Raw genomic sequence first — 72,089 nt, 5'->3', positions numbered from 1 at the left:
ACATTTTGAGGCAGATACTTTTGTACTTTTACTCAAGTAAAAATTTTAAGAAAGTTCTTCTACTTTTACTTGAGTAATATTTTACCCTGGGTATCTTTACTTTTACTCAAGTACACGATTTGTGTAATTCGTCCACCACTGAATATTAGTCCCTTGTGAATCCGAATCTATGTTATTTGGCCAGAATTTGGATATAAATATTTAGAATGCGCAGAACTTGAATTAAACAAGATCTCTGTATATGCAGAGTTGACCACATTTTGAACTATTTCATGCATAGGACACAGTGTTACGCAAAGCCAAAACATCATATCCAGGAGATAAGTCAGTAAATTTGAGTAAAATCACAAGCTTTGCTCATCCTGTGTCAATGGGCCACACGAAACTCAGAAGTAGGGGCTAATGTCTAAATCACACGAGGACGATAATACTAATCCTGTGCGAATAATATTTAAGTTGCCAAATACATTTTAAAAATAGCTACATTTGTTGCTAGGTGTCTAGAAACTTACTAAATCTATAGAGACAAAATTGCAAAGTTGCCATCACTGCAATCAGAAGTTTTACATCAGGTTCTACATCAGAGATGGCAAACACCAATGGTTATAGTGTCACGCAACTGATAACAGAAGTCTGAATATGATAAATGAGGCTGAATAACAAAGTCTGAATAGTAATAAATGTTGGTGTTATTCCTAGTATGAATCTAGTGTGATGCTAAATGTATTGTAAATAAATCATTGTGTGGTACAATTTGAAATGTGAACAATCTTATTTGTTTTTCAAGCTTTGTATACAGACACACACTGATGCAGATTGAATAAAAAAGATAAGAGGTGTAAAACTATGTAAGAGGAGGCTATGCTCTTGCACTGATTAAGGTTAAGCAGGTTGTTGTGTGGTGGCAAATGCACAGTGTATGAACACATAGATTTTCATCAGAACAATAGCTTCATTTGAAATGCTTTCACAATATCTGTGTATCTCTCGCCTTGACTATCTTAAGTCCGTCACGATAGATGTTAATATACTCACACGCACACCGCCTTCACACTGTACATATGAAATGTGTATAGAGAGCACTGTCTAGGTATGTGCTGAGATTCTGGAAATTCTTGAGAGCCAAAAGCTTTAGTCACTGCTGTTTTGATAAGGGTTTTTTTTAACACAGCTTTAGTGTAAACTATGCCGTCCGGATACAGTTTTAAACAAAATACACATCATAAACTAAACTTTTATTGCATGTTACATGTCAAGGCAAAATATATTTTTTTATGTCAAATTGTTTTTACTTTTACTTTTTTAAATAATACCTTTAAATGTGTTATTATCATCATTATTTTGATACTAACTACCTTTACCTATAATTTTAAATATGTTCAGTAGTTAAACTGGCCGATCACTGCATTAGCAACACAAATGTCATTGGGTTCGATTTCCAGAAATACCCATACATATAAAAACAATAGCTTGCAATGTAATACACTGCAAGTTGCTTTGGATAGAAGGGTCCATCAGAGGCTTAAACCTAAATGTACATTGACCACACTTATAAAAGAACATCAAGTTTTATTTTCTTGCTTTTCAAAAACCACATACCATTAAACAATAACAGGCTAGCAACCACTCGGCTCAGTAAAGCATCTGTGTAGCAACACCCTGGCAATGCCATTGCAATCAGCCAGAACACCACTAAGAGACCCAAAGTAAGCGGTTAGCAACTGTTTACTATACTCTTAAAATTAATGTGTTAAAACAACACATGTTGTGTCTAGTTAAGGACAACATATTTAATTTGTTGTCCTTAACTACAACACTTTGTGTTGTTTTAAAACATCTTGTGTTGTCCCTCTTATTTATTTGAACATAAAATCAAGACGAAATGACACATAATGTGTTAAAATAACACATAATGTGTTAAATAGGATAACACAAAACAATGATTAAAAAATGAACACATCCTTTCTTAGAGTGTATGTCCAAAGTCGCAGTTCCATACTATATAATGGGTGAAAATAAGTATGCGAGGCGAATAGTACGTCCAAATTTACTGTATTAGATTAGTAGTTGAAAAGTCCCTGGATGACCATCTACTTCCAGCTACTGTAGATTTTTAAGTGTGCATTCAATGCAGGTTTAGGGGCAGTTGTAGCCTAGTGGTTAGAGAGTCGGGCTTGTAACCTGAGAGTTTCTGGTTCGAGTCTCATGGCTGGTTTGTTGTGACTGTAGTGTCCTTGGGCAAGGGACTTTACCCTAATTGCTCCCCGGGCAATGGGATAGCTGCTCACTGCTCTGGGTGTGTGTTCACTACTCACTAGGATGGGTTAAACGCAGAGGCCACATTTGAGAATGTATTGCACTTTCACTCAAAAAAATGCTAGGTTATTTTCAACCCAACACTGGGTAAATATTGGACCGAACACACTGATGGGTTAAAAGTTATCCAATGATGGGTTGTTGTTGTTACCCAACCATGCGTTATAATAACCCAGCAGTTTGGTTGAAACAATCCAGCATTTGGCACCTTTTAACCCATCAGTGTGTTCTTCTATCCAATATTTACCCAATGCTGGGTTGAAAGTAACCCAGCATTTTTTATAGTGTAGACACTTATCTATCCTGTGAGGCCACACAAGCGGAGGCCGCCAAATTAAAGAAGTGAGTATAATAAATAAATCGGACATTTATGAACTGGGCAGCTTTTAAAATGATTTAGGTACCAAGAAATCGATTTCTTGTACTTTAATTATGTAAATTATAGTTGTGGTTGTTGTGATTACGTCATAGGTCAAATGACATACAGGTCACATGACAATGAAAGCATGGCGGATGTATGAAATGTATTCACACATACAATATAGAACATAATTCTACAATACTTACTGTATGGTTACAGCTTTGACTTGGTATTGTGATACAGTAAACAATGGGATGAGCTTAACGTGTCATAAATAGCATAAAGGGTTTGTGGTGCTCACATCACACACACACATGTCCATCAATACAGAATAGAGGGGTCACTGAAATAAATAATAATAGTATATGCTATTTTCACTCCCAGAACATATTTGTTATATGAAATTTCTGCATCTGCATACTGTATGTCAGGGTTTGTCAGATCAGAAATGCAACAAACAGCATGAGTGATGTAAAATCAGGTGTGTCTAAATGTAAGCAACCTGTATTATTTTTTTAAATGCATAACAATATACTTTTGATATGACAAAACATAAAGGCAAAGAAGATGACAAAAACAGGTTGCTAACAAAGGCAGGATAGCTTCAGGTGATCATTGTTGGGGAAGAGATTAACCAATCCAACAGGTTTATACGTCAGATAGGATTCTCCACAATAGACGTTGTAGGGTCAAAAGGCTACATTTGTCACGAAAGATGTTCGCAGACAATAAACGCCCTAATAAACTGACTGAACTCATTTGATTGAGTAAACTCATTCCCTCAATTCAATTCAGTAATGGATCTCCCAAACACGTATATATTTAAGTTCACTTAACTTGGTGGCCACCTAGACTGAACTTAATTTGTTAAATACACGAGGAAACCCTGACAACAACAGTGAGCACACTTAAGATGTTTTGCTATTTATTCAGGGTGATTAATCAACAAACTTTTTTGTTTATATATATATATATATATATATATATATATATATTCACCAATATATATATATATATATATATATATATATATATATATATATATATATATATATATATATATATATATATATATATATTGGTGAATATAGATACAATTAAACAAAGCATCTGATCATTACTGATGTTTACAGATTATCCTCTGAGTAATAAAAATAACTAACTATTATAATAACTAAATGTGTTATCATTAAACCAGTGCTTTTAATGTTGAATTATGAACTTAAATGACCATATAAATATAATGAGGGATTAGTCAGCTTTGATTTTGGTATAAGACTAAGACTTATTTTTGGCGGTTTAATTTAGCGAACCCTTTTAAACAAAATCAAACCTTTTAAAATAAATACCTCTGTTGGTTAGACTTCACTATTTATTGCCTTTATAGTCATTCTTTAAAGTGAATGATAGTCATATGGTCCGATTCACAATTTTACATTTCCTTTGGTGTGTAAGTGTGTATTAGTACGTTAACGATATGCAAAAGGTACAAACCCCAAAGTAAACAATGACATGAGTTATCGTTTCCAACATAAATCTCTTTTTTTTTGACTAAATGAAAATCACGGATTGTAGGCAACAGTTTACTTCCTCGGCCTGTTGACCTGGACACGACGGTCATTATGATAATTCATCCCGCTTTGACTCACAGCCTGTAAATTAACTCCTGTTTGCATTGCATTGTGAACGAATCTTTAAAACATGGTAAAGAGCTTCACATTTCTGGCTGACGTCAGAGGTATTCAGGCCAATCACAACGTACAGATTAGCTGCCAATCAGGGACACAGCGCTTTTCAGATTGATAAGCTTTGAACAAAATCAAAGCATTTGAGGAAGGCAGTATGTACAGTATGTGGAAAATAATGTGTTTTTTGAGCCATAATCCATGCAATCACATTGGTTTATACTAAATACACAAAATAACGTTGTTTTAGCAATCAAATAGGTGCCCTTTAAATTGAGGTTTATGGTGTTCAGTGTTACAGTGATTCGATTGTAGACATAAACTTTGTCATTTAATGGCAATATGATCAAAATGCAAAAACATCATACAGTAAAATGTTGTTTTGATTACTTAGTGTTTTGAAAACTAACCAGCCTAAGAAGACATCATCACTTTCTTTGACTGTCTGACTAAAGCATATGCTGTTGTTTCTTTAACCCTCTGGGGTCTAAGGGGTTTTTAGGGCCCTGTGGAAATTTTGACATGCACTGACATTTGTGCTTTTTTCAATTGCTTAAAAACATATTAATGGCAAAAGTCTCATAACACTGCGTTGAGCACAAACTGGGCTACAATATCATATAATCAACATGTATGTACATGTTTGTATTTTTGAGAGAAAAATGTTTATGCGTGGTTTTTGAAAAAGCAAAAAATTTAAGTCACTGATATAAGTCCACAAAACTAATTCTAAACATGTTTTCCCAAGACTTTTCAAAACAGGATCTAGTTGTCTAGAGTTTTTTCTTCAAAATGATGTGAAAATCATTCGGCCTACGCGTTCACATTAAGCAAGATATTGAGTTACAATTTCTAAGACACTTTTGCTTGGGAAAGGCTGTATGCGTGGAGGCGGGAATTCTCCTGAATAATCAGTGATTGACAGCTGAGAGACAAAAGGGTATGCATAATGAGCCACATGAGCCTTGTGGGGATGTTTAACAGGAATGTAACTTTCTCTGTAGTAAAACCATGATGGTTTACTTTTCAATTTAAATGTAAATACACACAATATATATATATATATATATATATATATATATATATATATATATATATATATGGGCCATTCTACCGAATTGGTGCAAATTGACACTTCAAAACTTCTTGAAAAAAGTGTGTTTTTTCCTGCAAGCTTTGTAGTCATAAACATAGTAGAACATCTAAGGAACATTAATCTACTGATTGGACACTTTAGTTTCTTAGCATGTTTTTATACAGTTTCGAAATGTTTTCTCTCTCCCAAAATTTGTCACTACCGAAACACAACAACATTTGATATAAAAATTGGGTTTTTAATAGCCTATTCTGATTTTCTTTACATTAACCTTCTAAATATATTTTTTACATTTTTTTTAAAGACAGTGTCATGGGTATATTGGTTAGAAATATTATTTTAACAAAACTATAGGAGTGGTTCATCAAATTAAATGCATTTTGAAAGCAATATTTCTCTGTAATTGCCATACATGCACTGATACAGTTTTCAAATTCAAGGATTCATTAGTTTAACTTTTTATCTAACTAAATAAAATTATGTCATCTTTTCTGATAACAAAGCCTATTTTATTTTTCCAGAACATTATTTGTTTCGGTCGTGACATCAAATGTTCGGTAGTGACGACCATATTGGATTGTCCATATTTTGTGGAAAAAAAAGTAATTAGTTAGTCAAAAATGGTTGGCATTATGCAGTCAAAACATACAGCACAAAGAATATCTAACGCAACACCACATAAAAGCACTTTGCACTGAAATTACGCTGAAGAGATGGCGGATAGTTCAGACCTTGAAGGGATGCAAGATGCTGTGTTGGTTTTCACATCTCTTGAGAAAAAGATGACAATGTATGTCCATATAAAACTTCAAGCCCACAGTATAAACTACAGAATTTGGTGTGTGTGCACCCATGTCCATCTGTAATGTTGGTGTACACATGTGTGCCTGTTTTTCCATTACACATTCTAACTTCTCTAAACCTCCTTAACTGATTCTCTTGTTGCTGAGTTTGACTTTTTTGAGTTTGAAGTAAACTTAATTTTTTATTTGATTTGAGGTAGTTTGAATACATTTTCATATAAAAGAACTAGTGATAAACCGATATATCGGCCGATTTTTGCGAGTTTTATGTGTATTGGCATTGCTCGATTTGTGGCTGCTGTGTTCACAGAGTTTTTCCGGTATTATTTACACACAGAAATATAGTTTTTTAAGTTCAATAAATGTTACTTTTTTAAATTGAGACTTATAAAAATGACACGATGATGCCAAATGTTACAAGTAAACTAAGTGAGCAAAATAAGTATCGGCTCAAGTAAATAGGCTCTCTCAGTCTTTCCGTCTATGCATGTTGGTGATTCCTCTCTCTCTGTAGCTATCTCTACAAATTAACCAAAGATATTTACATTTGCATTATTAGTGTGAGCCTGCCCTGTTTACACTTAACAATGACATGTCAATTTACAATGATACTGATAAGTGCTATCTGTTATGTCATTTATATAAAGCAATCAGTCAAAGTCCCGCTAAATTAGCGCAGAAAGTTTTCCTAGACACCAGAGGTAGAATCATATAGCCTTCATTTATATCAATAATGAGTCAAGCTACTACTGTATGAATTAATTAAATTAATCTGGCCTAGTTCATTTTATCTTAGTTTGTAGTCCTAGTCAAATCACGTACAACATTACAGAAATATGACAAACAAATTATTTGTACTGAAAAATAATATATGTGCCCTTGAAAGTTTCTATTTATTTATTAAAATAAAGAAATAAGTGTCATTTTGTCACTACCGAAACAATCACGTCACAACCGAAATGTCAACAAACGTTTCGGTTGTGACTGTTTCGGTAGTGACGATTTAAGCTAACTTTGATCCTACTGCTAAGATGCTAATCAGTACGTAGTTAACTAGCACAGTTCTCAACATTGAAACATGAGTAAAACCTAAATGACCAGTAGAAAAAATCAAAAAAACTTAATTAATTATTGAAAACGTGTGATCGGTAGTGACATTCATAAATGTCACACACTGATTTCCAAACTTTTGATCACATTTACTTCAAAACCATGGGACTGATCTAATCACCATGTCACCACAAGGGAGAGAGACACAGACAAAGTTTCTGGTTCAAAATGGAGGGGAGTGGCTTAAAGCATTATTATATTATTGACCAAACTATGCAATGTTTCGGTAGTGACGTGAAAATGCGGGACAGTGTTTTTTTACATGATTTTACAAGATTTTTTACTGAAAATATCCAATAAATATATTTTTGGTTTTAATTAACAAAAGTATTCAAAGTGATACTTCTTAAAACAATTATAAAAAAATTACAAAAATTATTTCATATTTTTTTTCCTATTGTGAAATTCAGACCTTGGGGTTTGGGACAACCACCTCTCAATTGAAAGCACCATATAAATGATGATATTTTATATATAAAGCCTGCTGCTACCTCAAATATTACTTTGGGTTTTGATTGGTATTTGCTTATATTTTTTATTATCAAACATTTTCCTACATTAATGCTTTATAAATTAGTTTTTTGGTTCCGGGACAGCAATTTGCACGAATTCGGTAGAATGGCCCATATATATATATATATATATATATATATATATATATATATATATATATATATATATATATATATATATATATATATATATATATTACATTAATTTCACATGTAGGCTATAAGTTACCTTTTAAAAACCATAGTAGCCTAATCAAAGTGAACACAGGGTTTGTGTGCAGCAAAAAGCTCAAAAGAACAACTGCCTATCGTTGTTTGGACTCTTAGTTGTGTTTTTGTAATCATTATATCATTTTAGTAGAAACACAACAAGAGACAAGCATGATAAACTTGCACCATAAACTTGCTCAATGTTTGTTTACAGCCGCCGCCATTACCTCACGTGTTGCTCATGAAAGCAGCCGGCTTGTTCGACTTCATGCTGCGCTGCAAAGATCGACAGCCGGGTGACGTCAAACTACCGCGAGAGTGATCCGCGAAATCATATCGAAGAGTTTGCTTTTAAATCGCTCTCGCGAAACTCTGACGTCATTCGGGTGCCGGTGTCGTGAGCAATTCGGTCCCCCCGGGCAACTCGGTCTCCCCTAGGACCCCGCGCGACTCTATTGGCTGAAAAAACTCCTCATGGGTAGTTTTCTTAGCGCCTTATTACAATTCCTACAAAATCGCGTTATGATTTATGTAGTTAGAACGTTGTTAAAATTACAATTGATGTCTTTTAAATGATATTTTCATATAGTAGTATATAAATAAGGCTATAGGTGGGAGATCTACACATTGCTTGTGTCATTTTATTATTTAGATTATTATACTGTACCATTTCCACTTTTGACTGTCTTATACTTATACAATTACTTACTCATTAATTACTTATACAAAACATGATTACTACATAGTTGAATCACACATTTAAATTATAATTATAAGCCATGATTACTACACTTTTACTATTAAAAATATATATTCCGTAAGGTATGTTAATAATTTACAAAAAATAAAAGTATTGTTTTTGTAAAGCAGATGATGACATAAAAGTACTGACGTGTCTGCAACATGAATATTAGTTTATTATATTGTTTTTTTTAGTTAACTTTTATTTTTTAAAAATGTAATGTTTCTATTTTGTACAACATAATTAGCTTGCTAGCCGCGTATGCAGAGGAGATATTGCAATGACACATTTTTGAGCAGGCATAAGTGCTAGATACCAATCGGGGTCCTAGGGGAGACCGAATTGCTCGGGGGGACTGGATTGCTCATGACACCGGTTCTTGTGGCGCCGCATTAAGTCGAACAAGCCTCTTAACTTATGTGTGCACATGCGAGTGATCCTGTGTTTAATAAACGTGCTGTGCGGAGATATATGCTTAGACGCAACTAAATAAGGATTGTACTGTTTGCAGTCGCGTATTTTATAAGAATACCAAAAACCGCGTCGATTTCCTGACTCGCGTGTTTGTGCATGCGTTTCCCATCGCGTGAACTGTTTGACGGAAGACAAAGAAAACACTCGCGTCTGGAGATAGTGACACACATACGCAAGTAAATAAGGATTGTACTGTTTTCAATCGCGTATTTTATAAGAATACCAAAAACCGCGTCGAGTTTCCTGACTCGTGTGTTTGTGTATGTGTGTTCCCCTCGCGTGAAATGTTTGACGGAAGAACAATGAAAACAATCGCGTCTGGAGATACTGACACACATACGCAAGTAAATAAGGATTTAGATGTCATGTTTTGGTGCAATCGGATGAAACAACAAGTAATGGAGAGACTGGGTTGTGGACTGGATTGCGTATCCATTGACTGCAGGAGGCACAAGTTATGCATATGGATGTCTCTGCTGATTCACTTCAATGGCGCGGGGGCGTGGCGATCTCTTCTCATTACAGATAATCGGGTAACATTAGAAAGACGGTCCCTCTCCTACTTCTCATACAGTTTACACCGAATGACAATATATGTTTTCGATCTCACTAACATCATTTAAAAGCTGACATTCCAAGCATTATGTAGACATTTATCTTTTGTTTATAAGACATGTATTCGTGAAGTTACAGTTAATTTTCTGACGCGTTTCTGAAATGGCTTCACTGAGGGAGAGAGAACAAAACGCGCATCATGTTTATTTTCTTAATTTTGCGAAAAGCACAACATTCTGTTTTTATTGGGAGTGGACAGAAAAAAAACTAGACACTTTAACATTTTAAATGATGTATAAATCATATCTGTATGTCCAAAATCAGCAGAGTTATCTAAGTCTCTTTACGGAGTGATTGAAAAATAAAGAGTTGGCGGCGCCCGCGCCGCAGCCGACCCCAGAGTGTTAACTAATCTACGTATATATCTGGGCAATTCGCATTCTATTTATTCTCCTTTATACGTCTTCCCCTTTTATTGTTCTTGACAGTCCTAACTGCTGCGTTTGATACTTTTGTTGCTGTTATTTCCAGCAGTCCATGTTCGGAAAAGCATGTTTTGATCCTGTAAAGAAAGTGACGTTACAGGAATGACATAAGGTCAGAGACCAGGAAGCGCTTTCATCTTAACCGCCGCACCATTCGCACCCCTTCCTCCATTGTTCAGTTTAGAGCACCAGCCTGCCCGTCGATTGTCTAGAACATACTTCTTGTGCCTTTTATTGTGTTTCATCTAGCTTCACTGGTTATACTGCATTATCTGACATCACAGGTAATACGTGAAGACCCATCATTATCTTTCAACCATTTGCTATTTGTGTCATCATTAGGACACGTCCAAAGATAAGAAGGTCAAAGGGAAGACGTTTTTAAGGTAAGTCTGCATCATGGAGAAACTTCCTTCCCGTTCTTGCAGACCTGCTCATTTGACCTTCCTCTGGTCACATCACCTCTAGTTTGAGGGTCAAACTCACACCAAAGACCCCCCAGAGAGAAAGACTCCTTGTCTGAGAGACCAGAATAGAAAGTCCCTCGGCCCAGAAGAACACCCCCCTTCTGCAAGACTACAAAACTTGCTGAGGGAAGGAAAACATCCTCTCTGGGCCAGCACTATTGGCAGCACTGAGGCAGGTTAAAATCGGGCCACAGCAGAGGGCCACTGAATGAACTTCCCTGTTTAATAAGACAGAGGTGGCTCTGGGGAGTTGTGTTTACCTCTCGCTCAAAGGTGTTAAGACTTTGTGACCTTTATGTTTTGGAGTATCTCAGTTGAATGAGTTTTACCCAGAGCCAGAACCTAGATCATTCAAATGCAATCAGCATGAATTTACAACATTTCTACTGAGAACTTTTCAACTCTGAGTGGAAAAAAACGCCATCTGCTATAAACAAATGAAACTTATGCTGGTGTAAACACCTTGGTGTACACGCTTCCTTAAGCAAACACACATAAATTCACTTGGATAAAAAGTAAACAGATAAATAGATTAACCATACATAAGGATTTCTGCTTGTACGCAAATCACCTAGAAATGCCTAGAAGTGACCATACAGAGCATGCTAAAATTCTATATACAGCTCACAGCAAAGCCCTAGCAAGCTTAGCACTGATGCCGCAATTTGACATGTAGGCTTACAACACACATTATCCTCCGAAAATATAAAATCTTCATTGAATTAAATTGTTACCTTAAACGTGCCATAAACGTATTTACCTAGATGAATAATAAGAGCCAATCTCAACATAACACCAACTGTGACATCACATTAAATTACACATTAAACTAATTACAAAATTGTTAAGATGCTAAAAACAAAGTTGTGACTGCTGAGTTAGTGCTACATGCTAATTAATGCTATATGCTAGCGTTTAGCCTAAAGTTGTACAATAGAGGGTATGCACATGACGTCACCTTTGGCGAAAGTGACTGCGGATACACCCACTGAGTGGCAAAAGACAGAGCTGCAGTATTTTTCTACAGTGTGAAATCAGCGAAAACAAGTTGAAAACGTGTCTAAATGGGAAAAAGCTGTTGAGCGATAGACTGTACTAACAGATTTAACAAGAATTTTGAGCTATCGTTTTACAGACTGACAAAAACACAGAAAGGAAAAGTAAATTGATTGGTTATGCCAACGTCCACTGACCACAGGTTGCTAGAGTCACTATCAAGCAGGGGTCTTTCTTACTTAAAAGTATTTTTTCAAGTATTTGTATTTTATCTGTGTTTCCCTGCTGAAAAAAACAGCATGGATCAGCATGGGAATTATGCTGGTCTGGTTTAGCTGGTGGTCACCAGCATATCAGCACCAAAACACAACATATGCTGGTCTTGCTGGTATCAGATGCTGGTGCTAATGCTGACTTGGTGCTGGTTTAGCTGGTGCTAATGCTGTTTTTTTGCTGGTTTAGCTGGTGCTAATGCTGGTGTTGATGCTGGTTTAGCTGGTGTTCACTAGCAAACCAGCACCAAAACACAACATATGCTGGTCTTGCAGGGAATTTTCTTTGGAAAACATACATTCCAAAGCATATTATCATAATTTTTTATCTATTACATTTCATAATTACAAGTTTTTGTTTTACATTTAATATTTAAGTACATTAATAGACTTTACTCAAGTAAAAGTACACAATTTTAATGTAATTAGGTATTAAGTCAATTTTAATATGCAATATTAAAGAATACACAGTATGATTCTATACTTTAGAAAGTAGTGAAGTAACATTTTTCCCAATACAAACATCCTAATAAGGCACAGATGCTTGGAAAATGTAACTAATGTAACTAAGTATTGTCCACCTCTGCTATCAAGTCCAACTAAATTCAATTTAAGCTGATAATAGTACGTTTTATTGGTTTTAATTCAAAGTTGATTTCCTAGGGTTGTAAATAAACATGTAAAAACGTTTTTGGGAAATGTTTGCACTTAATAAAGTTACATACCTTCAGGGGCATCATGCACCAGTTTTTTTAAGGGGGCACAGTGTGCATAGCTCATAGAAATTTGTGCATACATAGACATCAAACGAAATATTATAGAGCTTTCAGTCTTTTCCATGGCACTTACATTTCTAACAATCTAAACATCCCTGCGTTCATGCAAAAACCTCCAAAATAAAAGTGTTGACTAACTTTCATATCAAATACTATTCAATCGGAATAATGACATATTGGTATCATATTTACATCTGAAACGGCATGTTTTATTTATTTAAGTTTTAATAAATGACTTGTTTAATTGTGTCATTAATGCTTTTTGCACAACTGCATAATCCTATAAAATGAATGTAATTTTAAATCCATAAAGTATATAAACAACGAAAATGACATAAGCTATGTTGTGGTTTTATTTCGCTAACAATAAAGTCCATCTTTGAAATCAAAACCTAAGACTGAAGATCTTTTCATTTGAAGAAAAAGAAAACCACAACAGCTATAGCCACGTGATTGATTTTAATGTTCAATAATGATTTAAAAAAATTGTAGATTTGCATAATGTGAGTGCTCCCTAAATATCAAAGAAGAATTTGACATCATATTTCAGTGCATTCTTTGGCACCTTTAAAGATGTTCTTTTATCATTGTGTATTCTATGCAAACACTTTAAATCATATTTCTGAATTTTTTTTACAATTCATTATGTGCAAAATCAAATGAATACGTATATTAGTTGTATTTTTTACATGGTATACTTTTCATTCTTTATAACTCACAAAGCAATTTTTTTAAAACATATTTTGAAGTTGTGTCATTTGTGCAGACCTACAAGCTCAGCAGTCTTATGAAATAGAGAAGAAGCTAATGGCAAGTTGGATTTACACTTTTAACCACTTGACATTTATGCATATTGCAGATGCACTTTTTTCAAAGGTACACAATTTTTCAGTTTATTGTTAGTTAAATAAGTTGTAAATAACTTACAACTAATTGAAAAATGGCCACTTTCAAAACAATGCTGTTGCTGCTGCTGAATGATATCCTTAAAGGAACACAAAGAAACTGTTGGCAGGCTGGTTCCTCTGTGCGTGAGACGGCTGTTTGCCATAGCTTTGTTTATATTTCTTTAGTATGTCACTGAAAGTATGTATTGTCAAAGAGCTCTCATTTCTGCCTCGCTATCAGCCCACTGAATCCTTTGGCAGGTGTTTCAAAGCCGGTACCATCTCACTTACAATCTCACTGTAAAAACAACGACTAGCCAAACATTTCCCAGATTTTTTTTACGTAGGGGCTTGGAATGTGAAAGCTCTTTTTACGTCATCATGACTCGGTCATATTCCCGCCGTCTGCCGTGACACAGTCTTAGATGTGATCTTCGAGTTGTTTTCAAAAGCTGAATGCTTTGAGGCGAGAGGACGTCACACATGTGCCAATCAAGCACATATTTTCTGAGCTATCTTATAAGATGCATTATGTTCCGGAGAAGCACTCTTACACTGAAAAAAAAAATCCTTTCAATTTACGTAATTTTAATGTGTACATCGGTCCCACATGATCCGATTGTTTAAAACCAAAATAATTTTCCTCAAATAATTTTTATGTGTCAGACCAAAACATTTTAATTATTTTAAGTAGTCTAATACAAATATGTTGACTCAAAGTGCTATTTCTCTTTACTATAACACATTTATTTTGTAATGTTTAAGTAATTTAATTATGAAAGGGGACTAGATTTTCATCTGTAATTCCAACATGCTTTTTTAATGCTTATATTATGGGATTATGTAACTCTAAAGCAATTTCATTATGTCTCTGGCACCAGAATAATCACCCATAATTATCCAAATGTTATTTATTTCTTTTTAAATACAAAATACATTTGCATTGGCATAAAAAGTGAAGAGTTTTGTACAAATGTTTAGTGATATTGAGGCAAACCACTGCTTTCAGATCATCAATTCATTTAAATCACTACACATTAATTCAATAACAGTCAATAACTATTACAACAATCAGCACATGCAGTACATACATAAAGGGGCAATTTCCCAAACAGGTTGTAGATTAATTCATGACTAGGCCCTAGTTATATTAGGATGAAACTGACCCAAATGTTTAAAATAGTTACTATCACAGTAGATTTAGAAGTGCTAAAACACAAACACTGCATTCCAAAGAGACATGCAAAACAGTAAGTACTATTATTTTTAAAATGGATTTACAAACTGGAAAATATCAATCCTTCAGAAAGTCAGAGCTACAGCATTTGTATAAACTGTTAATCATAGATTCAACAAAAACAAAATACAGCAACCATTTCCAAAATCGACTCTGAGCAGCAAACTGTTAATGTATTAATAAGAGAAAACACTTAAAACAGATAAACAAAGTAAAAAATGAGCAGCACAGTCTTTCTGATCCTTTCACTGAAAGAAACTGTTTGTTAAAGTTACACTCAATGCAGTTCCATTAAAATCTTTTGGATTTCCTCAAAAATAAAGCAGAGATCAGGATAGCTCAGGTTTAAGGCATACATCAGCTCAAACACGATGTTGCAACACCTTCATGGCTTCCAGGACTATACAAAGATCCTCTTCTTCATCACAAGAAGCATGTTGTTTGAGAGCACAAATCCCAACAGTGGTGTCTTCAAATGACCTCACTGATGCTGACTTCATCCATGCCCTGTACAAAACAAACAAATGTAGTTAAAGAAACAGAAAAAAGGTTACTGTTACAATAAAAGTGTCATTGGAAATTAGTACAATGCAAACAAATATAAATGTAAGTATACAGACCCATGTGCATTGCCACAGCATGTTACAATTGGTTACAAATATATGGGTTACAAAGCAAGGCAGCTGCACTGTCCACTGCTCTGGGTGTGTGTGTGTGTGTGTGGGTGTGTGTGTGTTCACTACACTGGGATGAGTTAAATAAAGAGGCCACATTTCGAGTGTGTGCTACCATACCTGACAATCACAGCAAAAGTGAAATCTCTCATTTTCTCACTCTCATGTTGTTACAAACCTGTATAAATGTCTTTGTTCTGATTAACATGAAGGAAGATATTTATTTTGAGAAATGTTTGCAACCAAACTGTTCATGAGCCCCATTCACTTCAATAGTATTATTTTTCCCCACTATGGAACTGAATGGGGCTTATGATTGGTTTGGTTACAAACATTCCTCAAAATATCCTCCTTAGTGTTCATCAGAACAAAGACATTTATAAAGGTTTGTAACAACATGATAGGGAGTAAGTGATGAGAATTTTTATTTTTGGATGAACTACCCCTTTAAATCTTCCCAGGTGTTTTAATGACCGTGTACCAAAAGATGTTGTAACTAAAACATACTAAATGTTCTGTACTTCCAACAAGGTTTACACATTTTATGTCTATGAATCTATATTACTTACATCTGTCATTTGATCATTGATTGTTTGAAGCCTTTTTGCTAGCTGTCCTCCTTTCTGATAGAAGAGTTTCATCAGGTTTTTGGATTGGAGGTCCAGGTGACACGCAGGAACATAAGACAGTAGTGATTCTTTCAAATTCAGCATTTATCTGAAAACAAATTAACCAACCATTGTATAGAGGGTTTTCACCGACGTCACGTTCTGGGCGGTAACCCGGATGCGCGGCCATCGTGGAGGCACTCGGTGTAAAGAACTGAACGGAGTACAATGGAATATTATGCGCTTTGGATACTTTAAGTGAATGTAGACATGTCTAAACAACAGAAAACGCGTCCAAGATGCAAAGGCATATAGGGAAGGACTTGGACCACAAGAAAAGGCACGATATTTCGAGAAATTACAATTTATAGGCGATGCAGATTCCTACGAGCTCCCTCTTCTAGGATCCGTGACGACCCGGCGATTCTTCCTTCAGTTGCATATCCCGATATAAGTTAGTGACCTACCTAGTTTTCATGCAGAGCCCATATGTCAATGTCAGCTTTATTTATATAGCAAATTTAAAATAGCCAGTGTCCTACCAAAGTGCTTTACAGTAAAATAAGCACAGTAAAAAATAAAAGCAATAATTGTTTTTACCATTTACTATTAAAAATATTATTATCATTACAATAGAAAATGTGTTATGAGCAATTAAGCACACTGGCATTAAGGCATAGCAGCGCAAATTTTATTTGTGTTTAAGTACATTTTGTGCATACACTAAAGTACATATTAAATACTCTTTAAATAAAGCACAAGTAGAAGCATAATTGTTTTATACTTTATGTACTTCAATCATATTTCTAATACAATACTACCCTTTTTCCTGAGCTTTACCAACCACAAGCGCCGCCTCTGATCATTTCTTGCATTCCTTTCCCTGGTTTTTAATAACTTTTGGATGTCGATAATAATCCAAATGTTTTTCTCAATATGTGCTGTTGGTACCATCTCAAACACGGCAATAATTAACCATTTTCCTTGTCGACGTTCGGCATATACATCAGTGTCTGTGCTCTTTGTGATGCGGAGTGCCTCCAATATGGCGTCTTCCGCTCTGATGACGCGTCGTGAAAACCCTCTATATTTGAGTACTGCGAGTCAAAGAATAATAATTGTATATTAGTTACAAAAATAAGATTTAGCTCCTAACAGCAGTACAAAAGTGAAAGAAATGACTTACCAATGCTGTGTAGCGCATGAAAGGATGATGGACCTATAAGAGGAAATATTCAGAGGTGAAATCAACACATAACCTCAAATGATGAAGGTCACACATACACAGAACAATAATGAAATAAGTATTATATCTGTCATAGGACGCAATTTTAGACAAAATGAGATCTTAAAACAACAAGGTGCTCTTCTGAAAACGTCAGCTTTAAGGTGTGGCACTTCAAAGCGATTTTTTTTAAGTTAATAATACCAGACGTCACGCGAGACATTTAAAAAAGCTTTTTCTAATAGAATCAAGTGTTGCTCGTGGCGTAGCGAAGTCATGAATAACTGACGCGGGTCTGTTCATCTGATTAAGCAGACCGTTTGTTTCATACGCAATGTCATTATTAATGTAGTTAATTGATATCATCTGGTAAATTACTTACATGGATAACGTTACTCTGGACAGAATAACTTTTGGTTAGCGTTTTATTTGTCCTGACAGGTTTCCATAGAACAACTGAGTAAAAAGTGCCTCAAAAGTCAACTCAAAGCTGACAGTTTTCAACTCAGATAAAACTACCAAACGTGAAATAACATTAAACAGCTGACGTTTTTAAAACGCTGTGTTTTTCTTTATGAGCTTGACTGACTTACTCCACCAACCTCCTCCAAACTAATATTTACTACAAGTCATTGCAATGGCTACATATTGTAAACAAAAAAATAGTCTATCTAGTGAAGATATATCACGTATGAAGCGAACATAAATAAATAATAGAACTTACTTTAATAACGTGGTGTCCGTCTGAGAGAGTTCTTCTGACTGACTGGCAGTGACTGCTGTGCTTAGTCTTCATTTTGGCGCCCAAAAAAACGATCTTTATTCTTCTTTTATGGCAATCGATGTCCTTCTCAATGAGCTATACTGCCCCTGCTGCTCAGGAGGTGCCGTTTTGTGTCCAAACCCAATTTTATTGTTTTAAGTATTCAATTCAATCAATTTTAATCAATGTGAGAATAATGTGTTCATTTTACATTCAAACAAAACATTTTAATCCTAATCAATTAAATTATGTTTACACAAGGAATATAAATATTTTGTGTTGCATATACATGTTTATTTTATTTAAATTCGAAGACCCACTAAGTCCATTTTTTTCAGTGTAGTAAAGTTCATTCAAAGCCCTGTCATTGGAGCGTTGCTGTGCATGCTTCATTTTTCAAATGGTCACAGATGTTTATATAAAAGTGATTTGTGCCGTTTATCTGATAGCTGTAATCTGACGGCAGGTGGAATGATCGGTGAAATGGAGCGGAACCAGCTCTCACGCACCTCTATTGCAGCAGCGGATACACGAGGAAACCCTGACGACAATGAGTCATGTGCCTCACACCCGAGATGTTTTGCCATTTATTCAGTGTGATTAATCAACAAACCTTCATGGATGAATAAACAATTAAAGACAATAGTTTATTTTTGTGAATATACACAAATCATACAAACAAACCAGACATTTGTACATGACTAAAGTTTACAGATTATTTTCTGGGTAATAACAATGATTAACGACACAATTATTATTTAGCCGTGCTTTTAATGTATGAACATTTAAATTACAATTTAATTGAAATAAAAGAATAGACAGCCTTGATTTTGGTGTCAGACTACTTTGATCTTTTATCTGCAATTAACACACTACTAAAAAGAAAATGAAACATATAGTGATCATTTATTGAATTAACTTTATTTTTAGTATTACGGTATGCTTTTTATTTTAGAAATTTATAATGTTGATCCTGTCTGGGAAATGGGCCATTCTATGGAAATGGCCATTTTTCTGTCCCTAGCCTTTACAGAAATATTACACTTGAAAAACACTTTAGAGTTACACCAGTAACACCAGTGAAGACCAGTAACACCAGTGACGGGTGATTTGATGTGTCACTGGTGTTACTGTGTTTTTTCTTTCACATTAAATCAAATTTTCACACGTGACATGATGATAATTTTAAATTCATTGAATTCTGCTACACTTAAGAATTAAGCTTTAAAGCTGGAAAAAATTATAAATAATATTTCATAAACACCTTTAATATTGCTAAAGAAGTAAGGTAACACCAGTGACAAAAATATGGTTTATGCAGTCTTTGAGTACATGCACAACGAAAAAAAAAATCATTAAGCTGTCATTCATGTAAACTCATAAAGTCAAAGAGTAATCTAATAATGTGGTCTAAGTTTAAGTGTTAGAAAACACTGACCCAAATCCAGTCTCATAATCTAACGATGGGGCGTCAAAGTTTGATTTCCCCCATTGATTTCACATTGATAGAGGTGCTATTGTCACAGAACGTTCTGTATGTTATGTTAAATGAGTATTAAACTTATTTGGATTTATTCAAAATTTCTTTGTTTACACAGTGAGCCCATCCTAACACACAACCTTAAATTATAAGAATATTGTGCTTCTGTTGTCTCTATAGCTTCAGCTGCACTCCCTTATTAACACTGAAATAAGAGCTGTTGACGTGTACATTTTTACGGGCTGTTTAGGAACGCCTCTGGCATTCAATTCCTACCTGTGCTCCAGTATTGCGCTTGATTTTTAAACCTTATGTATGAACTCTATCATGGTTCACTCTCCACAACGTTTCTTGTCATAATGAATTAATCATAAAAACAGATAAGACTTACTTACGTAGGCTATAGCTACATCACTCGCACAATCATTTTCATTCTTGCCAAAATCTCAATCGGCCAAACAAAATTGAAAATTAATTAATGAATATTTTTGGGTGTTGTTTTTAATATAATGGGTTAGTGAATAAAACACTGTAAAGTTTTGTACATTAAGCACATGTAATAGTGTAAAATTTCAGTGTACACAAAAGAATAAAACCAGACAGACACTGGCTTAATACAGTACAATAAGTATTTAAGTAATACATCAATAAACTTTGCAGAGCTGTATACAACCTCTTTAAACTTTATAAATAGCCTGTCCCTACACCTGATCTAATGTCAACACCCAGGTGAGAGTTTACATCTCAACATCAAATCCATTACTCGTGCGGTAGCATTCCCTGTATTGACGTCCATTTTGACGTCAAACCACTGGCTAACATAAAAGGCATAAATCATTTGAACTTATTAGATTGTTGATTGGGTTGGGGCCATCCGCAGCCACATACACAATTGCTGCCTATTTTTAGAGTAATGTAATAGGTGAGTGACAAAAGACTGTAATGTGATACAATTCAGGTGGGAAACCCAAATACACATGAGATGAATCACGGCACTAGACACAACCACTAGACACACAGAGAGGTTAACTTACACACCCTAAACGCACACTCAGTTAAACAAACAAAAATGGAATCAACACAGACATAAACATGTATGGAGACAGACACAAACATCACTCGAATAGATCTGCTTTGAAAAATCAATGCATTCAATTGAATTAAAAAGCCTACTGTACATATTTGCACTGTAAAAAATACTTTGCTGCCCCAAAATGCTTTGTTGAATCAACTCGGATTTACAAGTCATTTCAACTAACTATTATTTATCTTGACTAGAGATGAGTTGTTATAACTACAGGTGAGTTGTTATAACTAATAAATTTAACTTTTCTCAACTATATTTTACAAGTTGTGACAACTAATTTCTGTTGACATGACTTTTAAATCTGAGTTGATTTAACAAAACATTTTAACGCAGCAAAGTTTTTTTACAGTGTGGGTTATTCTGTTTTTTTTCATAAACTCATCGTTCTTTTCTATTTTTTGACCATTGTTGTTTGGGTTTGGGTTACAATCACTTTCTGCGACTTCTTAACCCCAACTCTAACTCCAGGCGAGAATAGTTTGAAAAGCGGACGAAAAACATGTAGAAACCAATGCATAATATTACATCTTAACGTAAACCCCGAATCTAACCCTAACCCCAAGCGACAATGATTTAAAAATAGGAAAAAACGACGAAAAAACGAAATATAAAATGACACAATAAAGAAAGTCGTGCCACAGACACGAACAGCCATTGATAGAAATTCGGGAAGGACGAAAAAGACATTCGTCTCCAGAGACACGAAAAACAGCGGAAATCAGTGTCATCAAACACGAATAAATTCATAAAAATTTTCGTTACTAAAACATGACTTGCCGTAAGACTACAGACATATCTTAAATTTAGAATTTTTTTTAAACTTTATTTTTATAGATGGGTTTTTTTGTGGCCCAAGAATCAATAACAACATAGCCCCCCCTGCTAAAAAAAAAACAATAGACAACATCACAGACATTTTAATGGTTTTATTGGGAATTTTATTGGTTCTAATGGAATATGGCCCAAAACACACTACAGTGTATTGGTCTTTGTTGGTCTCTATTGGTATGTATTTCATTTCATAAGTTTATTTGAATAGGGACAAGTATGTTATATAAGCTCATGTTACATACTACAATATTTTAGCCAAAGCCAATTCTCAGTCCCTAGTGGGCCTTTACAAAATTTAAACAATACATAATTAAAATTAACATTATAATACAGGATCTATTGGTTCTATGTATTGGTTTTAATGGAATATGGCCCAAAACACACTACAGTGTAGTGGTTTTAATGGCAAAAGCTAATGGTTCCTATTGGTATTTTAATGGAAACCAGTAGAATTTTCTGTAATGGTTTTATTGTTTTTTTTTCAGCAAGGCCACTAGAGCAGATTATTTATGATAACAAGCAAAATAAATAACATTACCTTAGTTCAAGTGTGCTCAGCATTGTGACTTGAGGCAACTTGAGGCACTTGACTCACTATTATCCCCTAGCATTACTCGCACAAATGTATAAAAGTAGATGGCTACCAGTAATAAAAAACTATTTAATGCAACATGAGTTCTGTGGTATAGTATAGAAATCATATAATGGGCCATGGTTTGATCTTCCTTCAGGGCAATGATCCAAAACAAACATCAAAACTAACACAAAAATGAGTCACTGAGCACAAAATAAAACTTCAGTCCCCTGACCTGAACCCTAAAGAAAATGAGTGGGATGAACTGAAGAGAAGAAGCACCAACATGGAGCTTGAATCTGAAAGATCTGGAGAGATTCTGCATGAAGGAATTGTCTCTGATCTCTTGTCAGGTGTTCTCCAAACTCATCAGGCATTATAGGTGAAGACTGGAGAACAGCATTTATAGAATGTAAACATCAAGGTATGTAACGTGTTTAACTAAACAGATAAGGACCAAACAGTGAATAGACTTGTCATGAGGTACAGTATACTGTACAGTAATGTTCCTACAAAGAGTTTGCAGTTTTTCCAGGCGAACCTGTCTAAGTACATACTGGTGCGAAATGGCACCCTTTACGTGTAAATCACCCATACTCACACGCAAACTCTTGAAAAGGACTGCCTACAGATTGAAAGCAGGGCCGTAAGCACGTGGTGTAAAAATAAATATTGCTAAACTAGGCTGTCAGCTTTGATTGCATCACAGTAAGCAGGCTGCCATTGATCAAACCCCTGCCGGCGAGCAGGGGCTGTCCACTGCCTTACCTACCTACCTCTCAGCAGACATCTGCTCGGACCACCTGGGAGTTGTGTTTATGAAAGCCTGCAGCAGACACACAACTATCAACTCGTTTTTCCCCGAACCAGCCATTGAACGATGACTCAGATGTCATAATTCACTCCTGTTTTTCACTAATCTAAATTTGTTGTGACAGAGGGACCGTCCCGTAAAGCCACTGAGAAAGGGGGGCTCTGCGTGACAGTCCCTCTGACTGGAACTGTGATAATCAAAGACAAAGGAAAAAATGAGGCAGCGAGTGACTAGGTCAAGCAGGTTCAGACCTGCCACAGACAACACAAACAGCAGTGTACATTCGGTAAAACTGCAATACAATAGCGGCAAGGTTCCGCATTCGATGAAATATTCGTAAGTCTGATTGACGTTAGAAAACATGCTCAGCGCTCCCTGTGAGTGACTCTTGTTTTCATAAACCAACTCGCTTGAGCACACGCGCACACGCCCTCATCGAAGCACAATCCATTGAACCGCTTCTACGTATGTGGCCGTTTCGTGCAAAGCCCGTGTTTCCACGCGCTCACCTGAAGGGAGTTCCTGACGCTGTTTGCACGCAGACCTCTTTGTTGCTGTGGCTGCATTTTTTTCCTTGTACTTTTCCCTCCCCTCGGTTTTTGAAAATAACCCAAACAGGTTCTGCGTGTAGTAACTGTGATATTATCTAAGCCACCTTCACCTGCAGGGGATCCCAGTTGAGTCTGCACGAAAGACGCCTGGGGCCAAACAAGAGGTGCAGCATGGAGACAAGACCGGCCCTGCTAACACCTCTCAACTCCCAGCCTTTCTCTGTGAATACCTTCACTTACACGATTTATCCAGGAAAGTGTTGTGGTCAGGTTCGAGACCTCTGTGATTGATTGTGATTGACACCCTATCAAATATAGTGACACAGAACAGTCGTTTTTCAAGCTCTAAGTGTTGAGCTGGCATGTGAAGGGTGTAAATGTTTATGTTGATGACTTTGGTTTTTTCACATTAAAATAGATGAGCTATGCCAGGAATATTTGAGATAAGTTCAAGCTTTTAATTTAAATAAAATTATTGTGTGTACAATGAAAAAAATTTGTTCATATTTTGTGAGGTAATATTCAATAAAAAAAAAATAATACAAAAATTGCATTAAAAGGGATCTGTAGCAGTTTATTCAAAAAAAAAAAAATTTTGGGGGGGGGGGGGGTTGTCAGGGAATTTCTTTTTAAATTATCCTCATACTTTGACCCAACAACACAAGGGAAGTTTCCCTGTAGGAAAATATCCTATGTGGCCTTCTTTATTCTTCTTTCTATGTGTTTCTTATAATTTTACTACATTTTACAGACTACTACGCAACCGAACCATTTTAAAGAACATCTTATGGTTTGAGATAAAAACTTTTTGTCAACAACAAATACAGTAAATAACAAGTACATTACAAGACATCTGTCAAATATTTACAAGCAATAGCATAGAAAGGATGGCAGAATCTACCTTTCTCATGTTCTGTGAGACATTCCCACTGCCACAACCCCTGTGGAAAAGTGAAATAAAGAGGTGAATCATGACATTCAAGACATCATAGAATGTCGTGTTTAGTGAAAATCGAGTCGTTGTTTTGCCTCTGAACTAAAAAAAAGTAAAGTAGCCAAAAGGAAAACGTGTCTCACACTGGGGTTTCCTGTTGACAAGAAATAATTTGATAGTGTTACCCTATTACTATTACTATTTAGATAAAATATTACTTCAGGATTTAATGTTTGTTCCTTGTTTGTGGAACTAACTCCAAGTTATCAGTGACTGATGTGCTTGAAAGTACCAGAGATTTTCAGTGAGACTGCTCATTCACGACCAGACAGAGAACAAGCATTCTGCTTTGCATTTGCTTCCCCTAACTGTGCATTTGAATATAATTGACATTGCATAAGTAGCCACGGTGTGAGTAACAGATAAGATTGCAGGGGGATCATTACATTCCGATTTTGCCATAATGGTTGACATTGTGATGCTTCAACATCCACACAACTGTATGCAAAGAAGCACGCACCTATCAACGTTCAACTATCCGATTCAACAGGTCAGCGGGTATGGCTGTCTACAGAACACAATGGCTCCCCAGAATAGAAAAAAACCCAGAAAGAACCAGTTACCGTACACAAAGTAACAGTCGCACATCACATCAGATAAAGCACTTTACTTTGGCAATTGCAGTTTGGTGTTATTCAAATCGCCCGACCGAGCAGCCATTTTCTCTCCTTCGTGTCTCAGCTGCAAATGAACCTTTCAACCCTGTGCAAAATAAACGGAGATGCTGTAAATAACCTGAATGGCTTTGTGTGGAACAGGCTGCTGCCTGCAAAGGTTTCTATTTTGGTTGTGTTGTCTTCTCACCTCAGGGCTCTGGTAAACAATCTGTCAGAGCAGGTGGAAGCAAAAATGCGCCAGTACCATCAATTAAAATTGCGAGAAACTAAGTTCACATACAGGTGAGGAGAGGCACTGTGTTCCCTCTTTTATTTCTGTGCCAGCTATAATTGTTGTCTTTGAAGGTCTCCCTTTGAAGAAGAGGGCTTGACTGTTGGGCTTGATTGAAAAAGTGATCTCTAGAGAAAACAGAAATTGTTACTAAATGATGGCACAGAATACATAGCATACTTAATGCCCTAGCAACTGCACTAACAGAGCGCCCTAGCAACTAGCAACATGCTAAAAACACACACAACACCTTCCCTTACGAAAATTTACCATGGTTTTATTGTAGTAAAAGTGTAGTAACCATGTTTTTTTTTGTTTGAACTATGGGCCTGACCTTTACATGTGTGAACAGCACTCACATTTTCATCAGGCAATGCAAACTATAGTCTAACAGTACATGTGACTTGGAAATGTTGTATTTTTCTCGCTGGGTGCAAGGGAATTGACACGGTGGCTATGTTTACATGCAAAAAAAATTGTCAATCCAACTGAATTTAATATTATTGAAGGTTACGACGATACAGTTTACATGCAGCCTTAACATTGCAATCTGATAAAAATTTTCTTTTATATGTACATTCTATAGAATCTGAACCGAACGTCTGCGCCAGGGCTGCCAGATTCGCGTATCAGAACCATCCAAATGGACATTCAAAACTAGCCCAAAAGCATCCCAATGACTGTCCACATAAACGAAATGATTTTATCTTTAACCCGCAGAAAAAAAACAGTTTAAACAGTATAGCTCAAATCTAAACTAAAAAAAGCAGAGGACTTGGCAACGCCACGCTGCGGACAGCATCTCTCATCGAGTTCACGATTTATCTCTGGATTAGAGTCAAAGCGGAGCTGTAGAAAGTTGTTCTTAAGAAGTTTTCAGATATAGGTAATGAAAACACACTTTTCAAAAGTCACAATGCTATTTTATTGCTTAAAGTAGCCTAATGTTTTAAAAGTATACATAAACACGGCGTGACCCCTGTAACCTTACCTTAATAATGCGTGATGCCACTGCCTTGCTATTGCGTGTTTCTTTGACGAGAATCATGTGATATAAGAGTTTAATATAAGACGTGAACTTGAGGCACAAATTTTCTGCACATGTGCACAATGTATTTTTGCATTCGATTGAGAAAATACTACGATTCACGCGTTTTTCTCCTGCGGATCGGATCACAGATCGGAGTACACCACCCCCTTCAATACGATCCAAATTTGCATCCGATCGTCTTCAATCGTATTGATTAAGGTGTTTACATGAAGGCTTTTCAATACGATTGAGCCATCAATTCGATTACAAATGGATTATTAGGTTGCATGTAAACGTACCTAATGTAATGTGGGGTAGTGTGGCTACATTGTCATTTCAAGTGTGAATATAAGTTGGATTCTAAAGACATCATGCATGAAAGCATGGGTGATTGTTATTTAGTAGAGCTGTACTATTGTTTTGAAATTCATCCAAGCAGTAAAACAGACTAGATTACCATATTAGATCTAATTCTGGTATTGCAAACACAACCTGCCCCACACTCCCTGTAATTGATGCTGAGTCAGAGGTCTTCTAAGCCAATGATACTAATAATACAGTGTGACTTCTTTGAGGATTAGAAAAGGTCAGTGAATTGCCACAGAACAGTCCGCACCTTTTTTGAGTTTCTCTGTGTGCCGATGCCTCACATTTATTATTGCATTCCAGCATCTATGGCTATTTTCATGGTGCACCTGGAGTAAACCTACACTGACACATGGAGAACATGCAAACTCCACCCAGAAAGAATACCTGAACTAGCCGGGGCTCGAAACGTGGATCTTCTTGATGTTAGGCAAAAGTGCTACCCATTGAGCCACTATGCCACCACAGTGCTGTTTACATTAAAGGAGAAACCCAAGCCCATCCAGAGTATCATAGAGATTTCTTTTAAGGCAGTGGTGTCCAAATTCAGTCCTGCAGGGCCAGGGACCTGCAGAGTTTAGTTGAAACTTCCCTCATCACACCTGCCTGTTTCTAGTTTGCCTTGTAAGACCTTGATTAGCTGGATCAGGTGTGTTTGATTAGGGAGCAAAACTCTGCCATCCAAGAGCAGGGGCCCGTTCTTCGTACGTCGCTAACTCAGTTAGCTGGATTTGATTGTTGACGATTTGGCATGATCTTGGATTATTTGGTTCTTCGAAGCTCATCCTAGACTTGCTGTCATAGCAACAGGTCCGTAAGCTCAAACCTGCTCGGCAGCAGGCTTATTTCATGTAAACAAGATTAGTTTGTACCTTTTTAAGCGGATGTTATACGGAAAGTCTGACGCAGTCGCGTATTCTCTGCGTAAGATGCATGATTAATATAAAGAGCTTTTCAAATTCAACAAGTAATAAAAAAAGGATAGATTAATTAAATCTTTTAGTGATGTTATTTAAAAAATATATAATATAACAAATATTCTTTTTCTGTACTTGTGCAACTGATTTTTGTGTAACAAGTGTTTTGATTATTATTCTGAAACGAATGCGAAGACAAACATGCTGATCACATTCATTTTAAATTTGTTTGAATTTTCATTAATAAAAACAGCAATCAATCATACCCAGCACTAATAGATGTTATGTACAATAAAGACTATTACTCAGTGTGAAATCATTTTCATTTGAATAAACTAATCTCCTATTTTAATTTTGTCTTTAGATTGTCAAGTAGCTTACAATGTCATGCATGAAAGGGTTTTCGTTTAGGAATTTCTATCTCTTCTATCTTTAAATCGTTGTCTACAAATATGTTACCCTGTCCCTTTCCTGACAAAAATGACCAAAATAACCAAATACGTTTTTTGCACATATTTTCACATATATTTATTTTTTCTTTACTACACTTTTCTGTGCAGACTCAGCAGATGCAGGACTTTCAGTTAACGTGGAATACTGCTAATATAGTCAGAAATCAGTTAAGAATAATGCAATTGAAGTAAACTTATTTAACCACTTGCATATAGGCATATAGTTTCTCTATAAAGGACTGTCATCGGAGAGGATTTCTTTACTGTCCTGTGCATTGCTCAGAAACAGTCTCACTTTATAATCTTTTGATGTAGAATAACATTTACATTCCCTTAATGCACATCATACTTCAGTTAACACATTCTTGAGAACTGCTGAAAGTGTTGGTGTATTATCTACAACTGCACAAAAGAGAGGAAAACACAATCTTATAATAAACTAGAATTCGAATTTTATTTATCAGGAATTAAATTGTTGCATTGGCTGTGGGTTTAAGAAAGAGCAACTGCTCCAGAGATGATCTGCACAATCAATCGGTTTAGAGACATCACTCCTGCCAGCACATCACATGAAGATGGAGGACCACCACCTTATTCTGCTTTTTAAGTTGCTGTTACAAACAGACAAAATAGCATTTAACTGTTTTTAAAAGAGACTTAAAGTACTTTAAGAGCATCAAATTATAATTACAATCATTAATTTCAATCTTTGACAAGCATAGTAAAGATATCAAGATTATATTTTTACAGAAAATTTTACATTATTTTTGGTGATTTATGTACAAAAGTAGCTTTAACTGGGTTTTTAAATTCAGTGTCATAAAAAGTTCACCACCTTTCATCAATAGCTCTCAGACTGCAGGGGTTAAAAATGGGCGTGTTCTTGGCCATTGTAACAACTGGCCAATCACAGCGTTGCTGATCAGTGTTTCTACTAGTACTATCGATATGTATTGCCTTTTCTTGCAGTGCACGAACGCGCAGTGATCTCAGATAATTCAATTCTGCCGTACTAATCATCAACAGCAGTGGTGTTCAAAAAACCAAATAAGCGAGATCATAATTAGTGAGATCTAAACATCTCAGATGTCTCATTTGATCTCGGATGTATTAAGCGACGTACGAAGAACGGGCCACAGGATTGGACACCCCTGGATTAAGGCAACCACTCCATGCAAATACATGCAACACAACGCCCTGGCAATATGGCTGCAAGTTTATCAGGAACAATTAAACCTTGTGGCTAGGGTTGGCATTGTTTAAAATTTATTGATTTCAAATTTGATTCCGCTTATGGATTCCGATTCTAACGACTCTCAGTTTCGATTTCAAAGGAGTGAAACGCAACAAAATTCAACACTTTATAGAAAAAAATTCTGAACAAAAAAATGTTGTTACATAAAAACTTTTTAACAAACATGGCTAGGCTAGCTCAAAATGATTTTTAAAAAATGTTCCCTCATAGCGTAACACAGTGCTTCTCAATTATTTTCTGTCACGCCCCCCCTAGGAAGAAGTAAACATTTCACGCTCCGCAACTCTCCACAGCGACTGTAAATAGTATAATTTGTCTATAAAATGACACATCTGCAAAACATTGTATCCTTATTAACATTAAAGAAAACATAAAAATAGAAATATCGATCAACTTACAACAAAGAATAACTTTATTAACATTGTTTTTAGTCTGTAACAAAAAAGACTTAAAATGCATCAATTTGCCTGAAAAAAAACAAACCTTATTTAAAGTATACTATTTTTTGACCATTTGATACTGAAAAATTTAATTAAATATAATCAATAAATAATAATAAAAACTCAAGTGGCTTATCAGCTTGATTGGGGTGTAATGTCTTTAAGTGACAGTGCAAAAAAAATCACTTCCTGAAAAAGTATTTTCCCCGGGGTCTCGCGAGCCCCCCCCTGGTGTCGCTTCGAGCCCCCCCTGGGGGTCCCGCTCCACTATTTGAAAAGCACTGGCGTAACACCTACCTAAATGATGGCGACTCAACAACAGAAAATGCATGCAGCCCTTTCACTATAAATGTTGTGTGAGCCTTCCTTTCAAAGTGAGGAAGAAGGGGGTGCCTGTGCCTGGCTACTGTTGGCGGTGATTAATAAAGAGCACTCGGCAGAGTTGATACTCAGGATGTGCAACACATCAAACTGGGTGAATAAGTTTAATTTGATACAATGAACCAACCACACATACTTTGGCATATTGCTGGTGACACCCATCTTGCAATATAATAGTTTTTCACTATAACTACACTTAGCTTTGTCTTTTTCTGATTTTGCAAAATGCAGGCACACTTTAGAGCACCTTTCAACGTGGTCCATTGTGCCAACTGACTTTTAGTATTCGAGCGGAAGGTCCTATGCACTGTGCAGATGGCATGAAAATTATGTCCGGAATTGTTAGGTGGAATTGAAATTGTAATTTTATAACAAGGATCTGGTTTCTTTCTTATGGATCCGATTCCAGAATTTAAATAAAAATTTGATTCCCAACCCTAACCTAGAATGAAGTAATCACCCATAAGCAATGCTTTAAGTGGGCCGGAACACCCCGGTACTCAGTACCGCCACTTCCAAAAATAGCTCTTGAGCATACCACCACCTCTCTGTGCGCCCAGAATGTGCTTTTAGTGTACCGAAACGCTCATTTGCACATCTGTTTAAAAATCAGAGGTTTCATTTAATCCTTTGGCTGCGCTGCCACTTTTCAGAGCGCCCTTAATGTAAACTTCCTAATTCGTCCCACCCAGAGCAGAGACTACATTACCCATACACCCTTGCGTTTACAAATTAAAAGCGCATGCGTCTGTCAGTCAGTCAGGGTCAACGTGCTCTGGACTGGAGAGGTGTGTGTTTGTGTGTGAAACGCGCAACCATAGCTGCTCGGTTAAAATGAAAATACAATGAACACTTAATATGCCCTCCTTGTTTTAGACTCTGAGTAGTAAAAGAACAAGGTCAGAGGACTCGCTGGCTGACATCCCACCAAGCCAGAATGATATCACTGCAGGTCAGACGCAAGCCTTATTCAATACCCTTTTTTAGGTACGTCGCGGCTGTCAGTTTGGTTCCCCTCGACGCAACTTCAGATTTCCTCAGGCGATGTGCAGAAAACATTCTTGAAATTGTAATATACATTTAGTTTAATTGCTAAACTACAAGTGAATGAAATTTCAATGAATTTGAACGACGTGCACAGTAGTTTTACACCCGCAAAATTGAAAACAATGGGACAAAATAAATGACTTTCTAGTTTCAAATGGCCAGTATTTTGTTATTCTTGAACCCATAGACATGGTGTCATTTTAAAGTTTTTTTCAAGCTCTTTCTATCTGAACAACTAGTTTTAGCATTTAACCATGCTGAACATTTTACTCACATATCTACCTTTTGCACATTTTATTTATGTTCAAACGCTCTACAGTAGCTCTTTCTAATGGTATTTTTTCAAAATCCTTTTGCACATTTTATTTATGTTCAGTAGATATTTCTAGCTCAAGCCAATCCACAAACTTATAAAAGGATTTATTATTTTTTACAAGGTCGTCTGTTGACTGCTGAATATAAACCCCTTCAATATAGCAAAAAAAAAATATAGAGAGAGAGTACCGGCACCTCTTTTGGGCCACTTAAAGCACTGCCCATAAGGGTTAAGATCTGTAGTCCATAATTTTTGTATGCATTTTATCATATTTGTTATCCTACAAATTTGTCATGCACACAAATCTTGCACACTGTATCTGATGCGCAAAACAGTAACCTTCTTAGCACTGCGAATGGATGCAACAAGCCTTTGTTTAGCTGACTTGAGCAAGTCAGCTTTCTTCCACCCTGCCGGGGGTTGCTCTGCTCCCGCTGTCCACTGCTCTAGGTGTGCAATGTGTGCTCCCTACACTGGGATGAGTTAAATGACAATCACATCATACTTTCTATATGTCTTTATATTCCGTCTCTTTGTATTCCTCACTTTGTTGGTTATACTTTGTGCTGCGAGACAATGTGTATCAACTTGTTATACACTATTCTTAATTTTGGTTCGCTTTTAAGGTGGCTGTGATGCCAAACACCTCTCAAAATACTTGCTGCGGATGCAAAAATCCAGAACCTGATTCGAATATTTTTATGACGGACGAAAGTTTCGGAGGCAGTGTGTAAACGTGATTGAGACAACATGAGATCTTATGTACAAAGAACAATAGACTTTATTTTGATAGTCCACTGCAAACATTCTACTAGCTATTAGTAACCTTGCAACTACATGTCAGATAAATGTAATTAGAATATTTAATAAACTGTCAGGGAAGGGGTTGAGGTTAGGAGAATAAGTTGACATATAGTTTCAGAGTTACAGCCTCTAAAACTGTAATGACTGGTAGTTGACAAGAAGTTGCAAAGTGTGGGGGCGGCAGTCGCTCAGTGGTTCATGTAGGTTGTCTACAAACCGGAAGGTTGGTGGTTCAATCCCCTGCTCCACCAGACCAAGTTTCAAGGTGTCCTTGAGCAAGACATCTAACCCCAGCTGCTCCCGATGAGCTGGATGGTGCCTTGCATGTCTGACACTGTCTGAATGTATGAATGAGTGAGTGAGTGAGTGGCAACTTGTTAAGCACTTTGGATGGCCATAGGTCTGTTAAAAGCGCTATATAAATGCAGTCCATTTACCATTACTTACAGTTAGTAAAATGTCTGAAATAAACTGTTACCCCAATAAGATTTTTGCCAGGTCATGTTCAATACAGTGTACTTGCCCAGTTGATATTTTAGACTGTACTGGCTAGACGGGTGCTCAACAGATCAACTCCAAAGCGTATTGCATACCAGCTTGCAAATGTCAGTCAAGTAGTAAACTATTAGCAGCTTTGTTAAAAGCTATCATTAGACAATCAGCTGGACGAAAGTTGTTGGTTTAAAGCTCTCCTGTTTCAGTAAATCACACTCGTCTCTGCAGGCTTTTAACTTGTTATGGCTTGTTCCACATATCTCATAGATGTGCTTGAAATCTAATGTTGACAGAAATAAAACCGTAGAATCCTCTGACCTCAGGGACTTCGAGTGGGTTTGTATGGTGACCTGGCTGTACATTTAAACGCCTTACGTTTCCTCTTTTTGAAATGGAAGAGTTGCATTCTACAGGGCACAATACGCGAGTGGGATTAACTCTGTGTTCCCTGTGGATAATCTGTCACTAAACACAGCGAAAAGATCATGAACAGACATTCAACATCCGTACTAAACATGTAGACCTTTATTCATTAATCTCATATTAATCATTGTATTATTTCAACAATTTAATGTATGTAAAATGTTTCATTTTAGGAGGGTAGAAATCAATACAACATGTTTCATCTGAGTAAAAGACTCCATTGATCTTACATGTGTTTTGAATTAATGTACTATAAGTGTATGACAATTCAATCAATTTTAGGAGAAACATCTGACTTTTACACCAACTTTTCCCAACTGGCATTTTTTTCATTGTTTTTGTCATACTGTATTTTCTCTTTTCCTAAATTTATAGGTTTTATATGCTACTCAATCATTGCTTTCTCTGTGGAAAACAGCAGGCGTGTGGGTCTGCTGTGAGAGTTTAGACAGTCTCGACTCGACTGGGGGAGGGGACGCGAGGATTGCACATCTCGTGCAAACCTCATGCGTGAGTAAGTTGTTTGGCTCTTTTTTCAAGTTTAGACAGAAGAAAAGGATAGCAGGAGGGAAAGGGAGGGGGGAGGTTAGTGTGGATACTGCCAGGGGAGTGGCACAGCACGCTCAGTCGATACTGTGGCAGGCTAGATTACAAACATGATTTGGGTCGCATAAAAGGTAAGAAAAAAGTGTAGATCTCACACGCTGAATGATGGTGATGTTGTATTGGTTCCAGCGATAACGGATTAGCCCTTTGCTCAGAAAAGGGATCAATCATTCCCATCTGTTCTCTAGTCACATTTGTTGGTGGTATGGCACAGGCAGAGAGCATGGCGTGTGAACGGCTGGGTAATGGGGGAGATGTTGGCAAACTTTCTTTGACAGATATATTTTTGTTGTTTCTCCCAGCTGCACCTTGCAGTTAGCATGCTACGCCATAATGCCAATTTACGCTATAAAATATACAGCTTTCTCCAAAGCAACTTATTGTGTGCAATTCTCTACAGAGTAAGCTACAGGAACACTGTAGCTTATACTTTTTCATGTCATTTTGTTTAACTTAAAGCTGCAATCTGTAACTTTTAAAGTTATTGAGCAAGTACATAAACAATCAGCCTGCAAAACTATCTCCTCGCCTTACCACAATTCACAACAGGAAGCAAATTATAATAAATAATAAGTTGAGCTGTCAGGTCAGATTTTGCAGTAAATGTCCAATGTTTTTCAATACACATAACTATAAGTATATTAGCTACCAGAGATAGCGATACAGAAGCAAAAGTAATGGATTTCAGCTTCAATTAACCAAATTGATCGACTATGCTACATTTTCAATAAAAGAACCAGATCAGAGGTGCGTTTCATTGTTAGTTCACCGTAGTTTGATGGAGAAACTATCTAGTTAATCCGTAGTTCAAACCCCTTTGTTCAACAATGTTAAAGCTCACATAACAAACGCTGTTTCTGCTTATCTCATGTTAATCTTGTGTGCCTATAGAGTAGTATTACATCTGTCATATATCCAGAGAGTCTTTAGTTTAATTAGATTTATAAAAGACAGATCAGCTTTACCAATACTTTCCGAATAAACCCAACCCCCTTGAGGCTGGCGGACCCTTACGAAAATTACGTTTTTTTTTTGGTGTATTGATTACTATCAGCAAAACCATGGTTTTACTACATTAACCATGGTTTAACTATGGTTTTTGAAAAACATGTTTGTCAAAACCATGGTTATTTTTCATAAGGGAAGTGAGTCACAAACTGGCAACACACACAAAACATTATCCCACTATCTCTGGATAACTTATGATTCACAATATGTTCATGTCGTTTACATTATATGCACTTACCATACCGATTGCCAACAAAACTAAAATATTTGATGCAGTTTTACTTACCATCTGTGACTTATGAACAGATTGGGACTGCCCCATTTCAACAAAATCCAGCATTAATCAACATTAAACACACAACTTCAATACTACCCTGGATAAACAAATTGTATCCATTGTTTCCATAATGCTGGATTCTTTTGGAAGCTGTACAAGTTTAAATTTCCCTGACAAACAACAACACACTTCTTTGGTGACGTTAATTTCTTGTAAGCTCTTGGTGATGTGTGCATGTGCTATTCCGGTTAAAGTGCCCGTATAAGGACTTCCACTGTACCTTCTGCACTGGAATTGCCCATACAAGAAATAGAGCAAGAATATTACATATGAATCTTTCAGGTTCAGATAAAAACTTTCCGAAACTTGTACGAACCCTAGCAAAGTGCATTTGGCAAAGAAATACTTAGTCAACCTTCCAACTGCGAAATAAGGAACTAGCTAATTTTTTTTTAGTTCTACAACGTACAAGTAATACAGCAATATTTAAAAATACATTTTGATAAACATTCTGTCACTGCCAATAGTGGCACTTGTTTTACTTCAACCACTTTTTAAACAAAGAAGGGCAGAGCTTAGGTAGCTAATGTCGAAACTGGTGTTTTTTATTTCCTACAGAGTTTTAAGAGTATAGACCACTTAATTGCCCACGTCACTGTGACGTCACCGCTCTAGCTGGAGGCAAAAATAAGTAGGAACTCATAGCCGGCACACTAGGTTTGGACTTTAAAATGTCGTCTTGATGTGTTTCTGGCTGCCAGAATAGAAGGAACAGCACTTTTGGTTCAAAAATAAAGTTTTATCGGATCCCGGCAGACATTCCTTCACAGAAATCAAGAAGACAATTGTGATTGAATGCAATACGGCGTACAGACTGAACGGAGACGATCATAAATAATGCTTGTGTTTGCAGAGCACACTTCATATCAGGTAAAATAATCTATGCATATGTACTGGTGTGTTGGTTTTATCTACAAATCAGCAAGTTTCTGTTTTATAGGTGAAAAGTCACCAACCGGGCTATTGTTTAGCTTAAATGTTAAACAAAGATACAGCGATAGATGTGTGTGCCATCCTTTGAATGGTCTCTTAAAATAAACCACATTGCTAAGCATAGTTATCCCAGTGATAGGTTACATTAGACAATAAGAATAAGCCTTGACAAAATTCCCCAAACCACCCGAAAGTAATTAATTTGCTGTCTAGGAAATATCCAAAACCTGGTTAAAATCGCAAAAAATTCATTTAAAAAAATAGCGGTCACGGCCCCGCAGAATCAGTGACTGCACATATTCCGACAGTTCCTAACCTTGTTCTGCATCCATGTTTAATTAATTTCTCATAAAACGTGCTAGCTTACGCTTGTCAACATTGCCTCCATGGCTCTTTTTGCCTCCAGCTAAGCCCCGCCCACCCGGAGACGTTGCAATGTTTACAAACTTTTAAGGGGTCTATTGTCATAGTCATTTTGAGATTTCAGACTTACACCACAGTTTCACTGTCGGGTTTAAGAAGCTATGGTTTATACCTTCTTATTTCTCAGTGTTGCCTCACCATTAATCTACTAGGACAAACACATGTAGAAATATAGGCCAGCTACTTTGGAGGCCTTCAATATCAGAATCTCAATAAATCCAAGAAAAGAGTTGGACTGCATTTCTGTTTCTGTGACTGTATGGAATGAATCACTTCTGACTTGGAAATGGTTTAAACTCTTCTGTTTATGATTTGCTAACAAGCATTATGAAAGACACTGTGTCTGTGGTAAAGAGATGGCAACAGGGGTTGATCTACTAGGTTTAGAATTTAAGGCTATTTCTTCAATGACCTTACAGCTTTTTTACACATTGAAAAGACATTTGCTCATTTAATGACAAAAAGCACTCCATGGTTCAATGAACATTGTATTTTGAATTCGAACTATTATAAAATAGTAAATTACTATTTACTTGTCAGTTAGTGATCATTTGAACAAAAACAAGATGAAGAGGAGCTGAATAGGAGACAATGTGTTTGACTTGTCATAAATTTCCCAATTCTGTACACACTGCTGAAGAGAAAGAATGAACTGCCTCACTCGTGACTGTTTATCTTTGGGCCTGTTAGCTGTGTGCTCCAGATTACTGGAAACAATTTCTTTCTGGGAAGCCGCACATAAACACAGAAGGGGAAAATTAGAGAGTGCACATGTCTATAACTCCACTGGTCCGTCATAATTTTCAGTTGAACCTGCCCTGCATACTGCAGCTCTGCAGACCACAGAATGTGCCATATTTATTTGGCTTGGGTAGTGTGGAGTAAGCAGGTCCAGGCCAGTGTTTGGTGAAGGGATACCCATTCCACCATTGCTTGAGGAAGAAATTTAACTCAGCTGCTGCCATTTCACATTATGAATTTTGAAATTAACCACCTTTCAAAAACAGAAATAAGAGCATGGGCACATTGCATATAAATAGAGCTGTGGGGGAAACCAGGTGGGGTGAATGTGTAAGTCATTGTTGGTTTTGCCTAAAGTGTCAGACAGTATTATATTAATAGAAGAAAAAAATAGTGTTCAAATGCCATTATTGGTAGACAACAAGCTATGTGTGTGAAGATGCTGCTGGACATTTGTGTGCAGCCATTGAAGCAATTAAGAATACGTATATTCATACGTTCGATTCTTCAAATATTTAGATTTAAATGATTGAGTCAAAAGATTTAATACATCTGTTTAATACATTGTCTGATTGAATTACCTCTGACTGTTTGTGCTACAAAATAGGCTTGGTAAAGTGATGTTTACAGCTATAACTGAATACTTGGTCATTTAATAAATATTGCCCTTTTAATATCTTAACAAGCAGTTTAAATAGATTAGTTAAGGGTTTTAAGTGAAATATCATTATAATATTTTTTTGATCACTATCGAAGAAGTGTTTTCACGGCTACACAAATAAATATTGACCTAACAATAATTCATAAAAAACTGCAAATCACTTCATGTGAGATTATCACTATCTAAATATTTGAGTTATGGCCTGGACTGCCCAGGCAGCTGTTAGGAGCTCAACTCTTCTCCCGTCACACCTGCAGGGAACACCAACTCATTACTTTTAACTTTAAATGTGAGTGAAAAATTGTGACCTTTGAAAACGACAACAGGCATATCTTAAAAATGGTGCAGTGTTGTATGTCATGTTTCAAGTATCCAGAAGATCCAGTGATTAAATAAACTGTTAATTATAATTGTGAAACATGTCAGTATTGCTCCCTCCTGCCTGCATGGTTTAAAATGCTGCTTGGCAGAGGGCAGAAATACATTTCTTTTGAAGAAACAGGAATTTAGTTATTTTAATTAATTAAAGAATGATCCGTAATGAATTGGAAAAAAACGTTGTTGTCTAAAAATCTGTCTTTGAGATTTATTCATTCCATTCTGATCTCAGGATATTTACACCATATATTTGACTCAAAATGCATTTTATTAATATCTTACAGTCAATTCTCCTATACACTTTGGACAATTCTTTTGCTGCCTTAAATGTTTTTGTTTAATCAACTTGGATTTATAAGTCATTTTAACTTACTATTAATTATCTTGACAAGACATGAGTTGCTACAACTTATAAAATGAAGTTGACTTAATTTAACAACAAATCATATGTAGTCAAGATAAATAATACGTTAAAATGAATGACTTGTAAATCCGTTAATTAAAGTTAATTAAAAAAATATTAAGGCAGCAACGTTTTTTTATAGTGTAGTGTTCAAACTATTTTAGTACAGTAGCCTACACAGCACACAAAATCATCCATGTCTGATAAACGCACGCCACCTGGTTTCCTGCAGGTGAAACATGTCAGGGAATGCGTGGACAAAGGTAAACAACGATAAAGGTGAGCCCACCTGATAGTGATGAAAATTGGAAAACCAACTAGGTAATACATAATTTCAACTTTAACTGATAATTATTCATACACGTCCACACAAGCGTTATTTCATAAAATGACCCTTGGCCGTTTCGCAAAGATTGATTTCTAGTCCTAAAGACGGCTTTGTCAAGCCCCGCCCCTGTAGGCATACCCGGAGGTGAGCGGCTATATTAGACAGCTGAGCGCTCGTTCGGGATGTTTTGTGCACCTCTTATGCCGCAGCAGGTACAAATCCTGTCATCGTAACACTTTGGATTGTTCTTGACATCGCTGCGTGGACATTGTAGCTCTGAATCAACGCATGTGTTAAGAAACCAGAATATTTCGTGGAAACAGGCGTTGGACAGAGTTGACACCAGAACATCGAGCCTCAGAATGAAACTGGAAGTTTTTTGCGGGGGTCACTACGACTCCAAGCCCGTGGAGCTGTGCAGCGACGCCGAAGGCAGTATCCCGTCGCCGCTATCGGCAGAGGAGGAGCTGGGCTCCGATGGAGACTGTGTGGCGCACAGTCCGGCACCTGTTCTCCCGGGTGCTGAAAGCAAAGGCAAGCCTTACACCCGGAGACCCAAGCCTCCGTATTCCTACATCGCTCTGATCGCCATGGCCATCCGTGACTCGAACTCGGGTCGTCTTACTCTGGCCGAAATTAATGACTACCTCATGAAAAAGTTCCCGTTCTTTCGAGGCAGCTATACAGGTTGGAGAAACTCGGTACGCCACAATCTGTCTCTCAACGACTGCTTTTTAAAGGTGCTGCGAGATCCCTCCAGACCGTGGGGCAAGGATAACTACTGGATGTTGAACCCGCATAGTGAGTACACCTTTGCGGACGGAGTGTTTCGTCGAAGGAGAAAGCGCATTAACAAAAAAGCAGGCAAGGAGCCAGAGGGGCCGAGTCAGATGGCTTCAGTGGACACCAGAGACTCTGTAGTTACGCCTCCATCCAGCGCAAAGTTTACGAGTTCTTTCGCCATTGACAGCATACTCAGCCGACCTTTCAGAAAAGAGGAACGCCCCGTTCACCAAACTGACACCTGGCAGGTGGGAGTGGACATGCTCCCTTATGTCATGCGTGGCTCTCCTGTCGCTATCCCCCATACACAGGTGCTTCGATCTTACGAGGACCCCGCAATAAGCTGCCGTCACCAAAGGGACTTCTTCCCTTTCCAGCTGACCTCCGAGAGCCCATCAGTCCCTCACACGACTACATTAATACCTGTGACATCTTCAGCGGCTTATCACCGGTTCAAGATTGACTATTTGTTGTCATAATGCTGTGAGGGTCTGGGTGGGAGACGTTGGCACTTTCTGTGTACTCATGACTTAATGCAAATACATTTCATCAGCCTGTATGTCGTCACAGATCACCTCAGGGGTTTGGGATACCAAAAAGCAATGGGACATGAAAAGCAGTGAGCACAGAGTTGTGAACAGTAAACTATTTAATTTTATATTGTTTATTGTCCTACTGAACTCGTATATTTATAATGTTTTGTCTTTTTTATTTGTAATTGTTTTAAACTTGCTGAACCAATTGCCTCGAACCAAAAAAAGTAGAAATGATACCTATTCATTTCAGATTTACCAGCAAGTAAGATAAACTATTCAAGCCAATTTGAATTCTTATTGAGGAGGTGAGACTGTTGCGTCAAACCCGTAAACTGGAATTAGAATGTAGAATTTGTTTTCCTGACAGAATGCATGCGCATTTTATACTGAAAAATAAAATATGTTTTCCAATTAAACACGAACAGACATTAATTATTGCCAGTCAGTTAATTAATCGCCTCTGTTTTTCTAAAGTTATTGTGAATTATGCCTTTATGTGTTTTTAATAAGCAATATCTGTCGACGTTTCCTCAATATATTTGATCCATTTGCTATTGATAACAGGATAAAACATGTGCACGTCCATCATTCTGGCAATAGCCAAATAGTTTTTATAGCACTACCTGCAGACCGTTACCCTAGGCCCCTTTATTACCTTCCTTAAAATCCCAGTAGAATGTAGTGTCTAATAGTTTTACTTTGCCGCGAGCTGTCCACGGTCCTGAAGATAAGGTGGCACAACTCGAGTTTCACAGGCGAGTATACTGTGATTTCCCCAGTGTTAGGCTAGTAATAATTTTGTATTCGATTTGTTTAATCACTTTAATATTTCGGTGCATTTAATAAAATTATGTGTTTAGTGAAAAGATAGTAATGTTCATGCAGAAATGTTCTACTAATTTCAAGACCTCACATATTGCTGGTAGATCAATTGTTCACATGAAATGTACAAATAAAGGTGCTGCCATAGATTTTTACATTTTTAAGAAAGTCGTTTGATATACTATTTTAAATTAGATTTTTTATTTTTCCTTTTTTAAGGTGTTTGCTTAATGACAGGTAACAAATTTCATTACTACATCTAACAACAAAAGTATAATATGATGGCAAAGACAAAGTAATTCCTAGCGAACTGACAAAGCATCATATCCTTTGCATTTAAAGGATTATGTATAGAACTAACTATACTGCAACCTATAGGTAGCAATGTACAATATTGTCTACTTCACATCACTATAATGCAAGCAACTGTAGTCTGAAGTCTGACATAAACAATTTCTAATTTATATACAAACATCCATATACATACATACAAACATAGGCCTACATTATACACAATACAATATTTCTCCTCTCCCCGAATTTGTCAGTATCAAAACAGAAATATACAGTTTATTAAGAAGGTTTATATTGACCAATTAAAGATTTTGTTTACATCTAGACCTTTTAAGTATATATTTTTACTATATAAAAAAGGTTTCGCATGTTAATCAATAACAATTACAATTTTAACAAAATTTAAAGTGTAATTTATGGAATTGTTTTGTTTTAAATCGAATAATTCTTTGTAAAAGGCACAAAGTTCATCACAATAATTTCCAAGTTTCTAACCACACACTTTTGTAACATCTTAGTTAATAATGATTTGATACACTTTTTTAAAATAAACATCCGATAGTGACAGCACACTTTCAGTAGTGACTGTAATGTTTTGTTAGTGACCACAATATTAAGTTTGCCCAGCTGAAACAAACTGTCAAACATATTGAACTATGTTACACATATGTCAGATGCACACCTGACAGTAAATAACTTATAAGAACATCTAGACTTTTAGAGCTAAGTCTAGAGGATAGTGCAAGTCAGAACAGGTATGCACATAGATTTTTTTACCTACAAAATATCTTACAATGTATTTTCACAAAATGTTCATTATAATAGACAACAGGATTAAAACACTTAACAATGAACAAAAATCTTGTCTAAAATTACAGGAATACATAAATCAAGGCCTAAATCCAGGGAACACATTTAACATCCATTCCACTCTTTCATGTTTTTTTCCCCCAATTTTGTTTCTTCACTCTTCTTTCGTTCTATTCCTGATTTTCCATATTCACAAACACGTCCGGCTCCCATAAAGTGGACCTAGTAACATTGCCATACAGAACGCCTCCTGTGTAAACAAAAGGCAGGAAAAGTCAAGGATGTGTTGAGGGCGCCTGTCATTACAACCAGAGGCTATCGTTATAGATGCAATTTATCGTTACCACCAATAGGCCTACCTATTATTCGGACTGATATCTGCCGATGATGCAGATAGTTTGGTGGTTATATTAACTTGCATTAACTAAATTCCAAAGATTACATTTTCTGAATGTTATTCATTCATATGAACTATGTTTCTTAACATTTTGAGCTCAAATTCATTGCATTTTCCTGTTTCTTGTGATGTCCCCATGAGGAAACAAGCTACAGATTGTTGGCCGATAAATTGACCCATCTCTAGTTATCGTCAGCTCTTTGGCACAGAGGTTTTAATGCAGATCAACATTCACAACGAAAATGTCTACAAACTGAAATGACACGAAGATCAGGGAGCTCCTAAGTATTATAACTGTAACTGCAAATGTAGATAAAAATCCACTAAGTGCACGATTACATGGCAAATCACTGTCAGTGTAAAAAAAATGAACCAAAATCAAAATCCAGACAAGCCCAGTACACATTTTTTTTTTGTGCGCGAAAACTGTACACGCCTGTGTTTGTCTGTATCTTGGATACTTGAGTAACATTGCATTATTTTAACTTGCATACTAAAACGATACTAAACATACAGTACTACAAATCTAATTTGAAAAACTGTACTAAAAGTGTGTTTATTTTTCCTAAATAAAGCAAGTGTTGCCTTTGGTACTACCAAAATAATGTCACAACTACACTCTAAAAAACAATGGTACTAAATAGCACTAAAAACTCGTAATCATAGACGAACCATTTTATCGCTATATAGCACTTATAAAGCACCTATGAAGAACCATACAGGGGTGATATAGCACCAAATATGGTTCTACGTTGCACAATATGGTTCTACTGGGCTTGTCTACGCAGGTGCTACACAAGTACAACCATTACATAGGTGCTATATGGCACTTAAAATGGTTCCCCTATGATTACGCGCCAGTGAACCATGTATTGTGCTATTTATAGCACACTCTAAAATGGCTGGGTTATTTTTGACCCATAATGGGTTGGACAGAACACACTGCTGGGTTAAAATTGACCCAATGCTGGGTTGTTTTAACCCAACTGCTGGGTTATTATTACGCCATGTTTGCCTAAAAACTACCCAACATTGGGTCATTTTTAACCAAGCATGGGCTCATTTTAACCCAACATGTATTCTGTCCAATATTTACCCATTATGGGTAAAAAATAACCCAGTCTTTTTTTAGAGTGTTGAACTTCACCACAACTAGAACTTTCGGTCTGTGACAGCACTTGGACAGCAAACACAGTTCAGGAGTGCGTTTCCCAAAAGCATCGTTGCTAACCTGTTAATAATTTACCTGGTTGGCAATGGGAAATTGCATTGAAACCAAAAAAGATGCTACCTTAGTTAGCAACTATGGTTTTGGGAAACGCACCCCTGAACAGTTGTACACATAGGAAATCTAAATTTTCTGGAATAACCCCCCCCCAAAAAAAAACTTTATACCAAATTGACCCTTCCCCAATTTATACCAAATTGACCCTTCCCCAATTTATGTGTGGATTACCAGTTCACTTAACATGGGGTGCGTTTCCCAAAAGCAAATATGGTCGCAAGTTCTATCATTAGTGTTCAATTGTAACAACGACCGTTAGCTAACGATTCTTTTAGGAAACATAACCCTGCAGATTTTTGGCATGTGGGAGGAAACCGGTATAAATAAATCCAGGCTGACACAGGGAGAACATGCAAACTCCACACAGAAATACCTGACTCCACCAGCCCGGGCATTATTTTTAATATATATATTTTTTACATATTTTAATATATTTTTAAAAACAACAATGGAACAAATAAGAGTTAAATGTAAGAGCTAAGGTTCCAAACAGGCACCTCCAATGTAAAATCCTTGTACCCAATAAAGTATGCTTTTATATTTAAATATTACTGTGTGTTTAATAGAAGGAGATTTTAATATTAAAATGCTTTTTAAATGTAAAAAGAATAAATGAAATTCTTTATTTAAAAAATTACTTCAGCTTTTTCATATTAAGATTAAGTTGCAGAAGTAATTAAAATCAATCTGACTAATTTTCTAAATGAGCTTAATCTTTTTTATTATTAAGTTATTTCGTTGGATTAAAGCTGGATTAGAGAGAAGGAGAAACATTCATCATTCGTAAGCCTCAATAATCTTTGTTTTCTCGTCGTAGAGTTTCCCCGAGAGCGGACCCAGATATATTTAGCAATTCAATGTGTATATTTTCTGTCCAGAACTACAAACATCCGTCCCCCGAGCTGTCTCTTGCTACGCGGAGAGTTAAAAACTCAAAAACTGACATTTCACAGCTCCTATTATGTCAAACAATATTCAAAACTAGATTTACGGCTGTTTTGTCACCTTTAGCCACAATAATACAACAAATCCACTCAACAATAATTCCCCCCAACAAAAGATTGTGTTAGACCTTCAAAGTCTTTCATTTTTTCTTTTTGACTAAAGTTTTTTCTGCGTCAAGCGTGCATCCTGAACGCAGCAGGAATAATGGGTTTGATGTTCTCAGGAATTTCAGGGCGATTATTTTCTTTACCTTTATTGTTTTGACGAGGGCTGATTTTATCATCGCATCCCTTTTGTCGTCTTTGATAAAAAAAAAATGAGGTTGCTTGTTTCTACTATGAGAGATGGTTGTATAAATTACCCTAGTTTTCGTATTTATAGCAATCATAGTATGCCTTATGTTTAATTATCCGAATGTAGGCTTTTAACAGTAATACAGCGCGTCGACTAGTTTATAAAAAAGAATTATATTTTGCTCATAACCAATTATTTCAATAATCGTCGTCACAAATGTAAAAATTTAAACGAATTCTATAAATTATATAGACTTGCTTCTGCATAAGAAAGAAAAATAATTAGCGTATCATTTTGTCATGCCTTAATACTACTACTACTACTACTACTACAACTACTACTACTAATAATAATAATAATAAAGACTGCATGTTATTTTAGATGTGTTATAGTTTTTATTTTATGGTAATCATGAATGTTACTTTGCACTGGAGATTTTTCCGTATGACCAATTAAGCTCACTTTCCACAATTAATTAGATCGTCTCCCAGGGGGCATGACAGGGGTCCAGGACGGTAAACTGACACTGCGCTGTGTGTGGTATCCAAGCAGCGCTGCTGAGGCTGATGGAAAAAGCCTGCTTCCACTCATGTCAGAATCATTTATCCAGAACAGCTCTTAAAAAGAACTTGTATACACTTGGAAAGGGATTTTTTTGCCCACCCCCATCATGCTAACCTGAAAAGATGCTCAACCAGCCGATTGCCTGTTTGCTCCAATTCTTCTCTTTTAGCATTTGGACATAATACGGCTGTTTTCAAACACACGTGCAATAGAGCCATTACATCGTGCCATTCACTATAAGTGCTTTTCTATCGACACCTCCTACCTTTCAGTGCCAGCTTACCAAAAATACGCAATTTATTATTGGCGTGGAGGTCTGACAGCGTTCACCCCGGTGTTTGGCGTGTGGCGTTGTTGACTGAAATGTCGGACGGGGCTTGATAAATGGCGTTATTGCGTGTATTTAGGTTGTCAGAGGGGAGGTGGGGAGCCTCTCTGCTCGGACTCTGCACAGCCTCCCGCCAGCCCGATAGCTGGAGGCATGCCAGACATGGAAAGGGGTGGGTCTCCACAGTTTGAGGAGATTTCTTGAAGGAATTTAGTGGGGATCTAGGGGGCAGAAAGAGATTTACGAATTGATAGGTGGTCGCGTTTTGTTTGGCCGCACGTCTTTGCGCCAGAAGACTCTGGAGCATTGAGTTTCCTTCTCTTAAAGGATTAGTCTTCACGATGGCCACCAAGAGACTAAGGAGGGGTTGCTATCCTGGCGACATACAGCTGGTAGTTTCAACCCGGAGCGCGTCCTGCAAGCAGAGCAGGATTCTGGCGCACTGACCTACATCCGCCCGCATTGAAGAGACGCTGATTTAGTTTAGAGAGATATTTGCCTGAGTATCTATAGTTTCTTATTTTTAATCTGTGTTATATACTGATCCTGTCGTTCACCTCTGTCAGGATTTTTTTGGGGGGGTTAAGACGTAACAATGACGACTGAGAATTCTCAGCAGCAGCTGGACCCGCCGCCACCTCTCAGATCCAGCCCTGCATCCAGTGGCATGCACTCGGTGGTTCAGAGCACACAGACAGTGCTGGAGAGCACAAATGCTACAGGCACCAAAAGCAAAAAGTCGAATTCGGGCATGAGACGCCCTGAAAAACCACCTTACTCTTATATCGCTCTTATAGTAATGGCGATCCAGAGCTCTCCGACCAAGAGATTAACACTGAGTGAAATTTATCAGTTTCTTCAGGCTCGTTTCCCGTTTTTTAGAGGCTCATATCAGGGCTGGAAAAATTCTGTAAGACATAATTTGTCTCTAAACGAGTGTTTCATTAAACTTCCTAAGGGCCTCGGGCGGCCGGGCAAAGGCCATTATTGGACAATTGATCCCGGGAGCGAGTTTATGTTTGAGGAGGGCTCCTTTCGACGCCGACCACGGGGTTTCCGAAGGAAATGTCAGGCTCTTAAACCTATGTACCGTATGATGAATGGAATCGGCTTTGGAGCTTCTATGCTGCCCCAAAATTTTGACTTCCAGTCCCCCTCGGCGTCCCTGGCCTGTCACGCTAACGGTTACAATCTGGACATGATGACCAACGCTGTGCCTGGCGTTCATGCGGGCTACGACGGCCTTAGTGCAAGTCACCATGTCTCACACATGTCTTCAAGCCCGGGCTCTACATATATGACGGCATGCCAGGTCACCACAAACGGTGAATACGGCCCAGACAGCAGCAATAGTCCGCTTCATTCACCACCGACGATGGCAGGCTCTTTGGAGTGCCATTCGCCGTATGGAGCCGCCTCGGCGCACTGGGCTTCATCTGGTGTGTCTCCTTATATAAAACAGCAGCCACTGTCCTCCAGCAGCCCGAGCTCCTCTGGATTACACTCGAGTATGACTCCCTATTCTCTGGAGCAAAGCTATTTGCATCATAACGGCAGAGACTCGGCCGACATCTCAGGTAAAATTGCTCATTGTGACTGCCCATAATGTCTCGATGTAATTTTTCCAGGTAGGTGAATGAATAATTAAAAAATATATTGGGAATTTAGGTTATATTAAACAAGCAAACAAGTCGCTTTTAGTAAGAATCGGTCTAAATTCAGGACAATTTACAGCCCAGCAATTTAAGCACACAAAACAAAACAAAACAAAAAGTACACCTAAATCAGCAAAATTCAGACGACGCTTTGAACTATGTATTTTCGTCTACGGTGCTGGATAAAGGGATTAAGTAGGTTATTTATTTTATATTTATATTAAACATTTACATTTAATTGTATAGTAGTATTTTATATTTATATATATATAGTGTGTATGTATGGATACACAATATATATATATATATATATATATATATATATATATATATATATATATATATATATATATATATATATATATATATATATATATATATATATATATATACACACACACAATATACTAAGTTTAAGAATGTTTAAGAAAACAGCAGATTCTTGAAGCAGAATAAATTTGTGTGCGGTTTGGGATTTTTCAAAATATTTAAAGATTAAGGAAAAAATACAGTCTTTGCTAGGATTTGTAGTAAAAAGACGCGAAACCAATGCAAAAAAACACACGAAAAGATGCGCTGTTTTAAGTGCACGGGAAGGACTGGCGTGTCATATGGAATTTGGCGATTACGCACTTCATGAGAATGGGTTGAGCTAGGGATTTTACAATTTTACAAGAGGTGCGCAAAGCGCGCGAGCAGCTAGCTATTTGTGTTGGGTCTTTATATGCCACACAAACATAGAACATCACGTTTAACAATTAATATAAACTGATATAAGTCATTTTGTAAATTATAAGAATATACTGTTACAAACAAAACAAAGATGAAAGGAAATTTGGTATTAATTAAACTGTATTAATTTGAAAGTAGAGCAAATTTACAATGTTATTGTGTCTTAATAACCTCAAACAATTAAAATGACATTTCATGACAAGTATTCGTCTGAAGAGTCACATACATTTTTTGATAAATTCTATATAGATTTTGTTTATCGTGCTGGTATAACGTCTAACGCCTTGTGACTTTTAACTTAATCGCCGGTCATATTTGTAAATTGATAAAAAGTAAATAATAATAATAACATTTTCATTCAATACAAATAAAAAGAGTGGTTTCGATACAGATTTCTTTCCAGATATTAATAATTATATAACTTTTTTTGCAGTAGGAATGTCTCGATACCAAACCCACACCTCTCCGGTCTGTGACAGAAAAGACTTTGTGTTGAATTTCAACGGCATTACGTCATTTCATCCAACCACCAGTGGATCATACTATCATCATCAACTACATCATCACCAAGGAGTCTGTCAAGATGTGAAGCCATGCGTTATGTAAACTATTGCAAGAAGATAATAAATAAAGCATGAGCTCGCGATTAACAGATTGAGTGCTTGAGGCACGGTAATCTATGAAGAAACTAAAATAAACAAAATACGCAATGAATGCGTTTATCGATCAGTGTAAAAGGAAAACAATATGAAGGAGCAAAGGAATGTATCGACACTTAGGACTGTATATGGAGAGATAACGTTTTGGCATTGAGGTTTAGGCATATTCATTATTGTGAAACAAACCTCAAAACGTCTGCCAATGTTGAAACAATGCTTAACCAAACTGTTTTTATCATAGTTCATAATCAATAGCTTTCTGTTTTAATTAATTACATTTCTTGTGTGAATAAGAAAATACATTGTTCCAATAACTGAGCTTAATAAAGGCCCAGTAAACTTGACACCGGATATTTTCGTTTCATTAACAGCACAATTGAGAAGGTAAAACTCTACAAATCATAGGTATGGTCAAGTCCCAATCCCAGTTATCTTTGTCTGAATCTTGTGTGCTTCTTTTTGACAGCTCTTAAAAGATTATACCTCCTATATTTAGAGGGGTAAATATCAGTTTGAAAATCACATATAAACAGGGAACAGACTTAAGAATATCATAATAAAATAATACTGCACTTTTGTTGGCTTAACAAGTTGACAAAATACATGTACAGTAATAAAACGATGTATTCTCAGAAACAGTGTATTTATTTGTTTTGTGCTCAACAGTTTATAGATGTTTTCCCCATGAAAAGACTCTCTTTGACACTTTACCACACTGGAAAAAAAGATTCATTGAATTTAATCAATTTTTTAAGGTAAGTGGTTGCAATCAAAAGCTACATTTAAACAAAAAATATTAGTAACGTAAAATAAAATATAAAACTTTTGTTTAAATGTAGCTTAAATAAATTGATTGCAACCACTTACCTTAAAAAATGTGATTAAATTCAATGAATCATTTTTTTAGTGCAGTTTAATGAACTCTGAATGTAGCTTACAAAATTAAATCAGTTTACTAAATGTATTCAAAGCAATACAAAAATTGTCCAAAACGTTACATGCACCTTTTTAACGTGAGTACGCTCATCTTAAAAATATATATTTTGACCGGCAATTTTAAGAATTTATTGTTTTTATCTTGTTATTTTCTTTTCTATTTTGCCTTAATTTTTTATCATGTAACTGGTTTGTTATACAGTACGGTTCTTATGTAAAAAATAAATAAATCAAAAGGTAAATCAAAAAGACACAAAGATAATAAAGAACAGACAGGGTTATGATTAATTCTTTTAATATGATTAACTCTTTTTAACTTTTAATATCATCATTACCTAAACATGACATTTTAACTTAACTTCAACTTAAGAATTTCAGTTTTCTACATAAATATAAGTGACGCTGTATGTTGACCTGCGTTTATGACACAATGAAATACACAAATCACATAAAAAAATTAAGCCGACTCATTGGAACTATGTAGTCTACGCTGGTTAATAGATAAGGTCATCCAATAACTATATTGGAATTTGCATTTATAGAAAATAATTTACAATAATTTCACATTTGTATATTTTAATATATAAATATAAATATATATATATATATATATATTCATATACATATTCACATTTTCACCACTGCATCACATTTCGTTTAAGAAAATTATGATATTTTAACTTTAGCATTTGTCTGGTTTTATACATAAATATAGGTGACGTTGTGACTAACGTTTATGACAATATGAAATACACAAATCATATTGATTAACATAATTAAATATAGCCTAAGATCAGTTAAAATAAAAATAACCCATCCACCCATGAATAATAAAATACAATAGAAGCAGATCGAATGTGATGCGCTTAATATTAACTCCTTAACCCACAATTATTCGACTACACTAGTCAACATTTGAAGTGGATCAAAAACATTCATCAAAGTTGTCCCAAGACAAGAACGGGTAATGGGTATTGGTATTAAGACAACTTTTAGGAAAGGTTTTGATCCATTTCAAATGTTGACTAGTATATGTTCTGCAGCTAGTGATGACTTAATTTAATCACGGTACAAGGTCGCCATCTAGTGTTGTACCCACTGTACCACATATCTGTGTAGCTGGGCAGTGTGATTATCGTGCAATAGATACGCCAAATTCCGCTTGCATATGATACTCCAGTCCTTCCCATTCAGTTATATGGCGAATCGTTTCGTGTCGCTCCATTCATCGCCCTGTCATTTGTCCTCTGTCTCCTTTACCATTGTCGCTTGGGTTTAGGGTTAGAACAACAACTTTTTGTTATATAAAAATGACATCCTAACCCAAACCCCATCTCTAACCCCAACTCCAAGCGACCATGGCTTAAATATAGACAAAAACATAGAGGAATCTGTATATTAAATAACCTGCTTAATCAACTCTGAAATCTAACCCTAAACCCAAGCGAAAATGGTTTAAAAACAGAAAACAAATGAGAAAACAATAATAAAACGACACGAAACGATTCGAACTGGCGTATCATATGCACGCAAAAGCGGAATTTGGCGTATCTATTGCACGATAATCACACTGCGTGTCATTTGTACGCATCTTGGTGAGAATGGGTAGAGCTATACACTCTAAAAACAAACGGTGCTAGCACCAAAAGTGGTTCTTTGCTCGTAATCGAAGAAGAACCCTTTTTAGTGCCATATAGCTCCGGTGAAGCACCAATGAAGCACCTGTGTAGAACCATTTAGTGCTATGTAGAACCATATGTGGTGCTATAGTGGTGCTATATGGCCCCTATATGGTTCTACACAGGTGCTACACAGGTGTTTCACCGGTGCTATATGGCACTAAAAATGGTTCTCCTTTGATTACGAGCAAAGAAACAGTTTTGGTGCTATATAGCACCGTTTGTTTTTTAGAGTGTACACTCATTGACTTAAAGACGGTTTTATTTTAATTCTGTTGCTTGGTCTACTTTAAACTCTGATTTAAATCTCAGTTTAGAGATTAACTTTAATTGAAAACAAAAACTACCCTTACGAAAATTAACCATGGTTTTATTGTGGTAAAAGTGTAGTAACCATGTTTTTTTGGTGTATTGATTACTATGAGCAAAACCATGGTTTTACTACACTAAAAATGGTTTAACTATGGTTTTTGAAAACCATGGTTGTCAAAACCATGGTTATTTTGTGATTATCATGGTTTTACTACAGTAACCATGTTTTTTGGTTTTAACTGTAGTAAAACCATGGTTCATTTCCGTAGGGGTAATGTGGGGCAAAAAGATCACAGGCAGACACCGGTCTCAGTAAGGCGTTTATTATAAATTAAAATACGGATAAAATAAATATGTGTATCAGCATTTAAAGTATCGGCACATTTTGAGGGAGAAAAGCTGCTTAAACCACATTGGTAAAGGTAAAGCTGTATTAACAGCACTGATGACAGGTAATCGTGATACTTTTACTGTGCTTCTCTCTCATGCACGCTCTAGTCAGCATCTGCGGGGCAGTCAAATGAACAGACAAGGAGGCGCTTCATAACAACTTCTTATTGATTTAAGCCGAATCGGTGTTTTTTGCATGCTGTAACTTATCGAAGAGAAGTTTATTTTAGCATGAAAATATGTATGTCATTGAGCCACACACAAATGCAAAAAAATAAAAATATTTAAAGGATCGTAGGCTATGCTTTATATTTAATGGTAAAGTTTAGATAGAGAGAGGGTACAGTACAGTCAACAAATGCTTGTTTGTTGCAGTTAGGTGGTATTTTATGTTTTAAATGATATAGTTAAAATGAGTTGAGATTGTATTTTAGATAATGTCCTGGTGACAGAACGATATAAATGTCACCGATTCAGTGAAATGGCCCATTTTTGCTATATTGCTTCACTGATCAAAATACAATAGATTACAATATTAAGATGTGTTAGTTGATCAGACTTTTATATTAACGATCAAGGAGCGGTTTAAAATTACAAAGTTACATTTGAACTGTTTATTTCCGTTTTGAATAAACTAGTTTAGTTACACGTGAGAATTCATTGTGGCAGGACAAAATTATTGAAAGGTGAAAGTTTTAATCTAGATTTGTTAATCGGTTTTTAAAAGTACGTTTAAAACACAACCCGTTAAAAAAACCTGTTCTGATTAACAAACCCTAGGTTAGCCCTAAATCCTGCATATTGTTTTAATCCTTGTGGAAAAGGTCTTGGGGGCTTTATTGTATAAAACATTCATTTGTGTTAAACAATTAATAAAACATGATTTGTAGTGTTAATGAACGTAAACCTTCAGTATAGCCTATCCATAGGAAATTCGATACATGTGCTGCTTACATTAAATGAGCCAATGACAGCTAGGGAATCCTAAGAAATAAATAAATAAACGTTATTAAACGCACATTAACGAATTTACTGTTTTATGTATTACTGTTTTATGTATTGGTTTCTCATTTTATTCTGTTTTTTTTTTTTTAAATAATTGTTGCTTAGGTTTGAGGTTAGATTTGGGATCTTCTTAAGGATGTAATTGAATATATAGTTGTTGTTTTTTTTGCTATTTTTAAACCATTGTCGCATGGCGTTGGAGTTAGAATTGGAGACTGGGTTAAAATGTATGTAACAAAAAGTTGTTCTAACCCCAAACCCAAGCGACAATGGTTAAAAAACAGAAAATAAATGATGAAACAATACATAAAAGACACGAAAAGATCCGCCGTATTAACGGTAAGGACTCGCGTATGTATTACACATTTCACACTGTGTGCTATATGCAAATAATGAGATTGGGCTGAACGTTTAAAGAACATTTTCGAATTCACAGGAATAGGCTTTATGCCCAGCTGCACTACTTCCTGAACTTCAGCCAGCTCCTTGTTTCCTGTCTGCCATTATTGGACAAACTGATTAATCCAGGTGTGCCTGATTATTGTTGTGACTACTGAGGTCAGACAAACCTGGATTAATCAGTTTGTTTGTGACTACTGAGGTCAGGCAAATCAGTTTGTCCAATAATGGCAGACAGGAAACAAGGAGCTGGCTGAAGTTCAGGGAGTAGTGCAGCTGGGCATAAAGCCTATTAGCCACCACTTAATATACTTATAAATAGCCGTAAAATCGCGATGTGAATGACTGCTAACTTTAGATTACAATTACATTAGTTAGTAAGTGACAAAGATAACAGTAAGGAACATACAAAAACAGTCGGCTATGTATAAACAATGACGCTCAATGTAATGTTGTATTTATTAAAATAAAGAAATAACAATTAGCCTACAGAAAACATGAAATCTAAATATTAAACAAAACAATTTTTTAAATATATAGAATAGAATATATGGCCTAACAAAACAGTATAAATATCCTCTGTTAATATGTGTCACATTGAATGCCTTTCCAACTTACATAAGAGCGTTTCAATAATTTTCTCTTAGTGGAATTTCCAATAATACCATGACCAGGAATTTAACATGCACAGAGAATTTGCTGTAATACCATGAAATATACATTAGCATTACATTCTGTTAAAAGTAAAGTAGTAAAAGTCTTTGGTAATTAGATCATTATAATAGAAATAATAATAATTAGGAAAATAGAAATAGAATAACAACAAAACAATAAGCTATTCAATCTCCAATTAAGCTTATTTAATAACGTACCGCTCATTTAAAAATAGACCCCTTCATGGTTCACGTCACAGGTGGTTCCCACTACGCATGTCGGGGTCAGAAAAGTCATTACAGCAGATTGAGTAAAAATGCCTACTTACGTCGTGGGCTGTGAAAATCGCACCAGGTCTTCCATTAAGTTTTCGCGATTCATGGAGAATCTAAAAAACAAAAAAAATACAACATCTGCGGCTGCAAGCAATTAAGACTGGGACAATGCAAATATCAAAGAGGCTTGAGTTTGTAGTGCTCACGACTTCATTTGGGGTAAGTCATCATTTTTCATACCTGTTATATTAAATTATAAAGCCTGAATGGTATGAACAGTTTGACCCTGTTTCATGTTCAATAAAGAGACTTGTGATGGGTCGAACACTGACTGTTTTTATTCAGCTCACTTCAAGCTACAATGCTGTAATGAACTCCTTCCGCATCTCCTCACTCCCTGTCATCCCCATCCTATGTTAGCTCGTTGGTGCCCTCTATTGGCTGACCTATATTGTAACATCTCCCTTCACATAACAAAGGAAGGTTCTTGAAATTAAAGAAGATAACACAACCTAAATTAATCCAAAAACCCATTATACAGATTAACATGTTGAACAAAACTATCTGTTATTCTGTGAATGGCTTAATGAGTAGTTCAGTAAGCATAATTTTTTTTTTTTTTTTTTACATAACATAGTCTTTAGAGTATCTAGCAGGCATTTTGATGTTGGACCTGGTTCTTGTGTGTTTTAGAACTGGGATTGTGGGTGGTTCAGTAGCTTCATTGTTTGTTATTTGCTGTGCGGTGCTCTCTGAAGACTCTCCTGTTCCCCAGTAGTCATCATTTACGGTGGGGTGGGCAGCTGGTAAGGTGACTTTGAGCTGTTCAGGCACGGGACGAATGTCTTTTCTGTTGCGACGGTATTTCTTGCCTTTGACTAGCAGTATGTATGACCGGTCGCTGAGCTGATCAATGCATATGCCAAGCGCCCATGTACTGGTTGGGTTCTTGGGGTTAAGAAGGATCCGTACTGCCTGCCCTTGAATTATGCTTGGCATGTCACGTGCTGTTTTGTCATAGCGTTGCTTCACTGCTGCTTGCTTGGCTATTTTTTTTGTGACAACATCTTGCACCACTTTAGGTTGTAGAAGGGCCTCTCCAGTAGGCAGTGTGGTGCGTGTTCTCCTTGACATGAGCCTTTGAATTGGAGAGCTATCGAGGCCTTCTGTTGGGGTGTTTCTCCATGCAAGAACAGCTTTCCAGAGGTCTCCTCCTTCCAAAGCGGACTTTTTTATCAGTGTTTTTGCTATTTTTACAGCTGACTCTGCTTTACCATTGCTCTGACTGTGATATGGTGATGATGTGACATGGTTAAAGTCCCATTCCTCTGCAAATTCTTGAAAGTCCATGCCACTAAATGGCGGTCCGTTGTCTGTGAAAACCTCAAGGGGAATGCCATGTCTGCTGAACTGTCTTTTACAGCATTCAATGACTGTGGACGATGTGTAATCTGGAATTCTGTCTATCTCCCAGTAGTCAGAATGATAATCCACCATAATTAGGAAGATGGAGTTGTTTGCATTAAATAGATCCATTCCTATTTTAGACCATGGAAGGTGAGGTATTTTGTGTGAAATCAATGTTTCTTTTTGCTGTTTCACATGAATAGTGTTGCAAGTGGCACAACTGCTGACAAAGTTTTTGATTTCATCCGTGATGCCAGGCCAGAAAACTGCCTCACGAGCCTTTCTCAGGCTAGCCTCAATTCCAGAATGTCCAGTGTGGATTTTTTCCAAAAAAGCAGGCCGCAGAGCTTCATGAATGAGAATCCTCTGTCCTTTGAATATTAAACCTCTGTCACTGGCTAGTTCCTCCTTGAAAGTCCAGAATGGTCGCAATAAACTGTTGACGGCACATTTGTGGTTGGGCCACCCAGTTTTAATGCAAGCGTGTAGCATTTGGCACAGCATGTCTTTGGCAGTGTGTGTTTTGATGGTTTCCAGTGTCTTTGTGGAGATATTGATGTCGCTGGAATGGTTAACTTGTTCAAAGTCATGTGAGGTAAGACCCAATGCGTATACTGAGGCTGGGGTCTGCATTTGTGAGTGTGTCATGCTCATCTGAGGCGCTCTAGAGAGGAAGTCGGCGACGTGCAAATCCTTGCCTGGTTTGTACTGCAGGTGTATCTGGTATCTCTGTAGCCTTAATAGCATCCTCTGTAAACGCTTGGGAGCTGTCAGCAATGGTTTTTTGAAGATCGCTTCAAGTGGCCTGTGATCACTATGTACAGTGATGTGCTCTCTTCCATGCAGATACTGGTCAAATTTATCACAGGCAAAGACTATAGCCAGGCATTCTTTCTCAATCTGAGCATATTGTTGTTCTGTTGGGGTCAGTGTCCTGGACGCAAAAGCTACCGGTTGTCCATTCTGCAGGAGGGCTGCCCCTAAGCCTTTCTCGCTGGCATCACATTGCAGTGTGACCTCCTCTTTGATGTCATAGTATTTCAGTACAGGGTAGTGAGTGACTAAATCTTTGATTTTCTCAAGAGCAGCGTCATGCTTGTGTAGCCACGTCCATTCAACATCCTTGTCTGTCAGTCGTCTGAGTGGTTCACATATATCAGACAGACGGGGCAGGAACTTTGACAAGTAGTTAACAAACCCCAAAAGCCTTTGGAGGGATTTAACGTCGGTCGGTGTTTGCATGTTCTGAATTGCAGTTATTTTCTGCGGGTCTGGGCGTAAGCCTTCATTTGTGAGGAGGTGACCCATGTACGTCACACTAGGGAGCTTCAGACGAAGTTTCTTTCTGTTAAGCTTCAAGTTGACTTCTCTTGCTCTCTGTAGTAAAGCTGAGATGTTCTTGTCATGATCTGCTATTGCGTCTTTTGTAGTGTTGCCACACCCATAGACCAGAATGTCATCTGCAATCACACTGACTCCTCTGAGGCCTTGCAATGCTTCATGCTGTCTCCTTTGGTACTCTTCAGCTGCCGGTTTTATTCCGAATGGCATCCGTAGCCACCTGTATCTTCCTTCAGGCGTCCAAAATGTGGTGAGGTAGCTGCTGGCCTCATCCAGCTTTATCTGCCAGTAGCCATCCTTAGCATCAAGAACTGTGAATATTTTTGCATTGGTTATTTCTGGAAGGATTTCTTCAATTTTAGGAATCTGGAAGTGTGATCTGAGCAAAGCTTTGTTCAATGGGGCAGGATCGATGCATATGCGTAGCTTATCGTTCTTTTCTATAACAACCATGTTGCTTATCCACGGAGTCGGTTCCGTAACTTTGGCGATGACCCCCTTTTGTTCCATTTCCTGTATGGCTTTGATAATTTTTGATTTGATGGGAAAAGGAATCTGTCTTGGCAACTGCTGCACAGGCTGGATTGTGGGGTCAATCTCAAGGTGTAACTCCCCTGGGAGGCATCCTAATCCATCAAACACATCATCATACATGGAAATGATTTCGTCCGTTGATTTGGGTGCGCTTGACACCTCTTCCGTGTCAATATTGTGTATTACATGGTTGGTGTTTATTTTAAGTAAATTTAGTTTTTGGCAGGTTTCAGCTGAAAGCAGGGGTATGTGTGATGTCTCCATTACTTGAAATCGGAGGATGTATTTGTGCCCTTCATGGACTGTTTTGAGGTCACATTCACCCTTAGGCTTAATTAGCGTGCCATTATACAGCTTGAGTGTGGCTTTGCTGGGCATTAAAGCTGGATTGCCGTCTTGCAGTAAGCGTTGGAGGTCACGAAAACCAATTACATTGACTGTGGAGCCTGTGTCTAGCTGGCACTTCAGGGTATGATGAGAATCTGCATTAAATGATTTGGCATTATGTGGGGTCAGCTTCAGATTTTTAAACCATTTACTTTGGTTGGCTTGCATGCAGTTTACATGTGAGATGTACCACATTGAATCTGCTTGTTCTTCAGATTGGATGTCATCCTCTACTAAATTCAGCTGTGGTTTGTGTTGTTTTTGTTTGCACACGCGTGCGAAATGATTTCGCTTGCCACATGTTTTACAGGTTACACCATAAGCGGGGCATTAAGCTTTTGCATGCAGTGATCCACAGTAATGGCATGAGTTGTTATGTTGTCTTTTTTTGTGATCTTCAGATACGTTTGTCTGTTTGTACCCCTGTCTGGTGCGTTCAGAGTAGTTTTCTCGGGACGTAAAATTGATGACGTCCTCTCGCTCCGCTCCGCATATTTTCTGTATTTGCATTTGCGCCTGTTCACTCGCGCGACACATGTCTATGGCCGTGTTTAGTGTGAGCTTTGGTTCGCGTAGCATCCGTGCTTGTGCACTTGAATCTTTTGTTCCTATGAACAGCCGGTCACGGATAAGCTCTTCTCTTAATTCACCAAATTCACATGTATCTGCTAACTTTCTTAGCTTTGCAATGAACTGTTCCGCTGTCTCACACTGAGTTTGTTTACAGTCATTAAACACAAACCTTTCGTAGATCACGTTCTTGCATGGTTCAAAATGTGCTTGTAATGCATCTAGTATTTTAGTCGGATCCTCTCTGTCTGCCGAAGGCATGTGTAGATGGCGTTGAAGTTGATGGCATTCTTTTCCCATCACGGTCAGTAGCGTAGCAACTCGAATTTTGTTGTCTTTTTTATCCAGGCCCGTGGCAATCTCATAATTGTCCCATTGTGCTCGAAAAAACGCCCAGTTGTTGTATGTATCACCTTTCATGTCCATGGGTTCTGGAACCGGGATGCAGTATGCCATGGCTGTTCGCTGCTGAACTGACTTGCCTGAATTAATAATTTGTTTAATAAATACGTTGTTCGTCAGTACGTCTACTATTTACTTGCTAGTTCGGCTTGAGCGGTCTTTGTTGGTTCTGACTTCTGACACCATGTTTCATGTTCAATAAAGAGACTTGTGATGGGTCGAACACTGACTGTTTTTATTCAACTCACTCCATCAAGCTACAATGCTGTAATGAACTCCTTCCGCATCTCCTCACTCCCTGTCATCCCCATCCTATGTTAGCTCGTTGGTGCCCTCTATTGGCTGACCTATATTGTAACAGACCCCATGCTGCGCGCGTACCCGATAGTCATTCAATCTTTACAAACCTTGAAGGGGTCTATTGCCTACTACTGACTTTAGGGACGGTCAGGAAAGGTAAGAGAACTGTCACTTTACAACAATGTTATATCAAAGATTTCATTCAGGTATTGTTTATGTATTTGTCATTGTTATCTTTGCATAAAATACAAAACACATCGGAGCAAATTGCCCATCAAAAAACGGGCTGTCCGGTATGAATACAAATCTAATGTGACATCCACTGCCAGGAGAAGTGAAATGTTGCCACCTTGTGGTCCTAAAATAAATAGCTTTTCTCTGTAGTCAGGCCACAATGACAAAAATGAGTGTTAGCTAGTGGCAGAAAATGTCATCAGAGAAGTTTAACTTTAATTTTTAAATAATTGTTAAACTAACATAAACTAACACAAAGAAAACATACTCTCATTCTGGTGTAATAATCAAGGACTTTGCTGATGTAACATGGCTGCAGCAGGTGTAGTGATATTACTCACTTCCGGAAAATAGTCCCCTTGGTTACTTTCAATGGTAGTGGACTATTTTCAGACATTGCGTAATATCACTACGCCTGCTGCAGCCATGTTACATCAGCAAAGTCCTTGATTATTACACCAGAATGAAAGTATAGTTCCCAGCCATATCGGCCTAGAAAATAGCAGCTTTATTTTCTGTTGGTCTTAGTACTTAGTACTTTTTTTTTTGCCCAATGCTAATGGTCTAATCAGATTCAATGGATTGTGCTAAGCTATGCTACAAGTGCTATCGCCAGACCCGGAGATCAGCTGAATGGATTCCAAAACAGTAAGAATCAAAGGTTTAACTCAAACTATTTAGTTTATTAAAAGGTCGTTGGCCTTTTGAAATAAGGCTGATCGTCACCATTTTGTTTTGTGTGAAGTGAACAAATTATTTATATCATTTTGGTTTGTTGCAGGAGCTGGGGTCCCACAGGTGATGGAGCTTTTCCGGTGGTGGTGCTTCCTCCTCAGGGCATGCTGTGTAACACTTGACGTGTGTGGTTGTGTAGTCTGAGTGCACAGTGGGGTGTGTGTGTGTGCCTTTTGTAAACACGAGTCGTGATTAAGTAATTTCTCCTGTTGGGAACCTCAGCCCTGCTGGTCTGTATGTTTTGTTTTGTTTTGTTTCTATTAATTTTCCATTTTTAGATTTGATTGTGATGATTGTGCATTGAAGTGGAGTGATTTGTATGTCTTGGGAGTGCTCATTTTAAGGGATTCTGTGCAAATAAACTTTATTTTTGTATTATACCCATGTCTCTTGCTTGCTCTTCTTTTTAAGAGGAATGAACCTGTGTGCCTTACTGCCTTTTGGGTGTAAGGAATATTTCCCTGGGTGTAAGTCCCGGGTGGCGTAGTCAGAATTTTATGCAAAATCTTTGCTCTCGTCATAAAGCTATCCCCCAACCCCCTCGTCATGCCACATTTCAATGATGTCAAAATCATAATTTTGCGTCATTGAAAGAAGGAACTGCTGTATCTTTTTTGAGGGTAAAAGACTACCGATACTCATTCCTCATTTTTCCAAGGTGGGGGCTATGGGTGGGACCCACTTACGCTAAAGACCTATTACAGATAAGTGGGTGGGACTTACAAAAATATACGAACACAGACAAAAAAAAGATCAGCCACCATCTTTATGCTAAGCTAAACAGACGTTGTGGAGCGAGCCAGACTTCATGTTACAATAATAGTGGAAGGTAATCGATATAATATGGAAGAGGGTGATTTCGCAAGCGTGATGCTCTAATCCGTTGTTCATGGCACCTTTATGAGCCACAATACAGCAAAGAGCTGAGGCAGATGGAGGAACAGAACCCCGAGGAGTAGGCCGGAGCCTGGGCTTCGGCTGCGTAGAGGAGCCCGGGAAAGACGCCGCCACCCTCGGACTCTGCTGCATAGAGAAGCCAAGACTGGCTAGAGCTTGGACGGACTAGTAGTGCCTGTACCCTCGCTGTGTGCTTTCTTTAACATTTCTGCATCAGATCAGGATATGGACGTCTGTTTGGTGAATGGTTCCGGGCACTTTGCACGTGTTTATTTCAAAGACGTGTTTTGGCTTACAAGCACAAGCACTGAGCCAGCGCGTCTGTGGAGATATTGTGCAGTGGACGCGTGAATGGTTTGCTTATTTCAAAGACGTGTTTCGGCTTACGAGCACAAGCACTGAGCCAGCGCGTCTGTGGAGATATTGTGCGGTGGACGCGTGAATGGTTTGCTTATTTCAAAGACGTGTTTTGGCTTACGAGCACAAGCACTGAGCCAGCACGTCTGTAGTGATATTGTGCAGTGGACGCGTTTATGTGCAGGATGCAGGGATAAATGGACATCTGAATATAAAGTGAGTGTTTCTATTTTCTTTGTTAAACTAACGTGGCATTTATGTACACAATAGCATATCTGACCGGTGTTTTATATGTCTATATTGTGAAAGCAATGAGGCCGATATAACACAGATGTAATTACAGTAAACAAGGGACAAAAAGAAAATTGGTAAAACTAAATAAACATTTAATATGCATATCCTTTCTGAAGTACATGAAAAGACCTTTGTACTGCGGATCTGACACCTCACATTACTGTTTGAATAAGACTTTGCTACACACCAGACCAGAGTGTTATTGTGTCTAACACAACATAACATCACGTTTAAAAGTAAGTCATGATTGGTGTCTGTCTGACACAGTGGCGGCTATTTTCTTTGTTATACTAACGTGGCATTTATGTACACAGTAGCATATCTGAGCCGTGTTCCGATTCATGGGAGTGGCTTGCAGAGCTGTGCATTGTGGTGCATAGTGGGAGTTGTAGTTTTTCATACAAATGTGCTCTAAAGTCACGTACTGTCTTTTCTTGGTCAAATAGGCACAAAATTCTAAATTTATGTTACATTTTGACTACAAATATGACCCACTTTCAATAAAGATTAATGTTTATATCGATGAAATGGCCCTTTAATATTTAATACTATTGATACAATCAAAATCAAATAGTATACAAACCATTTTTATCTTTCCATTTAATTTGAATATATATATATATATATATATATATATATATATATATATATATATATATATATATATATATATATACTGTATATATATAGCTTTTCAGAATTGCAACTTACCCCCCCCCCCCTTTCGTTTGCAATACTTATGTTATTCCTTGTTGTTACAGTTCTCTTACGTACATGTTGACACTGGAAAAGGAGTTGCTTCAATCTTGTTGTGTGAATAGACGGCTTCATCGGATGCCTGTGCAGTTATGCTTCTGATAGGAACTTTACTTCCGGTCACTGTTTGTTTAATGGTCAGGGCCCGGTTCCCCGATAACGTTCACTAAAAAGACTCAAAAAGAAATATCTTACCAAAGTTGTTTATGATCCTAAGTGTGTTCCCCGAAGTGTCTCTTAGAAAGCTTCTTAACACGCTGCCTCTAAGTTTGACGTTAAGAAAAGACAACACGTTCTATACAAATGGAACATTACTCAAATTATTCCAGTAACATTTATTTTAACATAGTTTAAGTTATCCGTAAAATATAGACTATTAATTAAATTATCAAACTGTCAGTAATACGGGTAGACAAACCGGGTATTCCTTGCTAATCATACACGTTAAACATGGGTTTAACGACTTTAAAAAATTATTTAATACACTTTTATACTAATGGTAATGTACTTTGATCAGAATTGATTGGCAAGCAGCTGCAGTTACTTCTGTTTAATGCGGTATTGCTGGCCATTGTTTAATGTTTTCAATAAAAAGCAATATCTACAATGAAGAGAGAGAGAGAGAGAGAGAGAGAGAGAGAGAGAGAGAGAGAGAGAGAGAGAGAGAGAGAGAGAGAGAGAGAGAGAGAGAGAGAGAGAGAGAGAGAGAGAGAGAGAGAGAGAGAGAGAGAGAGAGAGAGAGAGAGAGAGAGTTAGATACAGAATAATGGTCTGAGAAGATCCAGCAGCTCCATAATGGGTTGTCTTGGGAGGCGAATTTTTTTTAATTTAGCCACGTCAGGCAAAATGTCATAAGTGTTGCCGAATAATTAAATTGTCATGGACTAAACGGTTACGCGGCCGATGTCGAAGTCTGTTCCCCCAATGTTTCCCTTTAGTTTAGTTTTTTTTATAGTGTATTTATCACATTATACGTTTATTCTTTATATACACTGAAAGCTACTGAGATGTTTGTGTGCATTAATGTAATGTATCTTAATTGTTCTTTATGGTAAGTCAATTATTTTTACAGTATGAATCATAATATATATATATATATATATATATATATATATATATATATATATATATATATATATATATATATATATATTATGTATACAAACATAACTTTTTAAAACAAACAGTATAATGTAGGCTAATAATAATGTTAAAAGCAGCCGACATACCCTAATATATAACTGTCAAATGCATGAAATATTTAAGCAATATCGCTCGAGTAGGAGTGTGATATAGCTCTATATCATCACGGCTGTGATTAGGCCAGAGGCACGAGGCCGCAGGCCGAGTGCCGGAGGCAATCACAGCCATGATGATATAGAGCTATATCACACGACTCCGAGAGCGATATCGCTTTTATACAACAGTTCGATGGCACACGTTTGAAAAACGAAAACTAGAAAACAACAACGGAGTTATTTTAAAAGCCTCTTTGTTTGAGAACTACTTCTTCCGCCACGGATTTGAGGGCGGCCAGAATGACAGGTAAAACTTTCGGCTGCTTTGAAGCTCATAACAACTCAATGGACGGAAAAGCCGTTACTTTATATTACCGTTTCTTGGTCACAAAGTGTAGTTTTAAGATTAGTTCAGTCGAGAATGTATATGTATTATATTTAAATCTGCAGTCGATTAGTAAAGATAGCGCCTGTTTGAACGTTTGCTTAGTGAGATTCGGTACGAATGAGAACCAAAGCATGAGCGGACATCAGTGTTCACTCGCCCCGCTGACCACCGCCCTCTCTGGGCTACATCTCTGACAGAAATACCCTGGCTCTCATGTTGGCCTTGTTTGTTTATGATTGTCAAAATGAGATCAAATCAGCAGTATTTGGTGTCATGATCAAACTTGTACTTGTTTTTTAATTCATATTTAGTGTCTTTTGTGTTGTCATTGTTTTGGCGCGAGGTAAAAGTTAATAAAACTACTTGTATAACGTTACTATTGCTTTCTCATTTATTCTTAACGTGATACGAGCACTCGATTATTATTATTAAACTTTGTTCTTGTCAGTACTATATAAAACGTTTTTTATAAGTGTCAGAGAGATGTTTTTGCATGCTGCTTATAAATATACCAGTGGCGATATCTCATAACATGTTTTAATAGTCAGGTCACGATAAAGTAAATGATCAATGTCCACATTTAAAAGCTGCGGTGCTTACCTGCAGTTCCACGGTGTTTTCGCGTTCTGATAAGAAATATAGCTCCAGAAAAAAAAACAAGTGTTTATATTCCTCTTTCCAAGTGTTAATCGTCCACACGATGTGACAAGACATTTCTCCCATTAACTGTAACGTAACATCCAAGAGCGCTGATCTTTGACGGAATAATACTTCTGATTGGGGATTCACAGACTGATTTATGAGCTAGTAAACTAATGAGACACACGGAGAGTGATTCAAACAGCGCGTCTGTGTTTTTCCATTCAGAGATGAGCCTGCTTAGGACCTCCATTCACTAGGTGGCGGAATGATACGAAAGGTGAAGCGGTTACAGTGCCGATATCAGCACAATATGGCATAGGTCTTAGCCAATCAGATTCGAGAACCAGAAAGAACTGTTGTATAATTAATAAATAGTATAATAGAATACATGATATTATTGCTTTTTAGTATAACCAATTCAAAACTTTAATCTTTCTAAATAAATTATAAATGTAAAGTGATGAAAATGCTATAAGCACAGAGGGACAGACTTCGATGGGGAACAAACTTCGACACCGGCGCCGTCTTTAATTCATTAGTTCTGATACCAAATGAAGTCAACTGCATAAATAGTCCTGTATCCATTGCAAACATATTATATTATAAGTCTTAAAATGTCTATAACATAAAATCATTGTAAACATACCATAGTTTGACTTGTACTAACCGCTGCACAGTGGCGGCAATAGCGTTTTGCACTCAAACAACGCTAAGAGAGAGCTTACGAATTGTCCAGACCAACCTTACAAAAGTGTGACTTACAGAAGATATACTTAGCGTACAAACGTTTTGGGAATCGTGCCATAGAGTTAAGAGAGAGGTTAAGGAATAGGTTAAGAACTACTTAGCGATAAGAACGTTTTGGGGAACCGGGCCCTGATTAGTGGCTAAACTGAACTCTGGAGCAAATACCTCATCAACAATAACAAATTCTTTGGTTTCCTAAAGACGAGGGGAAGAAGGCGATCATGATTCACCACTATGGGAAGGGAGATTTGATAGTTGGTTTGTAGTTAACATTGTTTACATACACATTTTACAAAGCAACGTTAGGTCAGTGTCGTTTTTTTAGTGCTTTAGCTATGAAATATGAACTAAGTAATCTACTTGTTCATTTTGCTTGTTATCAGAAACAAACTACTCTAAAATGACTTTGTTGTTATTGATTCTTAGCAGAGTTTACCAGCAGTTACGTGTGTTCCACAAAAGCCGTTTGTTTATGTTGTTACTGCTGAAACCGTCTATAATAACAACAAAAGGTATTCTATTCTATTCTATTCTATTCTATTCTATTCTATTCTATTCTATTCTATTCTATTCTATTCTATTTTGAAGAATCTGTGTATAAAGTTAAACTCCACTTTTAACAGTAGTACCTAAATTCCTTATTAATATTACATGAATGCCATGACTACATTAAATTCATCACATACTACTAAAAGGGAAATCACATGCTCAATTTAAGTCAGATTTTCAATAAAGATTTACCTGGCAAGCAACTTGGACTCAGTTTTTAAATTTGGACCACCGTGTGTTTGAGTTTAACATGCCTGCACTAGGCTTTAACTGTGTGAAAAAGAACCTTCAAGAAATCTGGCTTAAATCACTCATTTAAAAAATAAAAACATTTGAAAAATATATTATGATCTTCTGTCAAAAATGTCACCCAAGCAGGACTGGTAAATGTGGCGACCCTATTAAAAAAGGAAGTGTTAATTGTACACACCAAAATAATGGCTTCATCCCGCATGGCTGCCTCATTGTGTTCTCTCTTCTTCTTATCAAGGGCCTGCAGCCTCTTCATCAAGCGAGCCTTCTTGGGCTGCTCTGCCCCACAGGCCTTACAAACCTTAGTGGCACAGGGCATGACCTGGGGGCAGTTGGGGCATTCTTTATATTAGAAACCATGTTGTCTGAGAAAAAAAAATAAAGAAAAAGAGAAAGTTATTTATGTATAATATAGCCTACCCATAGAAACATTCTGAATTAATATCACACAATGATTTAAAATCACATTATATAAGGGATGCTATGTGCTTTCTTAATTTCAATGGTCAAATTGTCATAACCAGTCATTCTTCTGAGTTTTGAACTTTGGTTGTGATCAGGGTAAACATTTCTCATATTTTTAACTGCCATTTTGCCATTTACACAATAATACAGTGTGTGTGTGTGTGTGTGTGTGTGTGTGTGTGTGTGTGTGTGTGTGTGTGTGTGTGTGTGTGTGTGTGTGTGTGTGTGTGTGTGTGTATGTGTGTGTTTCGGTATATGTGGTTTATGAGACATTGGGCTTTATCTTACACCCGGCGCAATGCAGCGCAATGCGCGACGCAAGTGTCTTTCGCTAGTTTCCACCCTAATTTTCACGTTTAGCGCCGCGTTGTTTAAATAGCAAATGCATTTGCGCCCCATTTTGCGCCCATGGGCGTTCTGGTCTAAAAACGAAGTGTGTTCAGGCGCATTGTTGGCGCGTTGCTATTTTGAGGCAACTAAAATAGACTACAATGGGCCCTATTTTAACGATCTAAGCGCATTGTCTAAAGCGCACAGCGCAACGTCTAAATGGGTGTGTCCGAATCCACTTTTGCTAATTTAACGACGGGAAAAATGGTTTGTGCGCCGAACGCATGGTCAAAAAGGGTTGGTCCTATTGTAATGGGAGTATTTTGGGCGTAACGTGCAGTAAACCAATGAGAGTCTCAGCTATCATCCCCTTTAAAAGTAAGTTGCGCTGGCGCTATGTCTAATCCCTATTTAGATGACGAACTTTGTAAACTGAAAAACTAAGCGGAGGAAGAAGATCCCCAGTTTAAGATTAATGTTAAATAATTGTGTTGATTTTCACTTGAATTGAAATTGTTATTTTTTTAATAAAACCTTTAAAACCCGTTTTCTTTTAGTCATGGAAGTAAAAAAGCAGGCTTGTAATTGCTTTAAATGTATGGCTATCCAATATAATCAAAAAATAATTTACAAGTATGTAAGATAAGGTTTGTACTCTAAAAATACTTTATTTGTAACAAACAGGAGATAAAGAATTTACAAACGGCTCTCCGCACGTTTCAGCACTTTGGACAGCGTTTTTGTAGCAAAGAGTTTTTTTAAGCATTACTTAAAATGTTTTTCATCTCACCATATCCACAGGTACAGAGTCATTATACAATAAATCCGTGAGGTAGCATTTAAAATTTTTTTTTAAACAGATGCATTTGTTTAAAGCAAAGCATTTATTTACTTACCAGGCTACAGGTGAAGCAGCTCTTTGTGCCTTCTAACGTCTCATCATAATTAGTCCTCAATTATGTCCAAGAGACTCAATAATAATCTTTTACATTCAATCCTTTAATCTTTCATATTTAAAAGCATTTGTGTGCTGCTGCGCATTCATGTACTTTGTGATAAGCAAACCCGCGTTGTCCTCCCGTTTATATAGGCGCATATTGATGCGCTCTTTAAATAACATAAAACATATTGCGCCATTGACTTTAGACTTTAGACTAGGTTTTTGTTGGTCAATGGCGTAGTCTATTTTAGTTGCCTCAAAATAGCAACGCGCCAACAATGCGCCTGAACACGCCTCGTTTTCAGACCAGAACGCCCATGGGCGCAAAAGGGGCGCAAATGCATTTGCTATTTAAACAACGCGGCGCTAAACGTGAAAATTAGGGTGGAAACTAGCGAAAGACACTTGCGTCGCGCATTGCGCTGCATTGCGCCGGGTGTAAGATAGAGCCCAATATGTTTTATGTTATTTAAAGAGCGCATTATTTATATGCGCCTATAAACGGGAGGACAACGCGGGTTTGCTTATCACAAAGTACATGAATGCGCAGCAGCACAAAAATGCTTTTAAATATGAAAGATTAAAGGCTTGAATGTAAAAGATTATTATTGAGTCTCTTGGACATAAATGAGGACTGATTATGAGAAGTTAGAATGCACAAAGAGCTGCTTCACCCTGTAGCCTGGTAAGTAAATAAATGCTTTGCTTTAAACAAATTAATCTGTTTTTAAATGTTTTTTTTTTTAATGCTACCTCACGGATTTATTGTATATGATGACTCTGTACCTGTGGATATGGTGAGATGAGAAACATTTTTAAGTAATGCTTAAAACAAACTCTTTGCTAAAAAAACGCTGTCCAAAATGCTGAAACGTGAGGAGAGCCGTTTGTAACTTCTTTATCTCATGTTTGTTACAAATAAAGTATTTTAACAGTACAAACCTTATCTTACATACTTCTAAATTATTTTTTGATGATATTGGATAGCCATACATTTAAAGCAATTACAAGCCTGCTTTTTTACTTCCATGACTAAAAGAAAACGGGTTTTAAAGGTTTTAATAAAAAATTAACAATTTCAATACAAGTGAAAAACAACACAATTTTTTTAACATTAATCTTAAACTGGGGATCTTCTTTCTCCGCTTAGTTTTTCAGTTTACAAAGTCCAGTGTCGGCGCCAGAGAATACAGAATGAGGGGCCTCCTATTTTACTGGTGGGGCACCTGGTTCATCTTATTATTTTATTATTATTATTAGTACATGGCACTGTAAAATGCTTGGTACTGATTGGCCACTGGCCAGTCGCAACATTCGAAGGTATTTTATTCCTTGAACAACCGCCTGAAACACAGCCTCACCCGGGTACTGCGAGTGCGAGCGAGTCACGTTAACAGGGACAGTTTAATACCTACGAATTAATACAGAATAAATATGCATAATTAATAACGTATATGAGATTGTATTTACAATGATTAAACCGAATGTTCCTCTTTTGACTTTTAACTTGTTTTAACGCGTCTGGAAACGTTTTGCCAGAAGGTTTGCATTTCTTAAAAATAAGCTAATAAAAGACATCAAATCAAAATGTTATGTCTATATATTTACTCGTATAGCAACTAGCCGTGAAATTAGCAGGATTGATACAGCCAGCCAAGTTGTTGTCGCAAATAAATCCCTCACTATAGTAAAACCATAGCTTATAATGACGTTAAAGTGCAAGACTGGATAACTCACGCAAATAATAAAGACCAGTACATAACCAAATAACAGCAAAAGAAAACAATGTTACTGACATGTCTAACACCAGAATGAACTATGCGTTTACCTTCAGAAGAGCTGCAGGCGACGAGAGGACTTTTTAAAACTTTTTAAGAAGGTCCTTTTATTTGTCGCGAAATTTCTTCGTCTTGCTCAAATGCCAAGACTTACAAGTATACATTATTTAGACAGAAAATGAGTTGGCGATTGAGCCCCCGAACGTGACAGTAACTTTCAGTGCAGACAAAACACTGGGGATACCTTTAAGAATTTGTGTTGTTCAAATGTAGTGGCTGCGTGTATGTAACTGGCTGACTATGTTAGCATTTGTTACCTTTTTATCATCCGCCTCGGCTATCGTGACGGTAGTTGTAACAGTTCACTCGGGTTTGTTTACACGCAGTGATGAGCAGACAATGTGGTTCCGAAGCACATTTTTTTATTTCCAACGAAACAGTCTCCATCGCTTTCTTATCAGGTTTACAACATCTGAACACCCGGGTGGCAGGGCAAAACTTGCAAATAAACTTGAGATAAACATGAAAACAGCTCGTATTTCCTTCTCTGTATCACTATTAACAACGCACATGCGAACACAGCGCTCCTCGACTACATTACCCAGAGTTCAGCACGGTCTGCACTACAAGCCCCACATTCTTAAACATTGTGGGTTAGTATTTTAATTATTATTTTTTATTAATTATACTCCGAATTTTATTCAGTATTCATTGTATAACCAAATGTATTTGCAGCACATTTTTTTAATTATTAAGTTCATTGTTATTTTGAGAAGTAAGGGGGCACAGTGACTCAAGTGGCCGGGCCATGCCCCCTAGGGCCCGCTCGTGGCGCCGACACTGACAAAGTCCGTCATCTAAATAGGGATTAGACATAGCGCCAGCGCAACAGGCTTTTAAAGAGGATGAGAGCTGAAACTCTCATTGGTTTATTGAACGTTACGCCCAAAATACTCCCATTACAATAGGACCAACCCTTTTCGATCATGCGCTCGGCGCACAAAACCATTTTTCCCGTCGTTAAATTAGCAAAAGTGGATTCGGACACGCCCATTTAGACGTTGCGCTGTGCGCTTTAGACAATGCGCTTAGATCGTTAAAATAGGGCCCATAGTGTATAATGACATGTTTACTATGCTATAATCATGGTTTATGGGGACACAGTGTCCCCATGAACAGCTAAAAACATACTTAAAGAGCCAGTAAGATGACAATTTTAAGCATCCTATCATTGTTTTGTAAAATTATAAAACACTGTAATTTTCTCAAAATATAAATTTAAAATTACCCCATTTCTCAGAGATCCACCAACGACTCAGTCTGCCTAAACCCCACCTTTCAGTAGCCTACTCTGCTCTGATTGGTCAAATGACAGAGTGTCTTTGCACAGATCACAGATCAGTCGCATAGACCACAGATCAGTGGCACAGACCAACAATAGTGCAACATGTATTGACCTCGTGCTAACATGATTTACTGAGAAGACATTGTCAACAATACACATCATTCATAATTAATCTAGGCAATAACAACGACGATTGAAACTAACATTTTACACTCATTTAAGCATTTATG

At 37.0% G+C, this 72,089-nt stretch overlaps 2 protein-coding genes and 2 long non-coding RNA genes across 5 annotated transcripts; 2 read left to right on the top strand and 2 right to left on the bottom strand.

Moving 5' to 3' along the window:
* Positions 1 to 14,640: 14,640 nt before the first annotated feature.
* LOC129444472 (uncharacterized) lies at positions 14,641 to 18,556 on the bottom strand. Its single transcript, XR_012371379.1, has 4 exons — positions 18,216 to 18,556; positions 17,453 to 17,485; positions 16,228 to 16,375; positions 14,641 to 15,491 (listed from the first exon to the last, which is right to left on the bottom strand). It is a non-coding gene; the product is annotated as an uncharacterized lncRNA (long non-coding RNA).
* A 6,416-nt stretch (positions 18,557 to 24,972) lies between these two features.
* Positions 24,973 to 27,420, bottom strand: LOC141366014 (uncharacterized). The gene is made up of 3 exons (XR_012370934.1): positions 27,257 to 27,420; positions 25,390 to 25,601; positions 24,973 to 25,287 (listed from the first exon to the last, which is right to left on the bottom strand). It is a non-coding gene; the product is annotated as an uncharacterized lncRNA (long non-coding RNA).
* An 11,823-nt stretch (positions 27,421 to 39,243) lies between these two features.
* Positions 39,244 to 40,986, top strand: foxq1a (forkhead box Q1a). Its single transcript, XM_055201150.2, has one exon. It carries the CDS (start codon positions 39,580 to 39,582, stop codon positions 40,477 to 40,479), a length of 900 nt encoding a protein of 299 aa, XP_055057125.1. The 5' UTR covers positions 39,244 to 39,579; the 3' UTR covers positions 40,480 to 40,986.
* Positions 40,987 to 46,319: 5,333 nt separating this feature from the next.
* On the top strand, positions 46,320 to 49,665 carry foxf2a (forkhead box F2a). 2 transcript variants are annotated; one of them, XM_055201149.2, is made up of 2 exons: positions 46,320 to 47,852; positions 49,099 to 49,665. In XM_055201149.2, the coding sequence occupies exons 1-2, from the start codon at positions 46,871 to 46,873 to the stop codon at positions 49,266 to 49,268; spliced, it is 1,152 nt and encodes a 383-aa protein (XP_055057124.1). In that variant the 5' UTR covers positions 46,320 to 46,870; the 3' UTR covers positions 49,269 to 49,665. The 2 variants fall into 2 exon arrangements, with proteins under 2 accessions (XP_055057124.1, XP_055057123.1); XM_055201148.2 differs by having other exon boundaries at positions 46,372 to 47,852; positions 49,096 to 49,665.
* Positions 49,666 to 72,089: the final 22,424 nt, after the last annotated feature.

Source organism: Misgurnus anguillicaudatus, chromosome 2 (genome assembly GCF_027580225.2).
Source record: "Misgurnus anguillicaudatus chromosome 2, ASM2758022v2, whole genome shotgun sequence".
NCBI classification, from domain to species: domain Eukaryota; kingdom Metazoa; phylum Chordata; class Actinopteri; order Cypriniformes; family Cobitidae; genus Misgurnus; species Misgurnus anguillicaudatus.
The sequence above is the reverse complement of the archived record's forward strand: the minus strand, read 5'-3'. Positions and strand labels throughout refer to the sequence as shown.

Coding starts and splice junctions, on each gene's coding strand:
- foxf2a (XM_055201148.2), top strand. CDS start 46,871: ATGACGACTGAGAATTCTCAGCAGCAGCTGGACCCGCCGCCACCTCTC. Junction 47,853..49,095: donor AGACTCGGCCGACATCTCAG/GTAAAATTGCTC, acceptor CTTTTTTTGCAG/TAGGAATGTCTCGATACCAA.
- foxq1a (XM_055201150.2), top strand. CDS start 39,580: ATGAAACTGGAAGTTTTTTGCGGGGGTCACTACGACTCCAAGCCCGTG.